General features: G+C 33.9%; 5 protein-coding genes across 11 annotated transcripts; 1 reads left to right on the top strand and 4 right to left on the bottom strand.

Moving 5' to 3' along the window:
- Window positions 1–2,115: 2,115 nt before the first annotated feature.
- On the bottom strand, window positions 2,116–8,999 carry LOC144851437 (HHIP-like protein 2). The gene is made up of 9 exons (XM_078708903.1): window positions 8,502–8,999; window positions 7,725–8,352; window positions 6,811–7,184; window positions 6,300–6,429; window positions 5,940–6,082; window positions 4,466–4,547; window positions 4,084–4,169; window positions 3,806–3,877; window positions 2,116–3,255 (listed from the first exon to the last, which is right to left on the bottom strand). The coding sequence occupies exons 1-9, from the start codon at window positions 8,920–8,922 to the stop codon at window positions 2,915–2,917; spliced, it is 2,277 nt and encodes a 758-aa protein (XP_078565029.1). The 5' UTR covers window positions 8,923–8,999; the 3' UTR covers window positions 2,116–2,914.
- A 1,173-nt stretch (window positions 9,000–10,172) lies between these two features.
- On the bottom strand, window positions 10,173–22,032 carry LOC144851433 (uncharacterized). Of its 3 annotated transcripts, XM_078708896.1 has the most exons (15): window positions 21,204–22,032; window positions 20,825–20,968; window positions 17,597–20,519; window positions 17,460–17,542; window positions 17,105–17,226; window positions 16,912–16,973; window positions 16,658–16,763; window positions 15,950–16,280; window positions 15,458–15,634; window positions 15,139–15,222; window positions 14,725–14,880; window positions 14,270–14,318; window positions 11,821–11,951; window positions 11,325–11,472; window positions 10,173–11,120 (listed from the first exon to the last, which is right to left on the bottom strand). In XM_078708896.1, exons 1-14 carry the CDS (start codon window positions 21,891–21,893, stop codon window positions 11,326–11,328), a joined length of 5,205 nt encoding a protein of 1,734 aa, XP_078565022.1. In that variant the 5' UTR covers window positions 21,894–22,032; the 3' UTR covers window positions 10,173–11,120; window position 11,325. The 3 variants fall into 3 exon arrangements, 2 of the variants coding, with proteins under 2 accessions (XP_078565022.1, XP_078565021.1); XM_078708895.1 differs by having other exon boundaries at window positions 17,460–20,519; XR_013614179.1 differs by lacking the exons at window positions 10,173–11,120; window positions 14,270–14,318 and having other exon boundaries at window positions 11,333–11,472; window positions 17,460–20,519.
- A 232-nt stretch (window positions 22,033–22,264) lies between these two features.
- Window positions 22,265–32,996, bottom strand: LOC144851439 (uncharacterized). 2 transcript variants are annotated; one of them, XM_078708908.1, is made up of 7 exons: window positions 32,821–32,996; window positions 30,691–32,173; window positions 27,763–27,839; window positions 26,223–26,294; window positions 25,878–25,931; window positions 25,600–25,698; window positions 22,265–25,330 (listed from the first exon to the last, which is right to left on the bottom strand). In XM_078708908.1, the coding sequence occupies exons 2-7, from the start codon at window positions 32,147–32,149 to the stop codon at window positions 25,220–25,222; spliced, it is 1,872 nt and encodes a 623-aa protein (XP_078565034.1). In that variant the 5' UTR covers window positions 32,150–32,173; window positions 32,821–32,996; the 3' UTR covers window positions 22,265–25,219. The 2 variants fall into 2 exon arrangements, with proteins under 2 accessions (XP_078565034.1, XP_078565035.1); XM_078708909.1 differs by having other exon boundaries at window positions 26,223–26,291.
- Window positions 32,997–37,971: 4,975 nt separating this feature from the next.
- Window positions 37,972–41,150, top strand: LOC144851449 (ciliary microtubule inner protein 6-like). Of its 4 annotated transcripts, none has more exons than XM_078708935.1 (4): window positions 37,972–38,055; window positions 39,462–39,865; window positions 40,181–40,293; window positions 40,556–41,150. In XM_078708935.1, the coding sequence occupies exons 1-4, from the start codon at window positions 38,024–38,026 to the stop codon at window positions 40,649–40,651; spliced, it is 645 nt and encodes a 214-aa protein (XP_078565061.1). In that variant the 5' UTR covers window positions 37,972–38,023; the 3' UTR covers window positions 40,652–41,150. The 4 variants fall into 4 exon arrangements, with proteins under 4 accessions (XP_078565061.1, XP_078565060.1, XP_078565058.1 ...); XM_078708934.1 differs by lacking the exon at window positions 37,972–38,055 and adding an exon at window positions 38,208–38,296; XM_078708932.1 differs by lacking the exon at window positions 37,972–38,055 and adding an exon at window positions 38,760–38,945.
- Window positions 41,151–42,006: 856 nt separating this feature from the next.
- On the bottom strand, window positions 42,007–55,977 carry LOC144851444 (phytanoyl-CoA dioxygenase, peroxisomal-like). Its single transcript, XM_078708922.1, has 8 exons — window positions 55,864–55,977; window positions 51,660–51,823; window positions 50,633–50,801; window positions 46,626–46,707; window positions 44,884–45,065; window positions 44,434–44,583; window positions 42,847–42,981; window positions 42,007–42,599 (listed from the first exon to the last, which is right to left on the bottom strand). Exons 1-8 carry the CDS (start codon window positions 55,924–55,926, stop codon window positions 42,546–42,548), a joined length of 999 nt encoding a protein of 332 aa, XP_078565048.1. The 5' UTR covers window positions 55,927–55,977; the 3' UTR covers window positions 42,007–42,545.
- Between the last annotated feature and the right edge of the window lie 1,270 nt (window positions 55,978–57,247).

Below are 57,247 nucleotides of genomic sequence, written 5' to 3'. Positions count from 1 at the left end.
ATCTGATCAACTTACGAATATAATTGTAGACAGATAACATTACAATGACGCGTAGGAGCGTGTTCGAGTATAATCGCTCCATCGTTTACCGTATCTTCTTTAAACGTATTCGTAAACGTTTACCGTTTCTTCTTTAAACGTATTCGTAAACGTTTACCGTATCTTCTTTAAACGTATTCGTAACCGTTTATCGTTTCTTCTTTAAACGTATTCGTAAACGTTTACCTTCTTCTTTAAACGTATTCGAGGATAATCGCTCCTTCCTCGTTTACCGTATCTTCTTTCTGATATTGATCAGACGATACCAGAAGATAAAAGATCAGACGACTCACTTTTATCAAATACAAGAGCCATTTGATTGGCTTACGAAATAACGGCTATGACGTAAGTGGGATGAATTATTTAAATTTGATTAGTCCGACAACAAGTATTCAAATTATATGTAATCCTTCTTCCAAAAAATAAATACGTTTCTCGGAAACATTTTGTATAGGCCTAAACCAAGAAAATCTGAATAATATGTTGGATTGCAGTGTAAATATAAGTATGTTGAGAGTAAATAAATACATGTTTAGACTTTCACTTTTGTGTCAGTGATAGTAAACATACTTTAATTTTATACACCATTAAATTTCAATTTATTTATTTAAAGATGCCTAAAGCATCGTTCCCACTAGCGACGCAGTGCAACGCAACCGACGCAAACGTATAAGAATGCCCTTCCAATAATTGTGTGTTTTAAATATAACTGTATTTTGCTAAAGCTCTGGAAAACAACTTTTTATTTTTAAAATTGAATCTTGAAACCTTGGATGGATAAATAAACTATCTCATGGGTAGTGGAATATTGAATTGCATTTTCGCGACATAATTAAATGGGAAAGCTAGATCAATATAAGACACAAGATAACATAGATTAACTTAATATTTTTATACCCAGAATTGGATATTATTAAGAATTAATTGACTGGCAATCGTTTTGATTAGTGTATTAAATCAGATTGAGGAACGATGAAAAGACTGGATGTTGGCATGGATACAATTGTTGTTTTTTTAGCTCATCGTGATTTTTATGAAAATTGGCCTATAGGCATTTCTCAGGTACAGTAATCGAGTAATAGGATGCCTAATACAAATAATACAACATTTACAACAAGATTTATGAAAATTGGCCTGTAGGCATTTCTCAAGTGGTACAGTAATCGACTCGACTGTAATAAAACAGGCGATATTTGTTATAGTATATTCAATTAATACATTCGTAAACAGTCATAATTAACTTAGCAATCATACAATAACAAGCACAAACAGTCACACGATAAAACATCATAGCACCAAGAGTCCTTAAACCGCATACAGACGTTCGTTTAACATTTTATTTTTATTAAATGTACGATTTTACGGTTTGAAAATGGCTAAACAACAACTTTTCATTTTCCTGTGACAATAAATTGAAAATTATTGTAAAATGGAAAATTAAAATTGGGTAAAAATACATTCACCTGAAAAAGTTTACATTAAAAAGCCTCATTGCAGTTAGAAGAACAGAATTTCGTAATCGTTTTGTTTTCATCGTAGGAAAACGAATTCTTCCACTTCTATTATATATTTATTAAGCGGATGGGTTTTGTCGGCAATAATAACTTTCATTTTTTTTGGTAACAGCTTCTATGGCAATTTCTTCTGATGTTTTAATAATGATTGATAACAAATTATTTTACTAGCTGCTTTAATTATTTCCCCTAATTTATGAAGGGGTTTGTTCGTCAGTTCATTATAGTATTAGGTACTATACTTCATAATGTATAATAATATATGCCCATAGACAAATGGTTCGGATAACATTGTGTTTGAGAATGTTGTGAATTTTAAATTGATTGACTCAATTTTTTATAGACATCGTTATTAGACGTTATTATATATATTAACTTGTGTCTATTTCTCTAATATCCGGTTCCACCACAATAATGCCTTGAATGGAACAAATCAATATTGATTATGAGTTAACAAACTGTTGTGTCGCATCTAAAGAAATTGTCCTGTGTGTCTTCTGCTTCATCAATGATTCGGTTTATGTAGTTTTCATTGTCAAAAATTAATATGATAAAGTATTAGACGGTCGGCCAATAATCAAAGTGTTCATTTTATTTGTTCATGCAATTTTATCGAGTGTATAATGCATGCACATATTTAAATCGTTAAAGTTACCACGGTTATAAAAAGAGTCCTTGTATTTGCTATCATTTTAAATTTATATTTTATTATCTACAATCAATAAAATCTATGTTTTGTTTGTGGGATACATTCCCACGTTAATAGGTCTATTGATATTTACCTCTCCATGAGAACACTGTGAGAAAACCTTTTTGTATTAAAACACTTTATTTTCACTTATACGAGGTATCAATGGTCATTTTAAATTTTCAGATCCTGTAGACCTGAATTTGTCAAAATTGAAGGAATAACTGGTATCTGTCATTATTAGGTAAGGTTTGTTTATAAAGGAAATACACACTACTTCCATCACATCACGTGTTCAGTTTTCTACTTAAAGCTTGGTTCCCACTAGCGATGCAACGTAACGCAACCTACGCAACGTAAGAAAATGCCCTTCCAATAATTGTGTTTGCCCCCGCCTGCGTGAAATAAAACCTGCTTGTTGTTGTCGGTTGCCGTAGACTTTGATCTGGTTCACCCCGCGTATTGCGTGAAATTAAACTGATTTGATTTCCTGTAGCGATGTTTACAGCACTGTTGCGTCGTCGGTTCCCACTTGTGATTACGCAATACAGCACTTTACGTCTTACGTCGCTGCGCTGCGTTGCGTTCTAGTGGGAAACTACGCTTAATGCAGCAGGTAGCAAGTTGATAATGATTGTCATTACTTGAATCCAATTAACAAGAACATTGTACACTAGTTTTCATTATCTTGCCATTGTACTGAGCTCTTCTTTTCACAGCTATTGTGATAAGCGTATAGTTGAATATTCCAATACCAATACCAACGTTGTACTACAGATAACTCGGATATCACAAACTCCTTCGAATATTTCTCGTACTGACCAGTGATAATATATGTCACCCCAACCGTCAGATCGGGGCATGGGCACTTGCGTGAACGACCGTATGCTATTAAACTATCCTCGTATTTTGGTTTGCGAACTCCTTTGTCAATTCTATACAGATATGGAACAAGCACCTTGATTTCTTTATACCGGTTAAACACTGAAACTTTCTGAATTTGGACAACAATTGCTGAAACATAATACAGAATTGCTGCAAGTCATTTTTATATGTACAGTTTTTTTTAACTCTCACAAAATAGTATGTTTATGAATGGTGCGAGTGTATACACAGTTTTTTTCTTCATCTTTTCTTTATTTTGTAGTAAGTTAAGTGGTGTATATACCCTGTATTCCAAAAAAAAAACTCTTTCAATTGTTGTAAAGCTTTTTTTAATTTGTATTTTTTGGGGGTTTTTTTGGAAAGAAAGTTCCACTGACATAAAAGTGAAGATACCAAAATACTATTATCTCATATGCTTTTTTTGTCAAACTAGTTTGATAGTGTAGACAGAGCTTTAGGTGCAATGTGCCCAAATGATATGCTTAAATATGGTAGTGGTATGACATCATATGTCCATGTATGGGCATATCATATTTTTTTTCACATTAAGTTTGATAGTGTAGACAGACCTTTAGTAAATTAAAAAATATCCCTGTCAACACCCTTATATTATGCATTTTATACAAAAAATATACAAAAATACTTCACAACAAAACAAAACATTATTGTTTGTACGTACCAAAAGAACTTGTGCAGTATGTAACATTGGTTATGCTTGGAGTGTTACATGTCTTTGGGCATGTACTAATCTCTGAAAAGTAAGCAATTTAAGGCTTTAGAAAACATCTATCAGTCATGAAATTGTTAATGTTCAGGGCCGGGGACAGCATGAGGCAGACGAGAAGACAGGACCACAATGCAAAACAGTTTTTCTGTTACCTGATTGTGTAATCCTGTATAAAGATGTTGTTAAATAAATAAATATAAAGTAAATTGCTTAAAATGTGGCTAACTTACTTGGTTTACTTGGAGAAAATGGTGTAATTGTGCCTTTGATTCTAAATTCTTCTTCATCAATTGGACATTCAGATGGACTACTTCTCCTACAAATATAAACTATTTAAGATGAGAAGTAGATAATAGTCCATACATTTTCTCTTTTTAGTTTGTATGATATTAATTGAAATTGTAATTATCCAGGGAAGCAAATTTATACAGGTTTAATGAAGCAGTCTGTTACTACAAGCCCAGGATAGCAGGTGCTGAAATCCAGGGAAACAGCTTGCTACAAGTCCAGAGAAGGAACTTGTTACAAGTCCAGTGAGGCAGCTTGCTAAATGTCCAGGGTAGCAGCTTGCTACTAATGTCCAACAAGGTACAACAATAAAGTAATACTTACAATGATGGATCAACTATTCTATATACTTTGCCTCCAGCATGAGAAGTACTTGGTGCATTAGTTGTCAGCATGTAAATCTCACCTGTAAATTATCAAGTAATTAAATTAATATTTATTTCTCATAATAGGAATAAAAAACATATTCATGTAATAGCACATAATAACTTATATTGATTAAGCTACTACATGCATGTTGTCAACATATGAATCTCACCTACATTAAGTATAATGTAAAAGTAGATAATAATATTGGAAAATGTTTCATCATCAACAAAAATTGATAATTTGTGAAGGTGCATTTTCAACCTACATTTTGAAGTGATAGTCATAAAATATAAATATATTTATTGACCAATTATCTTGTTTCCCTTTGTTTTCTAAACCTACATTTTAAACATAAATATTGATCGATCTTCTCTGTTTCTATGCACAGAAAAATATTTATTGATGCTAAAATTTATTATATCATTATTACACCAAACCGACAATTATGTCTACGGTTATATAGTACAGCACTGTAGAAGTACACAAGACAATCAATTTTGATATATGATGCTTTGTTGTGGAAGAATGCCAATAAGATGGATTTTTGCTTAATCAAATTACTTGCTTAGCAACAGCATGAATTCTTTTCATAAATGAAACTTTTAAATTTTAAATATATATTTTCGAGAAGACACAATTGCACTCATTAAATATCTAGAACACACTTGTGTAGTGAGGTCATTTTTCAACTTGTATCAACGATGCTATAAACATCATATTAAATATCATATTACACAACAGAATTACATCACAATGTATCCTTAAGCTCTCTCTAAACTATCAAACTTTATGTGACAACAAAATGTGATGTGCACATATACAGACACGGTGATGTCATATCACTACTATATTTGGGCATATCAATACCATATTTGGGCATCTCACTTTTTTTGTCAAACTAGTTTGATAGTGTAGACAGAGCTTTACTAGCTGATCTGCTTATTTCTTATCAAGTGTCAGTATCAGTTCTATTGCACAGTAAAAGTTCTATATATTGGTTCTATTAAATGGTTCTACTGCACAGAAATAGTTCTATATATTGGTTCTATTAAATGGTTCTTTGTACGTTCAGTTTTATGTAAATATTTTGAGAATGTTGTGCAATGAGGTTGAAAATTGTTGGGTTTTTTAAATCTGTAGTGTATGAGCTGTCTATAAATAATATACTTCACGGTTAATATATGCAGAGTGCTGCCTCCTTCGACATTAATTCAACATGGAGCAGCAGATTAATTGAACAAAGGTTTACTTTAGAGAGTGAGTGTGTTATAAAAACAAATAAATTAAACGTATTTATTGAATGGGTATAATATTTCTATTTAACTCGGTGCCTTGTCTTGAAATTAAAAACTATCTATATAACGATATTAGGAAGATGATGTTTGATGATAGAGCAATAATTTATTTATTAAATATGAAAAAAACTGACCTGATTCATCTTCTCCAAATGAAAGTATATGAGATGGGTAGTTGTTAAGTAAGCCTCCAGTACAAACGGTTGAATCTCCTAAACATATGTCACTGTTCTCCCATGTGCCGTTCACTCCACTTTCAACTAACTTAAACAATTTTCTGTAATGAAAGATATTATACAAATTGTATATGAAAGAAACAACATTTGTATGAAATTGTATCAAAAAGACAATTAAAATATGAAAACATAATAATCAGTTGTCCCTCTCCCAGATTGCTTGGCAGAATCCACTCAATTGTGTATGTTTGTGGGTCATCTTTAAACTGAAAAATAGTTTGTTATAGTTTATAATTTGTATAAAAATAATTAGTTTACCCATTCATGAAATCTCCATATATGTAATGTCCATTCATATTGGGGAATAAACAGCCTCGATAGATGTGACCGCCGGTCACTGACTTGCCAACAGTGTGGGGATAGGTATGGATGGGTAGCTCTTCATTCACTGAAAGTAAATAGAGGATTGTGGGTCACTACGACATTTACAAAATATTATTAAGCTCTGCCTACACTATCAAACTAGTTTGACAAAAAAAGTGTCATGTGCCCAAATATGGTGACATGACATCATGATGTCCATATATGTGCACATCACATTTTTTTGTCACATAAAGTGTGATAGCGTAGACAGAGCTTTAGGCATACCTTGATTAAGCCTGGTTCCCACTAGCGACGCAACGCAAGGACGTAATGCAACGTAATTGATTCGACCAATCACAAACGATGGATTATTTGAACAGTGGCTTGTCATTGGTCAACTCGCTTGCATTGTGCGTTTGTCCTTGCGTTGCGTCTCTAGTGGGAACCACGTTTTATAGAAACTTACCTAACCATTTGGGATCAGAACACATTTCGTCATCATAACATTCAAATCCTTCTTTGGCACGCCATCCGTAATTACCACCTTTGACAATAATATCAATCTCTTCATAGTCAGACTGTCCTACATCACCGCATATGATACGCCCTCTGCCTTCACCAGTTTCACGGTCGCCTTTATCCATTCCACACCTCCAAACATTGCGTAAACCATATGCATATATTTCCTCTCTTGCGGTGGTGGATCGATTATCACCCATAACATCTCTGGCAGATTGATTATCCATCCGAACAAATGGATTTGAAGGAGGAATACTGTATTCTCTATCATCATCTACTGAATTGACATCAATTCGTAAAAACTTACCCAATAAGTTTTCTCTGTAAAAGTAAGGTGTAAATTCACATTTAAAAATTAACTGGACACTAATTATGTAATTTTTACACGCCTCATTATAAAGTATAGGCAGCTGGTGTGTTCTAGAAATGGTTACTGTGCATACAAGCAACATTAGGAATCAAGTCCTTTTGAAATGTACACATGCATTGTGCAATGACACACACATTTTAAATGTACATTTTACAGGCACACACTTGTGTTTAACACACGTACTGTACACTTTTGCTGCTTGTGGCGCCCCATAGTCCTACCAGGGGTTCAAATGTTGGCCAAGAAGACCACTAATACACAGTAACTGTGCATTAGCTTGGTACAACGGCATTGTTCTAAAGCTCTGTCTACACTATCAAACTAGTTTGACAAAAAAAAGTGCCCAAATATGGTAGTGATATGCTTAATTCTGGTTGTGATATGACATCATGTCCATATATAGGTACATCAGATTTTTTTGCCACATAAAGTTTGATATATTGGCAGAGCTTTAGGCCTATATATTGTATAATGTTAACATTATTATTTACAAGTTTTGTGAATTTCCATATTCACCAAATGGATCTCCAGCCTTTCCACCATCACCAACTGAAATGTACAAGAATCCATCAATGCCAAACAATAATTGACCACCGTTGTGATTGGCTGCTGGTTGAGCAATCTCAAGTATTACTTTCTCGGATTTCATATCTACTCTGTTTCCATTATTAACTTTTGTTGAGAATTCGCTGAGGCGTACCATGTCTATATCTGATTGTTCATCTGTCGTTGTGTAGTATACAAACAATCGTTGGTTTTCTTTATAGTTTGGATGGAATGCTAATCCAAGAAGCCCTCGCTCATCACCCCTTCTTCTTGTTGTCAACACCGACTTTCTTAGATCAAGAAATGGTTTATCAATTTTTGAACCATTTTTTAAATAAACGTGAATCACGCCTAGTTGCTCCGCTATATAAAGCCTATGAGTGCTGTCGTTTGCATGTACAGCAAGGAGCGGGTTTCGGAGTCCATTTGCAAATTCTTCCAAACACAAGCATCCATCTCCTTCACCACCTAATGCTCTATCAAGTTCAAAGTTCAACTCTATATCATCTATAATGTCAGGGTAGCAATAATCCATGTCTGGTATTTTCACAGTATCACAGAATTCTACACTACCTATACGATACGAGGAAAGTTTATTGCAATCTCAAATAAAACTTTTTGAAAAAACAAAATGATTATGAAAATATATAAAAAGTGTACGTATAAAAATATAGGTAAAACAAATATACTGCAACTCTTCAACATAATATAAAAATACATACCTGCTCTTGCTTTCTTCCGTAGCTGTGTATCATTTGTTATTAGTGGAATCACATTTGAGCACAGACTATGGAAGTAAACACAGTAATGATTACACAGTCCTGGGAATGGGCGCGCTTCTCCGGTTGTTTCTGCGTCGTACAAATGAGCAGCGTACGGCGAACATTCCTGGCATAAGATATCACGAATGTAATCAACACAATACGAAGGATCATCTGCACCCATTTTTCGTGTAATTTTGACATACTGTTTGTAGAGTTGTTGGTCACGTTCATGGGAACAGCATGACAGCTCATAGTACATTGAGCAAAATGTTAAGTCTTGCTTATTTTCAAATGGCGGGTAGAAATCCAGACATTGCGGGTGACAAGTTACCTTGGAAATATCAAAAATGAAAACGAAAACAATCCAAGTATACCACATTTCTGGAATATATCAACGACAATGTAGAAAATAAAAATAAATCCCACTTCAAGATGTCATGCCGTCACTTGTACAGTCTGTAAAAGAAACAAAATGATAAATGTGTTTATATTAATAGATTTTCAAGTTTGTTTTGTGTTATTCTGTCATTGCAGTAGGCCTAGGCCCAGAAAAACAATTTGTAGACATACAACTATAAAATGTCTCCGGTAAAATTATACTCAGCCACAATTTAGGCCTAGGCCCTACCGAAGAAATGGAGGAAATAAATTGGAAAGAAACTGCATGATAGATCTATCACTTTTAATTTGGTTTTTCCTACCAATGTGCCAACATTCCCCGACAACATACCAAATTGGGCCAACAAAGGCAGCACTGTATGTATAGCACCAACTTACCCAAGAACACCAATGCTCACCAGTATTTACTAATAAAAGTAGAGCTAATATTAAGTAGGTCTACATAAAATAAAAACTTTGATTCAATACTGTTAAGAAATAAACAAATAATGCACATACCTTGAGAGAACATTGAACATAAAGTTGAAACTTGAAACCAAGTTGTATCAACAATAAAGAAGTAATTTATATATTCAGGAAGAGTTATTGAATGATACAGGAAATCAAGCATCTGTTAGAATGGGCATGTTTGCGATATGGGAGGCATTATGTCACCACCATCGAGGCCATGTATGCATGCCTTGGTCATCAGGAGGCTTATCATACTTAATCAATTCAATTTCACACTCAGCAGTAAACAATTGTAAATATTAAATGCAGTGGTTTTGATTTGTAGGACTTCCCACAATAAGCTACAGGGTGTTGTGTTGTTTTCTTGCATTATATTACGTCATTTGTAACCCACTGGAGCAAACTATTTAATCCAACATGTTTCATTTTCACATAATTTATTACTTATTTTCCCAATTCCATTTATTATATCATTTGCATAAAATACATGGAAAATTGTGTTGACTCTGAGAATACAGCACAATACAATAAATAGTTTATCCATCCTGTAATTGGTTAGTTATTCGCTGTTGAATGTGTATGAAAAAAAAACAAATACAGAAAAGAAAATGTTGGTATGTTTTAAATAAATAATGATAAATTACTGGGCTGACAAAAACTACAGTACAATGTTACTCGCTGTTGGATGCGTATGGGAAAAAAAATACAGAAAAGAACATGTTGGTATGTTTTAAGTAAATAATAATAAATTACTTTGAATAGAAACTACAGTACAATGTGTTAAACTAAAAAGGTGATATTTATTTTAATATCGTCACTGAAGTTACAAAGGCTTTATACATATGCAATCAAAGACAAATTATTTCAATGCAACATTATCTTAAAAAAACAGATTCAATACATGCTTAATGTTAATTGGTAGCAATTGCAGAAATAATGTAAACGATACTATAACAAATATTAAACACATAATTTTTATCATATCATGAAGTTATTTTATTTCTCCATGGTTTAACTAAAGCCAGGAAGCCAAACTTTTTCACACTATATTTAAGATTTTAACATTTTTTCTATTTGTTATATTACTTATTTAGTAGTCATTGGTTGGAGGTACACACCTAATTGGCGACAGTGACTTAGGCTGCTTTTGCGCTTTCCTGGCAGCTAGATAAGCAAGAAAACCTGTATGTATACAACAATATACAAGGCGTGTATTTAAACAAAATGGGCTTTAAAAACAACACATTGAAGATTAACAGTGAACATTTACAACAACTTGAAAGTTCTGAGCAAATTCAGTACTAGAAATTGATCACCTTCCTTAATTAATAACAATAATAATGCATTCATTTGAACAGTTTAGATTGTGCATTGCCATATAAGGGCACACATTTACTTTTAATTTGTATTAAACTACAGGACAAGTTGTACATAATTATACAACTAACAGTTTAGTTTTGTTTATTTACATCTTTGTCTGGAAACACTAGATCAGCATACAGTTTATTTTTCTTATTTAGATCTTCTAGAAACACTAGTTCATACATGATTTAATCTGTTTAAAACTAGTAATCATGTTGAACTTTGACCTGATCACCAATAAGGGTAATGCTGAACCATGAACGCTGCAGTAATCATGTTGAACTTTGACCTGATCCTTCAATAGTTGTATTTGTAACAAATTGTAACACATGTAGACACAACATAGTTTACTGGTTTCAAAATGATCTAAAGAAAAGTAAAAATAAATTATATTTCATAGTCAACAGTATTGTATGGATGAGCGATCTATAATTTTACATTTACTTATTCTATTTTTTAAAAAATCCTTTGTGGTTGTAATTACAATGAAGTATATATATGAAGTACATATCTGTGTACACAGTGGCCATTGTAAAGGACAATACTTCGGAAAGTGTTGCCCTCATTTACCTCAGAAATACTTGGTCCTGTTGAGAGCATTATGGGCAAAGTTATCGTCCGTCATCTTCTGCCAATCCTGTTGAGTTTGTCCTACAACAAACCCCATTGCTCTTTTAAGGTCTTGATCCTTCTTCTCCTCGATGTCTGCCCAACGTACCTACAAAAAAAAAAATATCTATTATCTATTCTCATTAACCAGCAACACATCTCCTGTCAACCAGTTAGATCAAGACACAACTTTGCAATGATTACTAGCTGCATTATTATGGAAGTATGTTTCCATACGTGTTTGATCCAAAATAATAATGTGCAGCACATTGAGAGCTTGCTTATATGCGCTATCTAAGAATGAACTATTATTATTATTAACCACAGTATAAGTATAATTTTTTCATTTCTTTTAACATTAACACTTTAGCTAATAAACCATAATATAGTCGTATTATGGTCGAGAATAAGCCCCATTTATTATTATTGTTACAATCATTTATTGAATAAAACTAACCCTCTTCTTGCCGGGTTCGCATTTTCTGTAGGCATAGTCATCAGTAACTGACAGGTACTCTTCTAAGCTTTGCGCCGGCATCTCACTCTCAGATCGTCTTCGTTTGAAAGATCTAATACCATCCAATTTATCTAAAAGAAAGAAAATAAAGAGAAAATGTTTAGATCATCACGTCAGATTTGAATTGCTTAGAAATCAACGGCAGGTAACACACGTTTAATCAGACAATTATTCTGAAGTTTAATTGGAACAAAAATTTCTTCTCCCAACAAGAATATTGTTTTCCATATGCAGTAATTGAATGATTAAATGTGTGACTGCTAAAAAAGTCTAAAAATATTTTATTAAAGTATTTAAATGCTTTGATTAACTTTTAAAATATAATCATACAAAATTCAAAACACCTTTCCTATAATATGCAACCAAGCATGGGCATCAATTACATTAAGTATTCAAAACATATCTAACTGAAAGACCACTATGGTCCAAGGTGCTAAACAAGAAAACATACATATGTTAATATACTTCTAAACCTAAAGACATCTTTAATGTCATAACCTATTTAAGAAATCTTTAAAAACATGTTTTTACAGGTAAAATGTGATACAAATATCCTCTTATCCTCAAGCTTTTCATGGTAAATTCATCTTCTTCAGTAGAAAAAAAAAATTACGCGAATTTTTACTAGCAAAATGTGCCTACCGTAGTGTCTCACACGACTACTGTTTTGGATTGATTAGTCAAAATCCTTTGCTTTTAAATTCTAAAAATATTTTCTAAATGAATATGTTGGTATAAAGTCTGCAGTTAAAAGTTTTGTTTTAAATTAAAAATGTTATTTTGTAGACAAATATATAAAACATTTGTGGTGTTTTTTTTCTCCCGAAATTATTGACAATACATTTTTGATGAATTGAAAGTACTGTAGTTGCATTTCGGTTCTATTTTGCTACAAAAAAAATGGCTGATAATTTAGTAATTTAGATTTAGACATTCCATAAATTTGACTCATGGGTGACAAATCAAGTTTGGGCAGGAACAGTATTTTACACCAGGAGAGAGTCAAGTGCTTTACTGCATTTAAAATAATACAATTCCATTTTTTAATTTAAATTTTCAAAATGTATATTTTTCATCACACATGCATATTGAGAAATGTTTGCTACATTTGCTACAGATACTATTTAGTTTTTAAATATTACTATTTCATTTTAATCTATTACTATTTAGTTTAGTTTAAATATTATTATTTCATTTAGTATGTTACTGTTTAGTTTTGAAAGAAGAAATCATACAACAGATATATAAGTATTATTCTTTATTGAAAACATACATTTTACAATTCATAAACAACACTTAATTAAACCAGATTAAATCATACTACTAAAATAAAAGTTTCTAAATTTAGAGAGATCAATATTTATCTGTCAGCACCCAGTATACTCCCAACAACAATTTTCTATTTTTTTCTACTCAAAACATGTTTAAAGCTCTGTCTACACTATCAAACTAGTTTGACAAATATAGTAGTGATATGACATCATCATGTTGAAGCAACTCTTAAGTGAATCTGCATATGACGTGTTGCCATGGTTTACCAACACCACAAACACATCACATTAAATTTCACGAGTATTACTTATTTTATTTGACAGATACTGAGCAGATATTGATGACTTGAGAAAAGTTAAGATAAAATTTAATTACTTTTTAATTTGGTCAGAAATGATAACAATCGGTTAAATTGTTTTTAAAAGTCGCTCACTAATGTTTTCTCAAAATTTAGCTAGAGCTATGGTCACTGAACTATTATTTAGCATTTACCAGCCTGTAAATTATTAACAAACAAATATTAGAAAAATATGTGAAAGAAGCCAAGTGGAAAACTCGCTTTTGTTTGTTAAAAAATCTGGAAAAGAAACTCATCTGAACGTAGAACTCAGTATAATAATTGTAAATAGAAAAAACAACAATTAAACCAGTATTACTAAATGTTTTTAAAAAACATAGTTATTAATATATTAATGTTATTCTTCTATTTATAGTATCTACTTTGGAAATGTCTCCTTGAAAGTTTCCTAAACTTGGTATAATTCTTAGGTTTTACATCACATAAAACCCAATGATCCTTTAAATACATTGCTAATGATAATGTCTGTCAACCTGATAAAGTCATTTATATCACTACTCTATCATACTAGATACTGTAGTGTAGTTAGACACTAACTTTCTATATCAATTTTATTCTATTGGAAATGTTTTCCATTGCAAATGTTTTTAAACTAATCTGGTAAGGAAAACAAGTTCTGTATTCATTAGAAAACATGATCTATTAAAATCGACTGTTTGTACATTAAAACTCTAGATAGTACTAAGCAAAATTGAATCATAACACAAAGGTCAATAATCATTTGACCTATGCAAATTACCAATATAAGTTTGTACTTACCTAGTTTTTCAATGGTGTATTCATCCCAGCGGCTTCTAGTTGCGTCCGTCTACAAAAGTATCTCAGAAAGTGAAAAGGTGAACGGCGAAAACATCAAACATTTGTCAAATAACTAACTCGCGAGCATTGCAGCAAGCAAGAAAACTGTTGCTAAGTCTTTGGGATGTCTAGACCAAGATCTGTATCAGTGCCCAGGTAGTGAGGGCAGCAGACAAGGTGGATCTAAACACTCCAACAGACTGCAACTAAATCCATCTACTACTAAATCAAAAAATATAATAATCATAAAGAACATAATAATTAGGTATATTGCAAATTAATAGATTAAATTACAAACACTAACTGCTACATGATTAAACATTACACCTGACATGTTAATATGTTTACACCTGCATTATGCAAATCTGAAATGAACACCTGAAAAAGAAAAGTAGTTTTAGTTTGAAGTATATTACCATCTGCCCTTCTGGAGGTGCTTCATTGGAGGTTGCTGCCATCTCTGTAGGATCACACTCTTCCATTTCCACATCATCAATGGCAGCTTCTTGTAGAAGACTTCTCACATCAACCATCTTATAATGACTTGGGGTTGCCTCCCAATTCTGTATCATCTGTTAAATGGGGTTTTTGTAGCATTAGAGACAATGAATATTAAATACAGGAGTAATGGATGGTAAAGGAACTGAACAATTTATCAAATAATTCATAGTAATTACAGACAGATTCTGTTTGGTTCCCAATTCTTCAGATGAGAACCAAAGAACCACTGCTAAACCGGTGACGTTATACACAATAAGTCAAATTTTTCTCACCATATCATTACCTGATTGAGATATTACAAACAATATTTTAAAATGTGAGGAACTTACCAATTCAATGCTCCTGAAACTTCTATTATGCTCGCATCTTTTATGGCAAATAGATACATCCTGTAATACCTCCACTATATACACCTTTAAATTACAAACATGATGGTAAATATATTTATTGTAAACTAAAGAGAAAAAAATCTCAAACTAAGATTCAATTTGATAAAAAATCTAAAAATGTGATAATTTAAAAGTTTCATTTAATTTCTAAACAGCCCACCACATCAACGTGAAATTTACATCAAATAAGGAATGCGCAAACAATCTAAACATTAAAGGGCTTCCATCATGTAGTTTCAAATCCTTATTGTAACTATACCTCAAATCCCTTTGATCGGCCATAAGACCAAAACTGATCATAATGCTCTCTCTTATTATTAATAGCATCCAAAATGACGAAGGAAAAAAGTCCACTGTCAATAGTCTTTTTGAACGATTTCAGTAAACTTGCACGGTATGTTTCTTCCATTTCGGGTTCAAATTCATACTCCATGACCTGCGATATAACATTGACATTTTATACTAATGGCATGAATAAGTAATAATAATATGAGAAAGATCTGAGGAGCCCTATCTGGACAAAATTAGGCACAGGCATGAATTTTGGTCAAATGTACAAACATTTAAAATGCTGACAACGAATCTCTCTTAAAATGGTCAAATACAGAATAAAAGCCAGTCAGACTTTTTTCAGTAGTTAGGTAGTACATGACTCTCCAAGAAAAAAAGTTGGTGGGTATGCAGTGGATCATTTTTGATATAGCACGAAAATAAAAATATGAAAACATTCCAGTTATTATTTATTTCTCACCTTTTTCTTTATCATTTTACCAGTTTCGGAATCAGTTTCGGTTTTCTCAGTTTCCATCATGAAATAATCATCCAAGCAAAGCATTCTGGGAGCTTGACCGCCATTTTGAATTTCTTTTTCTTTTAATAATTTAGCCATAAATGTCTTGCCAGCTCCTGGTGGCCCTCGAAGGATGATAACAATCTGGTTTGTACGCGGTCTACCAGATGGTGTCAAAATGTCAGTTATGTTAACTAACTCTCTTTTTGGTGCTGCAGCACCTGCTCCTTGCACCAAATACGGATTGGTTTGTGGTTGTTCATACACATTTTGATAACCAACAGGTTGATCACTAAAATAATAAATTTGTTAGTGATTAATATATTTGTTGTTGTCCTCTTGAATACTCCACAAGGAAGTCTGACAAAGAGGCCTTGGGGAGTGGCTTACTAATTGGACACTACCTCTTTTAATATACACTATTAGTGGCTTTAATATCTACTTGGTACTTGCTGGTTGTCCTCTTGAATAGTCCACAAGGAAGTCTGACAAGAGGCCTTGGGAAGTGGCTTATTAATTGGACACTATCTCTTTTAATTTATCACTACTAGTGGCTTCAATAGCTTGGGGCAGTTCATTCCACTTCCTGACTGTTTTTGGCAGGAATTCTGTGTTCATTTGTTAACATTTTTACAGAAAGCAATTGTTAGCAGTTGCCATGTAGCATACCTTTGGTGTGGAGATGAATAGTCTACAGCAGGTTGAATGGTGCCATGACCATAATCAATGGTTTGAATCTTCACTGCTGGAGGTGATGGAGAACGTGCAAATCCACCTGATAATAATTAATAAATACAACTGCTAAGTGATGTAAAACAGACGCAGTGAAGCGATTCGACACTCATACAAACAAAGCAAGTACTATACTTATATAAGGAATTTAACACTGTGATAAGAAAATTAAATAAAATGAAAATACTTACGTCTAAAGTAGTAATCATCTGATGGAGGTGGGGGTAAACCTCGTTCATATCCCCATTCTCTTCTGAAACAGAATGTATACATATATCATATTTGAAGACATCTTGTAAATAACCAGTAACCAAGAGAAGCTTTACAAATAATTACCTTAGTTACGTAATTTCTATCGAATAAAAACTAAAAATGTATCTGTACCTATCGGGTGCACGTTCCCGCATTCTGTCATCTACTCGGTCATGGTACCAGTCTTGTGGCCTACTATACGGGTCGTATGGTGGACGTTCAAATTCTCTATATCGATCCATTTTGTAACGATCCTTAAAAACAAAATATCCATTTAAAAAACTAAAATTTAAAGATTTAAAGGAATTACAATTATTTGTTATTTCATTTGTTGCTGGTGTAGGTATTTTTAGGAAACTTAGCAGAAGCTGTAAAACCTTTTATTAAAATCTGTGATCACAATTAAAAAAGGGTTTCTCTATTTGGAAATATAAAACAATCCGCATACTAATGATGATGACACAATGACTCACAATTTGATACTTACCTCATATTCCAATCTTCTTTCTGGAGGATATGCTTCCATTGGATAGGGTGGTCTTCCAGAAGGTGGTGGTGGTGTTCTTCGGCCTCCAAGCTGACCCTGGTATCCAAGAGGACGTTCTTCTGATGGCATCGCACGACCTCCAAGCTGAGCTTGGTATCCAGGAGGGCGTTCTTCTGATGGCATCGCACGACCTCCAAGCTGACCCTGGTATCCAAGAGGACGTTCTTCTGATGGCATCGCACGACCTCCAAGGTGAGATTGGTATGCAAGAGGAAGTTCTTCTGATGGCATTGTACGACCTCCAGGCTGAGTTTGGTAGTCAACTGGTCTTTGTGTCGACTGAACTTCGTTGAAATTATAAGTATTAGCTCCTAACTCTTCTTGGGATTTTATATCTTTCTCATTTATGATCTTTTCTCTATTAGGACTGAACCTGTCTCTAGCTTTATCCTCAAAGCGTTCATTTTGTTTGTATCTATCATTATCTCTGTTACGATCTCTGCCAAATTCTCGATCTCGACTTCTGTCCCTACTCATACTATGGTTTCTATCTTGATCACGAATTCTATTTTGATTTCTCTCATTATTTTGGTTTCGAATTCTCTCTAGACTTCTATCACGGCTACGATTTCGATTTCTATCACGATATCTGTCACGGCCAGTAATTTTTTCCCGGCTATTGTGTCTTTCCCTATCTCTACTGCTTTGTCTGTCTCTTTCACGCGACCTAGAGCGCGACCTTTTAATATCTCTGCCAAACATATCTTTTTTTCCACCATTACCCTTTTTATTTGCAGCTAAACGAGACAACTCCTCTTTTAATGTTCCCTTTGTTGAAACATCTTTATTCTTTCCTTTATCATCTTTAGTTTTATCATTTTTCTTATTGTCTACATTTTTATTATCAGTTCCCTTTCCTTTTGTTTCAGACTTGTTATCCTTGTCTTTTGGTTTTTCCATTTCTTTTTTAATTTTATCTTCTTTTTCTAGTTCACTAGTTTCTTTTTCTTTTTTGCTTTTCATTTCACCATCCTGAGTCTTAGATAAATCTGATGAATTGGAATCAATTTTTGTTTCATTCATCATCTGCTGCAAATCCCATTTAGTTATTCCCCCTCCTTTCTTACTTTGTGGTTGTTTTTGTTGCTGTTGTAACACATGAAGTGGTGGAGGGTGTGATGGAGGGGGAGGAATTTTTCCAGGTTTATTTATAACATCCTTTTTAGCAGTAACTGTTAGTGATGTAGCAGTAGAGGTTGCTGAACTTGTTGGAACAGTTGTCTCAATAACTCCATCCTCAGCAGACTCTTTTCCTATTACTAGAAAATTTGAAAGTTTGTCATTGGGTTTAAAACGTTGAACTGGATGTTGTTCTTTTACAAGTGGTTCTGATGGGTTAACGCCTGGTGGATGTTCAAATTGCAGTGGTCTGTTTTCAAACTGCAGTGGTCTGTCTGCAAATTGCAGTGGTCTGTCTTCAAATGGCAGTGGTTTGTCAGCAGCTTCATTAGCTGCATCAGCATGTTGAATAAGTTCCCAATCATTTGCATTTAAAATTGACCTTGAAGTCATATCAGTTTCTTCACCTTTTGAATTATCAAGTACCTCATTATCATTGTGTGTATCAATATCTTCATCTGCATTCTCGTCATCTTCATCAGAATAATCTAGACTATATTCATATTGTTCCACACCTGGAGGTCTGGAATCATCAGTAATAATTGGCTTGGATTTATCACTTCTGCGTTTTCGTTCCATTCGGTTAACTTTAGCCAATCGACGGCGCTTTCTTCGTAGTGATGAAGCAGATTGTCCATTGAATGGTTCTCCAATTGGCCGGTTTGATTTATTGAACCCATAAGGTGCAAAATTCATTTCATCGTCAATGTTATCGCAATTTTGGCCTCCCATACCCATCGGGCCTGGTCCTCCCATACCCATCGGGCCTGGTCCTCCCATACCCATCGGGCCTGGTCCTCCCATACCAATCGGGCCTGGTCCTCCCATACCCATTGGACCTGGTCCTCCCATACCACCTGTGCCCATCGGACCTGGTCCTCCCATACCACCTGGACCCATTGCTCCCATATCACCTGGGCCCATTGTACCTGGTCCTCCCATACCACCTGGGCCCATTGGACCTGGTCCTCCTATACCACCTGGACCCATTGGACCTGGTCCTCCCATACCGCCTGGGCCCATTGGACCGGGTCCTCCCATACCGCCTGGACCCATTGGACCTGGTCCTCCCATGCCACCTGGACCCATCGGACCTGGTCCTCCCATACCACCTGGACCCATTGGACCTGGTCCTCCCATATCACCTGGGCCCATTGGACCTGGTCCTCCCATGCCACCTGGGCCCATTGGACCGGGTCCTCCCATGCCACCTGGACCCATTGGACCGGGTCCTCCCATGCCACCTGGACCCATTGGACCGGGTCCTCCCATGCCACCTGGACCCATTGGACCTGGTCCTCCCATACCACCTGGACCCATTGGACCTGGTCCTCCCATACCACCTGGACCCATTGGACCGGGTCCTCCCATACCGCCTGGACCCATTGGACCTGGTCCTCCCATACCTCCTGGACCCATTGGGCCTGGTCCTCCCATACCTCCTGGACCCATTGGGCCTGGTCCTCCCATACCACCTGGACCTGGTCCTCCCATACCACCTGGACCCATTGGACCGGGTCCTCCCATACCACCAGAACCCATTGGACTTGGTCCTCCCATACCTCCTGGTCCCATTGAACCGGGGCCTCCCATACCACCTGGACCCATTGGACCTGGTCCTCCCATACCACCTGGACCCATTGATCCTGGTCCTATGCCTGATGTTTTCTGCCTGAGTTCATTTTCTTTTATCTCAATTTCTTTCTCAGTAGCAGCAGACATCTGTCGTATCTGTATTTCCCATTGTCTCCATTGGTGTTCATAAGATCTGTATAAATCTTTGTCAGGGTGACTTTTGTTTTCTTCTTTCCACTTCTTAAACTTGGATTCCCATTCCTTAACTTGCTCATTAAATGTTGCCTGCCGTTTCTTCAACTCGTCCTATAGTAAATAATTAATTTACAAGATATCATTTATACATTAATATTGACCATATACATACACATTTTTTTCAAAATCAGTACAGTCAAGTCGAATAATTCATGGTAAAGTTTGTTATGAAAGTCTCAATTCTTCTCTATGTAAGCCATGGCGAGGGTTTTAGGCCTAAAAACTAAATTATCGTTGCACATTTTATAAATATTTTCAAATAACAAATGGGAGAACAATTGTATTGTACGTAATTAAGGGGATTTGTCAATCCTAGTTTGTACTTAATGTAAAGATATTTAGGTGTGTAGACTTACTAATGTAATATCTGCAGAGCCTCCTGTGTTCTGCTGCATCATTGGTTGATTTTGCATCATGTCTGCCATATTGGCCATATTATTTGGTACTTGTTGTTGCCATCGTGCTGCTTCATTTTGAAGTTTCTCAATTCGATTCTCATCCTTAAACAGACAAAATTGGAATATCAATCTCTTGTGCACGATGCATAGCGGGCCACTTAAATTATTATAACTGACTTTTTAACTGTTTAAAGACAGAAAAACTAATCGCAATAGGCCTATATAGGATTATAGTATTCAATTTTACATAATGCAGTTTGTGACCTTAAATAAATATTAAAAATGTTGGGAAAGTGTCTTCAAACTTAAAATACTATTCTTTTCACAATTTTCTTACTTTGCCTTTGTTTGGTTCTTGATTGCCAACAAACAAATTATGAATCTTTTGTTGTTGCATGTTACCGTCAGGTTTATTTCTAGGCCTAATACCCATTCCGCCTCCTGGTCCCATTCCACCTCCTGGCCCCATTCCGCCTCCTGGTCCCATTCCGCCTCCTGGCCCCATTCCGCCTCCTGGCCCCATTCCGCCTCTTGGCCCCATTCCGCCTCCTGGTCCCATTCCGCCTCCTGGCCCCATTCCTCCTCCTGGCCCCATTCCGCCTCCTGGCCCCATTCCGCCTCCTGGCCCCATTCCGCCTCCTGGGCCCATTCCGCCTCCTGGACCCATTCCGCCTCCTAGACCCATTCCGCCTCCTGGTCCCATCATTGGCATTCCTCCTCCACCAGGTCCCATTCCTCCACCACCACCGAAACCAGGTCCAAAACCTGGTCCACATCCAGGTCCCATTCCACCAAAGCCTGGACCTCTTCCTTGATTCATAAACATTCCACCTGGACCGTTGTCCGGACCTCCGAAACCTGGGCCGGGACCCCCGCCGAAACCTGGGCCTTGTCCTGGACCCATCATGCGAGGGCCTGGAAAGCCGCCAGGCCCATGCCCACTTCCCATCATTTGATCATTCATACCACCACCACCGTTGAAATTTGGACCGTTCGGTCCCTGAAATCTCATTCTCATAAGATCCATTATTGAAGGGATCCTTTATGTAGTAGAAAAAATGTTCAATTTATTAAAATATGTACGAAAAATCAAACAAATCCTGAAGTGAAAAACGAATCACCATTTTTATTTTCAATAACGACGTGCTTGTATCGTCTGGCTCTCTCTCCTCGTCGTCTGCGGTGTGTGACGCGAAAAACTGAAATATGTCGCCCTCTATGATTTAGTTTAGGTTTCCTTGTTGTAAATAGGCCTATTGTTAAAACTTTTATTTTACTTACTCTGGACGCACCTTCATTAAAGAAGTGTGCCACTGTTTCAAAAGTGTAGCTTTTTCTAAATAAATTATTATTATTATTATGAAATTACTATAACAAAATCAAGAATAAACAAACAAATCTTGTTAGCTATTTTTATTAACTGTAATTGTTAAAGTTATTTATGTCTAGTCTAGTCAGATAATATGAAAACATGGCGGACCTCCATTAAAACATTTAGTGACCATCCAGTAAATAATATCATTTGTACAATACAGTGCTCGACATAAAATAATGATGACCGGAAGAACCATTACAGATTTGAACTGTAAATATCACATTGCAGCTATAAATACTAGTTCATTTCATGCAAGAATATTTTAGTTAAAGATGTATTGTTTCAATTCAACTGTATTTCTAACTAAAAGTAAAGCATTAGTGTGATTATACTGTATAAGCTCCAATAAAACTAAAATGGTAAATAAACAAAACAATACATCATTTCTTAACCCATTTATCCATCAATCAATCATTACATTCCAAGTGGCTGCAAAATAGAAAGGCCTAAAAAGTGGCAATAATACCTATATTATTTTTAAGAGATACAAGAAGTTCTTGTAATTTTATTAACTTATACAAATTTCTAACTGAAATTTCAAAGTGAGATGCCATCATATCCAAAATTGGGGGCTGCGAGAAGTTATTTTTTATTTTTATTCTTTAATCAGGTACTTGTAGAGTACGACAACAAAATCACACAGGAGCTTGGTTTAATATTCAATAGTAAATAGTATTGGTAGATAGTGCAACTTTGGTATGTAATGATCACACACACCAAGAACCACCTTGATACTACAATACAACATGTGGACTACCTCTCACAACTTTACAATAGTTTTGGGAAACAAGTGTTGCTACTCAACATATGGAAAGTAGTTATACATAGAATACTATTTTAACCAACAAAATACTGTACATATTTACTACACTGGTTATGCATGCATAGGGGGTTTTCTAGATCATGTTGAATTCTGTATGCCATCCGCTAAACATTGTCAATTTGTTACCATAATGGAATGATTCTCTCATTTGTTTAAAAATATACTTGTACATAAAATGGAAAAAAAAAATTTTTCAAGGTGCAGCTATTGGAATATGACATACATATATATGATATACATACCTGTATCAAACATAGGTGATCAGGTATTTATTAACAGACAGTAACTTAATTTACCAGAGTACTCCTACTGCATTTTGGTTTATGAGATGGAATTCAAATCATAAGCATATGACTGTTGTGTAACCTTTATTTTTACAAATTGTAAAAATTGAACTTGCAACAAAACTCCTCCTTGTAAAGGAATTTTAACTGACTTTTGCAGTAAAAGAAATAAAACTGAAAACCCCATTGAAACAATGAAGGTGAACACCACCCTGTTTCCCTGTAATTTAAGTCCATACAAAAAGCGGCCATAGTGCCGACTAACAAAACTAAACAATTCTTAATACAGGACAAAACTAAGAATCTAATTAAGCCGGTCATATAATGAATCTAAAAACGTGAATATTATATTGGAAGACAATACATTAAAATAATTGATTTTAGTATACAAGAATGATAACTATACACGGCGATTTTTGGAGGAAGCTTCTTTATGCGCTATTGACATAGATATAACATAAGTACAAGATCGTCAACTGTATGGACACGAAGTGATTCCAACAGGAAGGGGAACCGCCGTAGTTCAAATTATCTAATATATACTGTAAAGCATTTTTAAAAACTAATAGCGATGAAATGAATAATTTATTGGTAAATCGTCCTGCATTTTTGCATAAAAGGATCGTTTAGAATACATTCTGTGTTAATAAACTCTACATGCTTGTGAGCGCAGGCGTAGTGTGTGACTGTGTATGGGGGAGTAACTATTGTATCGAATGGTGGATCACAGTGTGGTTCCTCTCTCCACGAAAAATCACTTTTTGAAATATGATAACATTGGAGTTGACAATCTAGTACTTAAAGTGGGTGATTGTATATTCTTTGAGATGAGGCAAATATACAGTACACACAAAATAAAAAACATTGCCACAAATGTGTAGCTGACCAAATATAGGGTGTATAGGGGATTAAAAAAAACACTATACAGTATGTTCGCTCAATAAATGTAAATAATTAATACTTGGCACTTTGTTTAGTATCCAATTATACATAAATAATAACAAAACTATACACAAAAAATCAAACAGTTAAGGTAAAATGCAAATACCATATTATATTGCAACTAAATCTATTTTAAGGTGTATTAACTTATTGACGAAATGATGAAATTTGATATAAATTTAGTTGCATAGATAAATCTATGTCATGAAATTTCATTAATAATCAGGAAACATAATATTTAATTGAAAATTAAATAGTTTTACTCTACAAATAAGTTCATTAATTGAATCAAATAACATGGAAAATATGCCTTTAAATAAATTTAAATACACAACAAATTTGTCAGATATATTTACAATATAAAAACTTAATTGGAATTAATTATTCCATAAACACCAATGTACATTATAGTTGAAATACTGAGACGAAGAGGTGAACTAGCTAGCAAGTGCTGCAGTGTATACAATATATGTTGAGGTACCAGTTTAGCATTTATTGTTCCTCAAAATGTAGTAGAGATCACCTTGCTTTGCCAGATATGGAACTGTACATACAATAACCTCTTACACTAAATCCTCCATTAAAATATCAAATTATGAAATGGTTTTTAGGTCCTGTTTCTGCTATGTAAAAATAATGGATTAATAACCGGGTAAATATGAATTACCCCAATTTCATGACGGTTTATTAGGCGCAACGGAGCAGAAACAGCTCTTTACATACTGTACCTTGATGGGGCCCAGTTTTTAATTTGTGCTTACTTAGAAAATCTTACAACTAAAGTGTTATAATGTACAAACATACAGTACTCTGGAACAGTCATTTTGATATTCTTTTGGCGGAAGATTTAAGGTATCAGTAAACACTTCAAGGTGAATATAGCATACTATAGGTTTGTTTATGAACTATTCATGCTTTAACTTGTACATTCATTTTGACTGCTCACTACCCCCATACTTTGGTCGACCAACCGGTTTATACGAGGGCGGTATATTATGAGCTGGAACGTCAGAATTATCTTCAAGCTTTCTCCATACCACCTAAATCAACAAACGAAAATAGTTAGTAATAAGAAACATGTATACTGTAATACAACTATAATTGGCCGGTGTCTTTTATATGTTTTAAGCTCTGTCTACACTGTCAAACTACTTCTGACGAAAAAAGTGTGATGTGCCCAAATATGGTAGCGATATTCCCAAATATGGTAGCGATATTCCCAAATATGGTATTGATATGACATCATCATGTCTATATATGGGCACAGAGCTTTAGAAAATAACAATTCAGGAATCAAAATATAACTTACATTACACATCTCGCGTACAATAGCTCTTTCTTTGTCGGACATAGATTCATTCTCCAATGGAAGTTTACGATCATCTATCTGCTCATGTACCTCCAAGACCTTTCAAAATTAAAAATAACACTAAAATTAATAAGTTAATTTTCAGATGAAAACAACTGTGTAGTAAGGAAGTGTGTATCGATATCATTAATCATTATAAATTTATCCAATGCACTTAAGAAACTGGCGTTTCAACGCAGGATGGCCGTATACAAATTAAAATTATTTTATAAGCTTACCTTAAATGCTTGAGCTACAGCCTCTTTGCCACCAGCTTGATAATGAGGCATCATCTGTAATGAAAAATATGAATTATTAGGTGAATGTGGTACCTACTTTTCATAGATTATTATAGCGAATTGTCCATCACTTGGATCTACGGTTTATAGTCCTAAGCCTCGAACCTTGCCGATGTTATTGCTAGGTAATTACGGTTCCACTGTCTTAACCGTTCGGCCACTCACTCACTAAGTATGATGAGGTAATTTTAATTTTAAATATTTCTCTGCTTGAGGAAATACATACCTGACAATGAATATTTCAACAAATTGAAAAACCTTAATCATAAATTAAACGATACTTACAGCACTCCCACTAGTGTTGGGGGAATTCATTTCTGGGCCTTGTCCATCTCCCTGGCCATTTCGTTTCAACTGCTGGGTGAAAAAAATACCAATATATTAATGGCACATACTACATCTGAAACAATGGATTTAAAACTATTTAGCCTAACTATCTGCCTTTAGAATGCGTCCTCACAAATATATTTACTGTAAATACTGAATAAATGCTTTAATAAACCCCAAATGATTCTAGTTTTGAAAAACAGTTTTAAAAACCCCAGTGTACTATTATTATGATTTAGAAGAAAGTAAACAGATTTGTATCTCACAATTCTTACACCAAAGTTTGAATTTCATTTGAACATTAAACATCTATTATTTACAGTACAGTATGATATTGTACAGAATCCAATTTTTAAATGAGTATAATAAGAAACCAGTGTCTGTTCATTACGCCCTGATACATGATGATAATAAATCAAAAGTACTTCCATTTAATGAGCTCAAGTCAGAGATAAAATGGTAACAGCACAAGCTAAGAGAAATGTGAGACATAAATGTGGCAACATAAATCACTAAACACTAACTAAACTAAAGGTTTCTATGACAACATCTTGTTATCCACTTTTATTGATGGTGAAATAAATTGTTTCTGTCTCTTGGCAAATATTTGTAAATGGCAGTCGACAAAGTTATTGGGTCTTGAATTGAAGCATTATAATGAGCAGCATTTTTTGTGCTGTACAGCAATATTATTGTAAAACTTGCGATGTTTCATTTTTATTAACAAACTAAAATACCAATTCCTACATGATAAATACTTAGTTATTAAGTTTGAATTTTGGAAACAATGACAAAAAGCAAAAATACAAGAGACCCGTGCATACTACTAGTAAAATATACTGTTATGTCACTCAATGGTTTTCAACTCTACAACCATAAAATACTGTTCTTTTTACAAATGAACCATTCCAGCATCTTTACACTTTAATTGACCTAAAGCCTGTAAAGGTAAGCTGATAGATAACATCACAGTAAGCCAACAGAGATTATCAATGGGATGCTTGCCCAGAAAGAATGTATGTTCAAAAACTAGGTCTGTACCTCCCAAGACTTAAAAATACATTAATATAGTATTATCACTGGTAAATCTAAATGCAATAACAAAGTCTACAGTAGTAAGTAGTCTACAGAATTTGGGATTTGTCTACCCTCAATGCAGTGGCATAACGCAGAGGCCTGATTGGTTATAGGGAAATGGCCATCCAACTTGAGGCCTTGGGTGTTTTTAATGCCAGTTTCCTTTTGGCCCTGCTCAGGGGGCACCATTTCCAAAATACAGTACTGTTAATTATCAACATTATATTGCTATCAGTAAAGGCCAATTTACACAATTTAAAAATCTATTATTCCTTATACACACAATGCGAAACAGATGGGCGATTTCTGCTCAGGATAGATCAGATTCTATGTGGGACAATCTACGCAGTTTCCTCTTCCGTTACAGCTCACTGGCCTTAATAGTAATACTCAAATGGATCAGTGTTATGTATGAGCTCACCTTAGCTAGTTGTCTTTTCTCCTCTTCTAGTAACTTGACACGCTGCTCCAATTCACGGATATAAATGGCTGCTTGATCTAAAGGAAAAAAACATTTGAAACAATTTACATGCAGATTTTTAACCCAAAGAGACATTCTTTCAGTACAAAAAACAACCATTGGAAATAGTCTGAAATAAACAAACAAAATTTAAATCCTGTGATTGTCTAAATAAATTTTTAATTTCACAATTCCTCAGCAAGACTTTAGAGAGCTATTTTAAAATAAAATAATTGTTCAGTTTTCCATCCCAATTAAAATTACATTTCAGGATCGTATAGCATTCTGTGTGGGTGAACAGTGACTTGAATTTTAAAGATCATGTTGATACAACACCACCTACAAAAGTCCCTCATCAAAAAAGAAATTTAAAATGGCCTTTAAAAATCTATCAAAATGGCTGTCAATTTACAAAATCAGTGGTTTTCATCTTAACAATAACATGGTAAAACAGAACCAAACCACAGTCATGGTTGAACTGTAACAATCTTTACAAACTTCTTTTTTGCATTCATTGTGACCACAACCATTTGAGGAAGTCTATTTGAAAGAGAATGTCTAATTGTATTGAAACTTTGTACAGTACAGTAACTAGTGAATGAAAGTCAGTCTTATGCTTTGTATTTAGTATTACTACTTTCCACATGACTCTGAACTCTAAATTCACACTTGTCAACTACTCATGCGGAACAAATCTAACAGGTCTTCTTATGTCAACCTGTACATCAGGTGTATATTTGATTAACACCAAAGTTTGTTGTTACAAATTGTTCTTTGAAGCACAAAGCCATTAAATAGCACAATGATGGATGAGGTCAATACTTATCCATTACATTGGTTCTGTTTCTACTGTAAAAAAATACCAGTTGTTAACTGTTTGAAAAATAACCAGTTATTAACTGTGTGAAAAAATTACCAGTTATTAACTGTGTGAAAAAATTACCAGTAATTAACTGTGTGTAAAATTATTATTACCGTAGTTCATCATTATAGTATTTGGTTTAGTTCATTATTGTTTTTTTTAACTTGTTTTTAAACAATCTTGAAAGTTTAATCTTTTATAAACTAAATCTTTTCCAGTCGTAATTGGTTAATCAAACACAGTAGTAACTAGTATTTATTGTACCTTGTGCATTCATAAAATCAAATTAAAAAAACAATAGCCAATAGTATATCATTTCAGGATAATACCATTACATTGATAAACACGATATGAGTTCAACAGTAGATATATTAATAAGGATTGTTTTTCATTGTTAAGTTGTGAATAATTTCCTACACTTGAAATAATAGTTGCTTTATTTAGACTGGAGTCAGAAAGCCTAAAGTCTATTGTTCTTTGGTACACTATTTCAACAATGAATCATCATAACTGCAAGGGATACTTAATAAATCTACACCACAATAATCTATTTATAGACAAATATGTACTTACCACACATATCTAAAATATTTTAAATTCATAAGATACTGGTTTCATTATTCTCTAGGTAATAATCTAAAATTATTAAATTATTTTGTGTAGGCGGATTTTACGACCCCTTTAATTTAAATAATCAGGTAGTCATTCGAATAAATGTCCCAAAACACCTCCCTCGAATAGACTCCTTCGAACATCATTTTGAATAATTAACGCCCCCTCGCATAAGCGCTCCAGGTCCACCTCCACGAAGAAACTCCCCTTAAAAACCCTCCTGAACAATAAATACCAGGGTTTTCATTCGAATAATTGCATGAAAGATGTAATAACTATAAATAACTGGTTAATTTTAATTAATCATCATAATTTATTATTTTTTCAAAATTTGCAGCAGTTAAAAAGTATCAATGAAAAAACAATTTATAAATTTCTTCTAATTGAAAAGTAAGGTAATGGGAATGACTCATTGTATTACCATAGCAACATATCCACACCTAACTGGAAATATGCTAAACTATTCTGTCCTTGATATTGAATTTAGTAAATTGCATTTAATTAATTATTCTACTAAAGAATAACATTTTACAAAAAACAAAATACATGCAATATTGAACTTCAAAGTTCTCCAACCTATGTTTAAAATTTTAGGGAGTTAGCTATAGGGAGTTAGCTATTGGTGTTTCTAAAACAGTCTTACAATCAAGGACCAGAGATCGAAGGTCTCGGTTTGCGAGAAATCTAAAAAACCTGAACAAAAATATTTCAATTGCTGTAGATAGGGGATCTGTTTTCGAGAAATCTCTTATGGATGATTTAACTGTAATATTGGGAAGCTTTTGTGTTTTGTCTTCAGACAAATTCATGCAATAATCGAAATGCTGCAGCGGAAATGTCAAAAGGCTTCCTACTTTCTAATAATGTTGTTACTGTACTGTAACATGACCACAGTGCTGATTTTGCCATTTTTCCTCTACTGAATACTAAACATAAAAAAGACAATGCATACTGTACTTGGGACAAATCTATGTACCACCACATTATACAGATTGATAGAGTGTATAAGAAAGCAGGTGTGTCTTGTTTACTGTGTATTACTCACACCTTGATCTACACCAATGTAAACACCAATGCCTTTATTGGTGGACAGAAACCTTTTGTTTTAATCTTAAGTGCGGTATAAATGGTCACAAGAATCAACACCACATAAACTAATTCATTATTTGTATTGTCCCCAAAAACATGAACAATAAAGCTTAATAAAATCAGACAGGCCATTTTGCAGTTTTAATAAAGTTATTCACTTGTAAAATTAAAAAAAAACCACATAAATTTCATTCATAAAAAAGACAAAAGAGACATTTAAGTTTCAGGTAAATATTTTTTTTCCGATTCAGTTTTTGGTCAAAGTGAATAACTATTATGCGACAATAAAATGGCATATTCATAATAAAAATATTTTGTTCACTTACTGTTGTTATTGATACTGGTATTAAGACTTGTAATTGGGTTAACTTTGGGCACTTCAGTAGGACTAGACTCATCATAGCTTCCATCACCCTGGTCTCTTGGAATTGAGCTGAGGGTAGAATTACATTGACTACAGATTGAGCTACGACTACCAGTCTTCTCTTCATCCAACATCATGCAAACATCCTTCAGCTCTAAATTCTCCGTGATAAGCTCTTCCTGTCTTTCACCAAGTTCCTGCAGTTTGTTTTGGTAAACAGCAACCTCATTGCGCATAACATTAGCGGTGTAACGCCCAAACCGCTGCCACTCTCGAGCAAGTTTGCGCTCTTTCTGACGACCATCGTCAAGAAAGTAGCACAAGTCTCTAAGTTCTTTATTTTCAGTGTCCATAGCTTCTTTTCCTTCTCGTAAATCTCTTATTTCTGTCAAGTTAATTTGCATACGTCTATTAATCTCTTTCATTTTGGCACCGTTGTCCGACGTAGAGGACAAACGATCCATTTCCGATTTCCGTAATTGACGAATTAACTCATCTTTAGTTAATTTATTTAATTCCTCTTCGCTTGGGACAATTCTAGGTTTGGGTTTTGGTGCTTGTGAAATATTTTCTCCCTGATATTGTCTAATGGGAACATTCTGTTCACTAGACCTTCTGCCCTGGTCATATATTGAGGAAGAGTTTGGGTCATCAGAGTTCCACGAGTTGCTGTTGGTCATAGTATTCTGTGGCGGTCTGGTGCCATAAGGTTGATCTACACTGGTATGTGGGTCTGACCTATTATCCATTGGCCTGGATTGACCATCAAATGACCGATTAGAGCCAAGAGCTCTCACCTCTTCAGCTGATCTACTTTTGTGTAAATCCATTTTTCCTGAAGGTCTGGAGGCATACATATCAGTCCTGCCTCTTACATTAGGATCAACGAGACCTTCCTTTGCTTGAGGTGAAACACCAGCCTTACTACGAGTCGGCTCATAGATTACATTTCTAGATTCTGGTGGTTTATATTGTGGGGGTGGGGGTCTACCCCTGACAGCATCAAATGAATCATAAACATTTTGACCTCCATGTTCCAACATCCTGCGCTTTTCAGGGTCAGGTTGTCGATAAGGAGGTTCACCATTAGGCGGAGGGTTTCGGTAATCATTACCTGGTGGTCCATACCTATATTGATCACTACGCCTTGGGTTATTATCACCAAATGGAGGTCTTGAACGACCGCCTTCCCCAAGTCGTCCATAAGGTCCTTCATTGTTAACCACAGGACCACCTTGGTGGTGATATCTTGTATGTTGTTCAAAATCAGTAGAAGCTGGATGATTTCTATGGGAATCATCGGCTGTATGCCGTACATTTTCAGAATGCATCCTTTGCCGTGAGCTTTCCCAATTTGGATCTGGTGTTTTGGATCTTGGCTTATCCTTGACATCACCGCTTGGTCTCATTCTTGGATCCATTATGTCAACTGCTTTTCCTAAACACTGTGTAGAAATAAAAACAATTTTATTCCAAACTACTTTATATAGCAAATGTAAAATTGAATTGAATTTTTAGGATTTCCTTGCGCAATTTGAATATTTTGATTAAAATTGCACAAGGAAATCCTAAAAATCACTTCATCTAGCCTATCTGTAAACACGAAAATGATCACGCCCTCATACAAAATAGAGTGACCACAATAAATAAAACAATTTCAAACATGACCAACATCATCAAAAGTATATAGCTCTAGCCTAGCTACAATAGTAGTAGTAGTAGTAGTAGTAGGCCTAGATCTAGTAGGCCTACCTACCGGCGTGCCATATATAAATAAATCATCAACAAAAAATGTCGGAATTTGACTTTTTCACAAACATTAAACAAAACAAATAATTAAATATTATGCGACCAATTTTTCTTGTGATGCAACGCATAGGCCTAGGCCTACTACTACTGTAGGCCGTCCCCCACTCTACACACAAGGGCAGAGCCTCTATCTAACAAGGCTAGCCTAGGTAGGCCTACCGAGGTCTAGCCTATGCCTAGCTAGTAGGGCCTTATTCTAGCTAGGGCCGCCGTAGGCCTATACAACTTCAAACAAGTCAATCCGACACACACACATTATTCAATCAACGATAGTTTAACTTACATGCTTCTGATTTCAATCACAATAATATTAATTCAACAAGAAAAGTGTTATTTCGATTCCATCTTTCCTTTACACCTCTACATTCCTAATGACACTCCCGTATCTGCGGTTTTATAAACGATAATTAATATAAAAAGTCAAAATGCTCTTTCTCCCCTCACACTAAAGAAACAAGATGACATGATACCGGATGCAAAAATGGCTGCGCCCACAATGGGATTTATATAAATCCATTCTTTAAACACACACCCTCTGTATTTTTAAAATTAAAATTCAGAATTCATGTATTTGTGAAATAAATTTAAACCTAGGTAAACATATTATAATGCATATTATTTGATCCTAATAACACTTATTAAAATGACAATGTGCTTTATGTAACAATAATATAAACATAATTTTCATAATATTTTATGGGGGTGACTTCATTATTTTCATTTTTAAAAAAAACCTACAGAGAGAGGGCAGTGTGTAGAGATCGCCACCAGAGCCATATATTGAGGGCGCTAAACATAAAATTTCAAACATCAAAGCAGTTAGCGAGAACCAAAAAAAAAAAAGATGGTAAATGTGCTCTCCCTGCCTCAGCACTAAGGCCCTGCCACAGCCTTTTGGGGTCGTTCCCACCACATCACCAGATGCATTGATGTTGTCGCCTCATGATGTGTGGTGGAAAGGGGGACGTATGATCTGTGAACCCCAAACACAGTGGCCGCATGCCTTTAACTCTATTCCACCGACCAGCGTGGGAATCGAACCCACGACATACGTGTTGTTAACACGACGCTCAGGCGACTGAGCTAACTGATCATTTTGGTTTTCACAAGGTTAATAGGATATTAATGACGTAATGATCAATTACGTAATACACGTATAAATAGACTATTATCAGCTTTTCAGTCATGTACTTGGTGGCGTAACGGGTAATGCTCAGTTTTGAGTGCTATCGGCTGGGGTTCGAACCTCGACGGATATTTTTTTTTTAATATTGTTTTTTTTTAAATAGAGATATGTGACACTGTATTGTCGAACATGTATGGTACCATACCGGTAGGTATTCAAATATGCTTAATACGAAAAGATATTAAAATTCAGTGACTTATTTCTATTTTATATGACGTAATGATGACTTCAATAATAGACTATTATCAGATGTTCCGTCATGTAGGCCTACTTTGTGGCTTAACGGGTAATGCCCAGTTTTGAGTGCAATCAGCTGGGGTTCGAACCTCTACCAATATTTTTTTTATGAATTTTTTTTTTTTGAAAGAGAGACATTTGGAGGGTTAAAACTGTCAGGCCTAGGCAAGTGGACCTCAAATCTTAAACAAAATTGTATGGCATTCGTTTTTCCATTAAATAGACACCATAAAACCCCGAAAAGAGCCCATGTGTTCCTCATTTTTTAGTACTCTTGGGTACAGTGGCTTCTTTTCAACGGATAAGCTTCTTTTCCACATGGGGTTCTTTTCGAGATTACTTTTGTAAACTAAAGAAGGAGGGGAGTTTCTAGATTCCCACCCGGAAAATTGTATCTTTACATGATTTGAATATAGAGATTAACCAAATCAAAATTTAACTTTTAAATTTAATTTTGTGGCGTGTTCACCGCGTAGGACTAACAATACCATCTTCCCCATTACACCTGCACAAACTCATTTGCATAACAACGCAGGGCTTACCAAACTGTTTAAAATAGCTGCAAGGTCCCCAGAAATGACACCTATAGTATTTTGAAACATGATATATAAGAGTCTTCACTGCCCCACCATGATTGGGGCTGAGCAAAGACAATTTTGAAAAAATATTTATTGAAATATGAAATTAAATATTAAGTCTCCAGTTAAGCTCACCATGGTTGGGGCAGAGCTAAGAATGAAAGCTTAGTCCCCGGAAATTATGAAACGAAATATATAAGTCTTCAGGACCAGCCATACAGTGGTGATTGTTTCCCAAGTGTGAGACATGCAATGCAAGCTTTTATTCAAAACATATTAGTAGGCCTACACTACAATATCTTGCATGAAATGGATATTTAAAAATTCTAATGTAAAAGATTAACAAAATAAAAATTGAACAGTGTTGTGTGTTGATCGCGAATGACTAACAATACCATCTTTCCCACAGCACATGTGCATACTCTCATTTGCATACTTAAGCTTGGTTCCCACTAGAACGTAACGCAAGGACGTAAACGCAACGCAAGCGTTTTAACCAATGACAAGCGAAGTTATAGACAGTTAGCAATCACAAGCGAATAAGCCATCGCTTGTGATTGGTCAATTCACTTGCATTGCGTTACGTCCTTGCGTTGCGTCGCTAGTGGGAACCACGCTTAACGCACGGCATACCAAACTACGATGAGATAAAATTAATTCTCTTCTCAGAAACACGTAACGAAGAGAATTAATTCCCTTTTTTTACATTAAAATAAATTGAGGGCGCTAAACATAAAATTTAATTTTGGTATGCCGTGCGTTTGTTATGCAAATGAGAGTGTGCACATGTGCTGTGGGAAAGACGGTATTGTTAGTCATTCGCGATCAACACACAACACTGTTCAATTTTTATTTTGTTACACTTTATAGTGTATTTTTATTTTATTTTATGATTTGAGGTCCACTTGCCTAGGCCTGACATTTTTAACCCTCCAAATGTCTCTCTTTCAAAAAAAAAAAAAATTCATAAAAAAAATATCGGTAGAGGTTCGAACCCCAGCTGATTGCACTCAAAACTGGGCATTACCCGTTAAGCCACAAAGTAGGCCTACATGACGGAACATCTAATAGTCTATTTATACGTGTATTATTGAAGTCATCATTACGTCATATAAAATAGAAATAAGTCACTGAATTTTAATATCTTTTCGTATTAAGCATATTTGAATACCTACCGGTATGGTACCATACATGTTCGACAATACAGTGTCACATATCTCTATTTAAAAAAAAACAATATTAAAAAAAAAAAATATCCGTCGAGGTTCGAACCCCAGCCGATAGCACTCAAAACTGAGCATTACCCGTTACGCCACCAAGTACATGACTAAAAAGCTGATAATAGTCTATTTATACGTGTATTACGTAATTGATCATTACGTCATAAATATCCTATTAACCTTGCTAAAACCAAAATGATCAGTTAGCTCTGTCGTCTGAGCGTCGTGTTAACAACACGTATGTCGTGGGTTCGATTCCCACGCTGGTCGGTGGAATAGAGTTAAGGCTATGCGAGCCACTGTGTTTGGGGTTCACAGATAATACGTCCCCCTTTCCACCACACACCATGAGGCGACAACATCAATGCATCTGGTGATGTGGTGGGAACGACCCCAAAAGGCTGTGGCAGGGCCTTAGTGCTGAGGCAGGGAGAGCACATTTACCATCTTTTTTTTTTGTCGCTAACTGCTTTGATGTTTTAAATTTTATGTTTAGCGCCCTCAATTTAATTTATTGTTTAAAAAAAAGGAATTAATTCTCTTCGTTACGTGTTTAGAAGAGAATTAATTTTATCTCATCGTAGTTTGGTATGCCGTGCGTTTGTTATGCAAATGAGTGTGCACATGTGCTGTGGGAAAGATGGTATTGTTAGTCATTCGCGATCAACACACAACACTGTTCAATTTTTATTTTGTTAATCTTTTACATTAGAATTGTAATTCTACCGTTACACATTAAAGTGTACTTTTAAATATCCGTTTCATGCAAGATATTGTATTGTAGGCCTACTAATATGTTGTGAATAAAAGTTTATGGTAGAATAAATAAATATGTTTTAAGCAGATCTTCGAAATTAAAGCATAATTATGAAGTCGAGTTTTTTAAAACCCAACCTAAAATTCGCATCTGGATAGTTGAAATTTAACATTATAATTATCAAAGGTGATATGATAATTCTAATTGTATTATAGAAATATTAAAATTAACAAGTAGGCTTTTGTGTGCTAGCTCTGTTTGTATTTTTTGTTGAATTACCGCCACGGCGGCGTGCATTGCATGTCTCACTTGGGAAACAATCACCATTGTATGGCTGGTCCTGAAGACTTTTATATTTCGTTTCATAATTTCCGAGGACTAAGCTTTCATTCTTAGCTCTGCCCCAACCATGGTGAGCTTAACTGGAGACTTAATATTTTAATTTCATATTTCAATAAATATTTTTTTTCAAAATTGTCTTTGCTCAGCCCCAATCATGGTGGGGTAGTGAAGACTCTTATATATCATGTTTCAAAATACAATAGGTGTCATTTCTGGGGACCTTGTGGCTATTTTAAACAGTTTGGTAAGCCCTGCGTTGTTATGCAAATGAGTTTGTGCAGGTGTAATGGGGAAGATGGTATTGTTAGTTCTACGCGGTGAACACGCCACAAAATTAAATTTAAAAGTTAAATTTTGATTTTGTTAATCTCGATTAGAAATTCAAATCATGTAAAGATATAATTTTCCGGGCGGGAATCTTATAACTCCCCTCCTTTAGTTTACAAAAGTAATCTCGAAAAGAACCCAATGTGGAAAAGAAGCTTATCCGTTGAAAAGAAGCCACCGTACCCAAGATTACTAAAAAATGAGGAACACATGGGGGGTTTTATGGTGTCTATTTAATGGAAAAACGAATGCCATACAGTTTTGTTTATGATTTGAGGTCCACTTGCCTAGGCCTGACATTTTTAACCCTCCAAATATCTCTCTTTCAAAAAAAAAAAAACAATTCATAAAAAAAATATCCGTAGAGGTTCGAACCCCAGCTGATAGCACTCAAAACTGGGCATTACCCGTTAAGCCACAAAGTACATGACGGAACATCTGATAATAGTCTATTTATACGTGTATTATTGAATTCATCATTACGTCATTAATATCCTATTAACCTTGTTATAACCAAAATGATCAGTTAGCTCAGTCGTCTGAGCGTCGTGTTAACACACGTATGTCGTGGGTTCGATTCCCACGCTGGTCGGTGGAATAGAGTTAAGGCTATGCGAGCCACTGTGTTTGGGGTTCACAGATCATACGTCCCCCTTTCCAGTGCTGAGGCAGGGAGAGCACATTTAACATCTTTTTTATTTAATTTCTTTTTTCAACCTGTATTCGATCTCGTAAATTTTCTGTTTGGCGCCCTCAATTTTAAATGACATTGCATTTTTATTTCATCGCAGGTACGTGTACGAAACGGTTTGGTATGCCGTGCGTTGTTACGTAAATGGATGTGCAGGTGTAGTGTGGGAAAGATGGTATTGTTAGTCAACACGCCACACTGTTAAATTTTGATTTTTCTTAATCAATGTTGCTACATTGGTAGCGAAATGTCCGATTCATGCAAGAAATTGTATTGTATAATTATGTTATGAATAAACGTTTGGTAGTTGGTGTGTATGTCCGCACCGTCCCAGTATTTCGTTTTGGTTTCACGGTCGCGTACATTGCATGCCTCTCACTGGCTGGCGCTTCGGCAACACTCACCATGGATGGTATGGCTGGTCAGTTGCAATTTCCGGGGACTAAGCTCTATTTTCATTAGCTCTGTCCACGTACTTACTATTTAATTTCATATTTCAATAATAGGCCTAGTGCACTTTTCAGGAAGCAACTACAAGCTCTATTTTAAAAATTGTCCTGGTGAGTAATCTGGCATAATTCCGAAAAACCAACCCATGATCTAGCATTTTTCCTAGTATTTTTGCAAAAAATCTAGCATATAAAACCTGATAACCTTTTTTTGGGCCTTTCGATTTTGTGGTACATAAAACATATTCCCCGCCCTCTTATACAATGATTGTTTTGATGACATATTTTGGCCATGTGGCTAGCATTTTGTTTGCCTCTGTCTGGCCACCACACCCATTCATCCCCCCCCCCCCCCCGCACCCACCACCCGCACCCCCGCACCCACCACCGCACTCGCATCCATCTTGGTTACTATTAGCAACGCGATAATCAAAAGAAGCTAGCTAGGAGGGCGAGGCTAGGCGGAGGCCTAGAGAATAGTATCATTTCCCAAGAAGGGGAGGCCTACATCTTATTAACCTGGTCTTCTGCAAGCTTATTCGACTATAAATGATAAAAAACAAATATGACGCTTTATATGCCACCAATGTTAAGCAAGAGGAGAGTAATTACCAAATACAAGTAAGCCTGTCGCACTACGAATGGCGATGCACGGCACGCACGGACGGTTAGCCTACCTATATATAGGGCTAGGGTAGCTAAGCTAGGCCTATATTATAGGTAGGCTAACCTGTAACTACTATAGGATAGGGCTTAGGCTAGCTAGGCCTAGGTACAATGTACAAAGTGTAGGCCCTACCTAGGCCTAAGCCTAGCTTGTACTTTTGAATGTACAAAAAGTGTAATTCTTATTTTATTTTACTGTTTAGGCCTCGATCCTAGGCTGCCAGATACGCTAAATAGTGAATAAAATTGGGATTCCATTGTATTATTTCATTATATCACTTAATATGCCTACAATTACTAGGCATACATAGCTTATTGTATTTTTAGTTAAATATGTAGGTAGGCTAAATTGTGTAGGCCTACTGTTGTTAAAAAAAAGTATTATAGCCTATAGGCTAGTATTAATTATTCCTTTCCAGTTTGTATAACTTTTTTCTGAATCTAGCCTAGTATACCTCTTATCTTCTACAGTAGTCCGGACACCAGTAGAATATTTGGTAACAAAAAAGCAGACACACAGTTTCAAAGTCACTATTCAGCAACCCATACAGGGGAAAGGAAGCCTCCATTAGAAAAACGACCAGCATCCAAAAATAGACACCATAAACCACATCCAGAGAAGGTAGGATTCCTAGAACAAGACTGCAGACTGTTACACCAACCAATTTGTCATGTTGCCACTAAGATAGAGGTGAAAGAAGCTGAAGAAAACCATTGGTGGCCATCTAGAACATCAGATGAACCTCTAAAGAAACATGAATATAGCTACAGTACAACAAATAGATCAGACTATGGTGACAAACAAAGTCACAGATATCAACAGCAGATATCGAGACATGGCAGTAATCCAAATTCAAGACCTGCTAATGGAATAGGTATTGTATAGTAGTACAAACCCTACAAAAAATGAAGATGGAGAGTAAATTTGTATCTTGGCGAGTGACATTGTAGCTTAGTGAGGAGTGAAGTATCTTGCAGAGAGGAGTTGTAGCCTGCGGATTGGAGTTGTAGGCTGAAGAGTGCCAGGTGTTGTAGCTTGGGAGTGGAGTTGTAGCTTGAGGAGTGCTAGAATTTGTAGCTTGCACATTGGAGTTGTAGCTTGTGGTTAAGAAGATGCATGCTACAAATCCAATGGTTCAAATTACTGTACTTAAAATACTTGATGCTCATCACATTCTTTCCTTTTTCAGTTCCAGTAACACACTTGCCTCCAGAAAATGGCCCACGTTTATTAGTTGAGAAGATCTCTTATAACCACCAATACAATGCAAGAGCTAAGCCAACTGAACCAATTAGAGGAAAGGTATGTAGGAATTATTGGTGGCACCATTTGTAATTATCTAAATGCGTCTCTTGTTGCTGCAAAGCGAGGTGCTTTGTGTACAGTACAACAAGTTTAATATAATGTGTAATTATTATCATAATATCATTGTATTGAACAGTATATACATTGAAGTTAATAAAAACAGGGAAGCATTGTAATATTTTAATGATTACTATGCCTTTTTATGATTTTAAAGTTTTAATTGGTTTCGCAATATAATAATTATTGTGTTTTTTTGTAGCTACATGGAAGCCTGGTGTGGGATACCCTTTATCCTGTTAACTGTGACGATGGTGCTAGTGACGGATCTTCCATGCCACCTGCAGTGTCTCCATGATAAAATTGTGCTATCATTCTGTTTTAGGTGCATATATATATATAATTGCAATTTTTATACTTATATTTTTAAAATCCTATTTATTGAAACTTCATTAAATTCTGTGAGTTCTGTACGATAAATGTATGTGTAAATGAATAATTTACCTGTATGAGCCTATGATTTATGGGGCGGCTTAGGCAGCAGAAAAAGTCTGTTAAAACTTAAATGTATTTGCAAAAAGTACATTTTAATTTAATTCTACTGTAGACATTTGCAAATGTTACTTTTTCTTTCTGATTTGACATTTCTGACATTTTTAGGCCTAATATGACAAAACCAGTATTCTTTTGGTTTTTTTATGTTTTTTAGCAACATCAAATTTTAGAGTTATTGTTTCTTGTTATTCTTAATTTTATAGTTGTATATTTTTGTAAAAGTTACTTACAATTTGGCCTCTGGCCATGATCTGTAATTTATTTTATGTGGATTATAATAAAGTGAATATTATTATATGACATCTAAATGATTCCTGTCATATCAAGTTTTTAAAATTCAATTATTATTCGGTAATATTGCTGTATATGATCATATATTGCTTTATCATCATCTTATAGTGCCATAGAAACCAGTTATGTCGAAAAATAAAATGGTAGAAAATTGGCTATTTTCTAAAAAATCCCTGTACTATAGTAGAGGGATTTTTTCGAAAAATGGCCAAAATATCCAGTTTTTAAAATTCAATTATTATTCGATAATATTGCTGTATATGATCATATATTGCTTTATCATCATCTTATAGTGCCATAGAATCCAGTTATGTCGAAAAATAAAATGGTTGAAAATTGGCTATTTTCTAAAAATCCCTGTACTTAATAGTAGAGGGATTTTTTCGAAAAATGGCCAAAATATCCAGTTTTTAAAATTAAATTAAAAGGGTCGAAAATTGTAAAAGTTTCATGAGGGATTTGTACCATCACACTCATAAACATTCATTATTTGTATTCTAGATTATATAGCTCTATTTTACTGTACACATAATAATATATATAAACTCTTCACACATACTATTAAGCTCAAATATCACTTTAATCTGTAGTGCAATCATTTCTATACATTATTTTCATTTACATAAACTAATATAAGAAATTGTTAAATTAAACAATTGTTATTCATTTCAGATATTCACATTAAGGTTTCTTAGGATAGGCACAGGCCTATATAATAATCTTGGCAGCACTTATTTTGACATTTAATACCTTGTTTGGTTAGATAATAGTTTGTGGTTGTTTTATAATGTAATTTTAGTAAGTAAGCCATTTTACAGTAGGACCTATAATTTTATGTACAGTTTAAGACCTTAAATTCACTCCCAGCAGGTACAGTAGGCCTAAAAACAAATACACTTAACACATAAATAAGCATACTGTACTTTCATGTATTAAATTGCCAAAAAAATATACATCATTGGTCATTTTAAAAGTACATAAAATACAGGATAGGTCCTACTGTATATGAAAATGCCAGGATAGGACTTGAAATCAACCTATGTCAAAAATCAACATTGATTTTCAATTTCTTTAGTAGTTACAGAAATTATATATCTTACAAATGAAATGTATTGGTTGATAATAGTTTGATAATAGATAATTTTAGCAAAGAAAGACATGGCTCTATTTTATTATTAGGACCTATATTTGTATTTGTATGCAGTAAACAATTGTCATTTAATTGCACTGTTTATACATAAGTAAATATTGACAACTATTAAAAATAGAGATCATTTTCAAATTGAGTTAAAACAGTTACAAGTTTTCACAAGAAAATGTATACAGATAAAAATCATAACAAATTAGTTATTCTTCTAGTATATGTGCTATTGTAAAACCAGTATACACCATATTCATTTCATTGTCTATAAATTAATTTCCTGACCGTTAACAAGTCTTCCTTTGATTCTCCAAACATCCTAAAAAAAAAACCAGAAAAAGCAAGTTAGCACAAATGTACAGTATGTGTATAATAGAGGGAAATGGTGAAACATGATAACATGACAACAAATAAGGTATAGATTGTAAACAAAGACACAATTATAGATGTCTGCCATTTCCCTCTATTGGTGTTCTTTTGTATTGTGTACAGCTCTGAACAAGTACCAGTAATAATGTATGTACCATGCTAGTTTTTGTGTAAAACAAGTTAAAAAGTGTACTTGCATCAAACTTTAATTCAACTTCATCTCCTAATTTTCGTTTGGCTATCTCGTAAACTTCTTCAGCAATCGTTTGTTGTGTTGTTCCACCCACATCAATGTACTCACACTCAGACGCTGCATAGTGACATGAAATAGCCTTCAAAATCAACAAGCTTTGTTAGTATAAATCTATCTTGATTGGAGTCAAAAGATAAAGTTTAATTTTATTTATTTTATTTTATTTTATGTCTTTAGGCAATGTGGCCAAGGATTACCAATAGTGAATTAATCACTGTCCTATCAGATAGGTGGTAATCCCCCTGATACAGGGGCTATTGTGTGAACCAGTTCACCGGGGTAACCCCCTACTCTTTTTCGAATAATGAACTGGGTTCTTTAAAGTACACACAGGTTATAACTGTGTACACTGGACCTACGGTTTATAGTCCTTATCCGAGAAGACTTGTTCCACCACCAGAACTAGGAGCGAGTCGGCCTCGAACCCTTGCCGATGTTGTTGTTGGCTCTTTAGGTACGGTAAACGGCGCCCCTGCCTTAACCGCTCGGCCATATGACTCGTTAATGAAGATAAAGAAGAGAAGTTTGCAATAAAGCAAGTGATAGCACCATTTCTTTCTCTTTTTTATTTATTTATTTTTTTAATATATATATTTAGAAAATTGCCAAGGATAACCATAGGCCAATTCATTCACTATTCTTCTTAAAGGTGACAATCCCGTTCACAAGGCAAACATATACACAAGATACTATACATAAACAAAGTCTTTGGGAGTGGAGTTGTAATTTTTCATTAGACAGGACTTGAACCCAGGACCTTTGAATTGGTAGCCAAGCATCATAACCACCAAGCCACAACTCCACTCCATTGAGAACCTAAACCTCATCATGGTATTAATAACCCATTATAAATCCTGCATGCTACAGCAACCATTAGCCATAGCAAACCAATAACGTTTATTTATTCCAGCTAAATGCATGAGTAAACACAGTTAAGTCCAGTTGATTTGATATGATTTAACTTTGTTTACTTAAAACAATAATTGTTTTGCAATTAGTCCTGATTTGATGTAACGTCTGAATTAAAGTATCAGATTTACACATTTCATATTTCAATCTTTAAGAAATTAGGTCAAATTTCAAATGAAGCAAAATAGTGCGCAACAAATCACAGCTCTGGAAAAGTGTAGTCACACCTTTCTATTGTAATTCAATGATAGCACACATTTTTGTCTTTGTGAAAACAATGAATCCATGCGAATAAATTTGCCTAGTGGAAAACAGGCTTAACATATAAAGGGTGATTTGAACCAAATTGCATATACAATAAAACGTATGACATAATGTAAATGATGCCAAAAGGTACACAATTTATATGTATTTTCCTCATTCCAACATTTCAAGTTTCATAAAATTTATTTACATACTCTGACATGAAAGATAATAACATACAAAGCAAAACAAAAAGATATGAGGTCAGAGTTTGAAGGCAGATGCCCTGGAAGATGAAAAAAAAATACAAAGTTTGTGGGCGACGTCAGTTTTGTGAAATTGGTCAAGACTCAAAATTAAATTATTATAAAATGTTAACCTTTCTAAATCCTTGGGTTCTATTAGTACCAGATCCATGTAATAGTAGTGGATGGAAGAACACGACATCTCCTTTCTCCATCTCTAGATGAACACGCTCTTGGTCAGGGGTGTAGTCCAATACACCATGGTACATCTTGTTTACACCACCCTTTTAAAAGTAACAAATATAATTTCTGACCATGTAAATCTAGCACAGTATAAGAAAGTATTATTTATCGACCTGTCACACACTCGCCATTTTTACAATGACCTGGCTGTAGAAACATTGAATATCCTTTATCCATTGAATGGAATGCAATTAATGCCATGTGAAACTGAATTGATGAATGGCAAGGAACAAGCAATATTATTTCATTTGCAATGCTGAGATACAGTTTCATTTAAGTGTATCTAGCATGTTATGATAAAGTGAACTAAAAAAAATCAATTTCTATCCGTAAAGCTTTACCTCCCATTGTGGATAGCCATGTTGTTTTAGCTTGCCCTTGTGAGAGCCTGGTACTACTACCAGACATCCATTAGAGCGATCTACTTTCTCCATAGCACACCATGCACAAACAATACGTTCAGCTGGCCTGAATGGAAAGTAGTGCAAATCTTGATGCATAGGATGACGAGATGACTTGGTGCCTAGCAAAGTTAATAACAGTAGAGTAATTACAAACAATAATGCTTAGCCAGCTGTCAAATGTATGACACACAAAAAACATTAATTTAAGGGTAATGTAAGTGTAAAAAACTGCTAATTTTTCAAATTAATTTTTAGTAAAATCAAGGATTTTTAAATTTTTTTTTATGTTGCCTCTTTTGTAGCTTTTATAGTATAGACTATTTGAATATCAAAGGAACAAAGTAATTTAATGCTAGATATGATGCAGATATGATGCAGATATAATGTATGATCGAGTTTATATCATACATTCAATTTAGAGTTTAAAATGGAATTTTGATAACATTTATGTAAAAGTGGAAGGTAATGTCTAAAAAAATCTTATTGTTGCAGTAGCAATTCACAAGACCTAATCAAATTAATAGCATTGTACAATAAGCCTACAGTTAATACTGAACTGTGCACATGTGTCAATTAGACCATTAAACCAGAGCACTTCATTAGAGAGTGGCATTACCATAATAATATTCATTCAACACATATATTTTGATGAAATTGAGTTAATGTTTTACAAGGCTTGTCCAACCAGCATGTCCTACTTTAAGTAGGTCAGAAAATAAAAAGCAAACACTTGTATGGAAGGTCATGTTTTTAATGTGAAATAATTCATTTTCTTTTCTTTAGAAGTGTTTATATTTATTTTTTTATTCTTGTTTGTTCATGCTTTGTTAACTATCTGTGTTTTAAGGTGTAAACTAAATTGCAGTTGGGTCAACCGGCTTAGCTACAGTGATTTAGTTCACTTACAGTGGGTTTACGCTAGTTTCAGCAATTCAGGTTTTTTTTGCTGTTATGTAAAATCAAAAGGATCAACCAGAATTTGATTTTGCTTAATTTATTTTTTATTGATTGGAATCCAATTCAATTTCGAATTTATTATACAATTTAAAGAAAATTACAATAAACAAAGCATGATTTTATTTGCAGAAATAATAGTGACGATATGCACACCAGATCACTGACTGCAGGAAAATGTATGTTGAGCAGTTGGTGCCTAGTAATGGGTCCACTGTGAGAAGTAATTTAAATGCAAATGATTTTATGTGTGATATTTTGACCTACTACAGTACTAGTACTATTACTACAGTTTGGTTCTAGGATACAAGGAGGTTATTTCTTTATGTGGCACAGCAGTATTACATCAAAATACCACAATTCAGTTTTACTGTGTGAACAGACCTTCCAAAAAAAAAATGGAAAAATAAAATGTCCAGTTTTATGAAAGAGGGCGCTATGGTACTGTATTACAGAATTTAAATTTTTTTTTGAATGTTCTATTCATCGCCAATCAATACGTTTGTATAAACGTATATAACTGTACGTTATAATAATAACTTTATTCACAATCTCAGATCAATTTAAAGTATACATAAATAATTTTATTTTTGAATATTAAATACAAAGTACATGCAAAGTTAGTTTTCCTATGATACTGGAGAAATCTATACACAGTACTGAGAATCAGGTGCAACCACACCATTTATTGAATTCTGAATGACAATGTTGCAAACTGAGGTTACCTGAATCTGGTGGCTTGTTTATCAGCATTGTGTGCATTGCCATGATGTTTGGTCCTGTAAAACACTCCACATACTTAACAATCTAGTAGCAAAACAAATATAATATATATATATATAATTCATTCAGCTCAATAAACACAAAAGAAAATCTATGATTGTCATTAAAAACATCTTTTATTTATTTATTATTTTTTATTTTATAAAGGCTATGGATTAACGGTAGCCCTGTCTTAAAAACCACAAAGCCATGACCATCAATCCACAACCTGTTTTACGCTTATGAGCACATTTTGCACACAGGATCCAACAACTCATAACAGCGGAACTTGTCAGCTGCAAGACTTTGGTTTCTGATAGCCTAGCTAGCCTAACAGCTATTAATTCCATTAAATCTCAGCCTAATTATGGACCATCACGCAGCAATTTAATGAAAAAAACAGTTTTAATTGTCATTTTTCGATTAGAGCTAAATTCCGGAAATTTGATCACCGTTATGAAATTATAGACTTGTCAACTCTCACAGGTGGGTATCTTCATATTACGTTTTAAGCGTGCAATATATTTTTTCACGCCTCATTATTTATTCATTAATAATACAGTCCATAACATTTTCAGTATCACAATGGATACAGAATACAGACTCTTTATTGGTCCACATGCAAAATACATTTTGTTTTCATGCTTTGACTTAAAAAATATACAGACAAAAACTAATAATAGAGTATATATTCATTTTAATAAATACATTTTTCTAAACCGCAGTGGAGAGACATGGACATAGAAAATTAATTTTGTTGCCATTCTTAAAATAAACAGATAAAAACTAATTAACATATAAAGAGTACATATTCATTTTAATAAATAAATTTGTCTAAACCGCAGTGGGGAGAGAATCTTTATTGGTCCACATGGAAAATTCATTTTTTTTTCATGCTTAACTTAAAAAATATACCTGAGACAAAAACTAATAATAATATAGAGTATATATTCATTTTAATAAATAAATTTGTCTAAACCGTAGTGGAGAGAGAATCTTTATTGGTCCACATGGAAAATTCATTTTGTTTTCATGCTTAACTAAAATATAGAGACAAAAACTAATAAACATATAAAGAGAGTATATTCATTTTAATACATAAAATTGTCTAAACCGCAAATGGAGAGAGAATCTTTATTAGTCCACATGGAAAATTCATTTTGTTGTCACGCTTAAAACATACAGACAATTTATAAGAATATTCAGCACAGAAGCTTAAAAAGGAATATAAATAATATAATACAGACAACAATTTGAATTGTTAGTTATTAAAATAACTGGTCTTTATATGTTTATAAAAATTGATGTAATTATATACTGTATTGTTTAGTATATTGAATTGAATTTGTATCATTTTGTACAATTTAAAGAAATTTTACAAAAATGGTTAGCAATTGTGAAGTATTAAAAGGAGGAAAAACAAGAATTACACGATATTTATTTGGTTTTTATAAATTGTGTAAATTTGATTTTTACTGGTAGTGTTTGGGAGATTAATCCATGACTTAGTTCCATGGCTTAAAAATGTTCTGTTCTTCGTACCAGTTTCCCATTTTGTTCCATTAAGTTGTTATTTGGCTTATTTCTTGTGCACTGAGAATGGCTATTAATGTTACAAATAAATTTGGCATACACTCAAGGAATATGGAGCCATTTCACTCAAGCACTTACGCGTTAAAATGTGTTTCTTTTGTCTATGGTTGGTGAAATAAATGAAATAAAATGTTCATTCAATATTTATTGTACGTTTTTCTATACTAACTGTATCATAATTTCATTGATGAGAGTTTTATTATGATAGATAAAAGAACCCAATCTAGTCAATTATGAAATCTTAAGTTCAATTTATAAATTGTGAAGGTCAAATGTTGTATTTGTTGAATACGATCACAGTGGCTAAGACAAAAAATAAATAAAACAGGATGCATTGTACCCAGACATTCCAACCCTCCTGATTGTCCGGATATTAACAAATCTTCCGAATTTTTGGTTTTAGATAAAAATATTCTTCAAGCCCTGTCTATTTATTTTTTGTATTTAATACATAATTAAATCCGATTAGTTGCTAGAATGTGCAATGCACCTCTGGTAAACAGTGAAATATACCAATTGCGCGGGGTATTTTGTGAGTTTTAAAGAAGGCAAAATCATACGGTAACAGACTTTCCTCTAAGTTAAACATTTTCGAGAGGTTTGGGGTTGGAACATTGTTGTTGTACCGTACATGAAAATAGTTTGTTTTGTACAGTATAACATTTTTGTGTATTACTGTATTAGATTTTTTTTAAAGATGAGTTTTTATCAATACAATCTATACAATCTATTCAACTGACTGACCGTTATACTATGACAAATGGAAGGAAATATTTTAAAATATATTTTTTTAATAATAAATAATGAATTAATACTGTTCTTACCTAAAAAGAAATAATTATTAAAAAGCATTTATTATCTAGTCTAGACTCTATTCAGAGAAGTTATAAAAGTAATGAGTATTTGATTAGGCTATTAATTATTTTTCTACTCTAGATATTGTACTGCTATCGGGTGTAACAATAAATTGCTGTATGCTTTATTTGTCCATTATTATCATAAAATAACAATAGAAATTCTTCTTAAAGAAAAAAACATGAAATATAAAGATTAAAATCAGATTTGAATAGATTATTTTGTGGTTTTACTAAAGTTAATCACTTTCGTAGACAAAAAACAGGGAAAATTAATGTTTTCATTTATAAAATGACAAAATAAATGGTTGAATTCAACCAAAAACCATTGGCTGGCAGCCAATTTGACTATTTTTTGCATTAAATTACAGTTTTTTAGGTAAATATATATTTTATTTCTATCCAATTTCTAGTAAAAGTGGATAACAGTTAAATGACATTAAAATGGCATATTCAAAAAAAGAATTTTTTTTTTAGAGGAACAATACATCTTTAAAAATTGGCAAATATTACTATGATGAAAAAACCGATATAAACAAAAATTATTATATCTCTAAATGATACGCGATTATGGCATAACTAGGTCAAATTGAGACCACATGTGTTGATATGAGCATGATGATGATGTACACTCAACATGAACGACATTGTAAACAATGAACAACGTTCTCAACTGGAACTTTAATTTCAAGTATTCACGAGATGTTTACTCGACTTAACTTGAGAAAATTAAATATTAGGAGGTGTTACAGAATCATGTCACAACTATAAGTATAAAACATTTTAAAGTATTTTTAATACATGCCAAAGGCAGAAAATACAATACCAACTCATTACATAACTTTTTTTTTTTGTTAGAGTACAGTATTTTATCGGGATATTTGTTTGATAATCCAAAATATGGGAAGGAGTCTGCATTTCATTATAGGGAGAACGGGAGATGACTAAAAATATTGGGATTCATTATCAGGAGAGTTAGGTCGTCTGTTAAACTCGACACAAACAGTGTGTAAACTGGATGGATATGAGGGGTGTGTAACTTGACATGGCCATGTGTAAACTCACAATCAGTGTGTGAACTCGAATAAAGTTGTATGTAAACTTGACAAAATGTGCGTAGACATGAGCGGTGTGCAAACTCAACATGTGATCTCAAATTGACATATTAATGTCCGTCCTGGCGTGCTATATCTGACACTAATGGCAAACAAAACTATAAATATTCTTTTGTCTTCATTTGTAATCTGTCATGTATGTTTGTTTGAAATGACCTTTTCACTATTTACAATGGAACAAAGGTTAGAGAGAACTGGTGATTATCATGATGTTGTTGGCATTTGAGAGGAATAGATAATTACATGTGATATGCTTGCATGTGTAATACCTTGAGGGAGAGGATAGTACACTAACTACCACATGATTACACATGATTACAGTGACAGGCTACATTACATATATTGTTTTGTTAAAGATGTAACCAGAGATAATGTTTTAATATTCAATAAAAATTATGTTTTCATCACCTCTGGAAGTGTACAGAAATCAAACAAAACTGGGTCAAACTGGAAGTCTTGTATTTTGGTGATAGCACGTTCTCCTTCAACGAACTCTGACCTCGCTATTGAGACGTCTTTCATGACAGTCAAACCAGGCACTTTAACTTTGCCGCTACAAATATCTTTAAACTCTGAACTATCAAAGGAAACATACAATATCATTTCTTGTTATTTTTTTTATTTAACTTGTATAAAATACTAAAAAACAACCAAAGGTTAAAATGAAGAGTTTATAATATATAATAGTTTTATAATAATTCAGAACGCCTAAACAGTACATAGAACTAAACAAAGAAGAAATATGACAATAACAAATATGATTTAATTTCTTTTATTTTTATAAAATGGAAAATGAAGAAAAAAAAATTAACATAAAATATTATCATTATATTCAATGAATTAAAAAAAAAATCTTCAATGATATACAGAAATTTATTAACGATATAATATCTCCCTGAAAAAATTGTTGTAAATTTTGCTTGTTGAATATTCCATTTTAATGTCGCATAATATTCTCTTTGACAAAAATTTGATTGGCAAACAAATTATTTACCTCAAAAACTACGAAAGCAAAAAATACTAAAATTGACTGTGTCATACAATGGGTTATTGTTAATGTTTCACAACATTAGGCGCTATATAAATCAAGGATGTTATTATTATTTTGTCTTTAAAGAAAAAAATTAATTAGGTAGAGTGGTTTATAGAAAGAATATATAGATAGAATGAACTTTAGTATTATATAATAAGAGTAACAGGAGTTCCGAATTATCTCATTTTTATAATTGACCTCAGCACTGCAGTACTCTGGGAAATTTGTTTCTAATTTTTCATACATAATAATATAGATCACATGAAAAACTTATAGATAATGATAATGATATGCTTTTCACATATTAAAAAGATTCAGAGTTATCAATTAACGATGAAAGGAATTTTCAATTAACGGTGAATGCAGCTTTCAATTAAACATATTAAAATATTTAAAGCTTACCAAAATTCATCAATTTTGTCATCCTTTACCAAGCCTTTGATCACAACAAATCCATCTTCCTGATAAGCATTACACTGCTGCGGTGACAGTAGCAACTTGTTATTTAACACATACTCAATGTTATTCCAATGTTGTCCCACAGAGGCAGATACTGGAGATACAGACTTAAGTACCGTTAAGTTAAAGAAAAAGATGAATGTGTCACTGGCCGTTTATGCTGCATATCACCATTATAACAATATGCAGTATAACATTTTTTTAATAGAAATGTTTGATACTTTTTTCATTTCAATTTAAGTTAAGCACGTACAATAATAAATAAAGATAAGTAACTTTGTAAAAGCTATGTAGAAACGGAACACTAGGGCAACCACAATACAAGCAAAAAAAGATTTTACAAATAATGGTGCCAAAAAAAAAGAAATCTTTAAAAGGGATTTAAATTAAATCTTTTTATATAAATAGAAAAGTTTGATATTTGAATGATGTATTTCATTTAAATGCAAGTTAAGCACATACAACAATAATAAATATAAGTAACATTGTAAAAGCGAAGTAGAAATGGAACACTAGGGCAATCACAAAAAGATTTTACAAAGGTAGAAATATACGGTACATATTGGAATATACCGTATACCCACAAATGATTGAGATTAATATGGTATTACTGTTGCCTCAAAAAAATTACTGTATAAAATATACTGTATATACAGTCTATTCTTTGCAGCAGAAACATGGCCATTGTCCATTTATACATCCTATTTTTCTAATGTTAATGAATGACACCAATCTAATAATACCAGAGGGAGCAATCTTAATTTTCAAGTACCTATATTTAAAGCAGCTGCTCATATTCAGCAATTAAGAATGCCTAATTACCCATAGTAATAACACATTCTAAATCTATAGAGGAACATTTTATAAATAGAGTCCTTGAAAGTGAATCAAATATATTAATTTTTAATTCGTATTCAGCAAATACATACAGTATATATTTTAAAATGTAATAGTGTTTTTTTACTTTTGCTCATTATTTGTATTTCTTTCTTTCTTTTAAAGAGGACTTAATTGGAAATAAGTTCCTCTTGCATCTCTAATAGTCCTTGTTATTGATATTTTTTTAATTCTTCTAATGTTCTTCACTGCAATTTTGTTGTAATTTTATAATATATTCCAGTTTCATGTTTCAATGAGATGCACAAAAATCAAATCATTGGCTGGGGACAAGGTTGTTAAATCTAATGTTGATTAAATACATAATTTTGTATCTTAACTGCCGTCTGCAAAACATTTCATAATAATATTAGCATAACAATGTTTTACAAGCATATTTACATTGTTGAACTAACAACATTTATACATTCATGAATGGTGAATTTAAAAACAATGTTATAACAATCGAAAAAACCAGAGTGAACACAAAATAATACATTAGTCTAATGTTTGCTTTTAAAGACACTTTCCCTACGTTTTTTTTATCTAATTAAGGCCACAAACTGCATGTTACGTAAAATCAAATACCATGGGCCTAATTGCGATAATTTAAATGCTTCAAAATAAGTTGATTCTAATAATTTATGTGGCATGCTGTTATAAATACTGCTGTACCAGCATGCATCGTGCGAGGATTGATATTTTCGCTGTGCTTCTGTGATGCAACCATCGTGAAAGGAAAACAATTGAAGACTATTCAGTGAAAATATATTAATTTGCACTACTAATAATACTAATTTTTCCAAAAAAAGAAAGACAATTAATTTAGCAACGAGACAATGCCATCTTGATTTTTTGTGTTTTTGGGGTACAATACATTTCCTTTTTTTTTTCAGTGTGCTGATCTGGTAGGCGCTGCACTGCTGGCTGCCGTGGAGGGTATAATCCGAATTTCTTCAGTTTTTTTTGAGGACCAGAATAAAAATAACATTTTTTTAAATGTGAAAATTGAAATACGGCCATATCAAATTCCTGTGAGTTAAATTATTCTGAAAGTCACTCTCTTTTAACCATTTATTTAATTTTCTTTCACATTTCTGCTCTTTTAGACCGAAGAGCAGAGCATTTCTGAGCAATAGCTTGCTTTTTATTGCCTGACGACGTAGCGTAGTGAGTGTTAACTGTAAACAACGCCAATGTCTAAGTTCACACGCAAAGGCTTATGATTCGTCAACCTTACTTTATGCTGTATGCTTCAACATAACCTTACGAGTGTATGAGAACGCTATGACAATGATGATGTTTTTAATACTTGTGCATTGCTTTTTTTAAACATTTCTGCATTTAACATTCAAGTGCACCTAATAATAGGCTAGAAGCTATCAAGATGTGTCTATGATTACTATATAAAGTATCTTGTAGTTTTTGTACAGTTAAGTCTTATTCACTTCCGATGAAGAGAACATTACACATTGTTACTATGAACACATGTAATAACATAGTAACAGATGAAAATTCAAAAGAATTACAAAAGCCATCGGGATCTGTGCACAACCTGCAGGCCAGGCCAGGTTACAGGTTCAAGGTGTTATCACTGTATACAGTATCTCTCCATACATGAATGAAGCTACATGCCAATCATGTGATTGCATTGTATTTGCAAGTTAACATTCAGGAGACTGGAAACAAAGAATGTTAAAACAAAATGTTATGCCATGTTTCATGCCAAACTGATTATGCATTTTCCTATCTTATGTTACCGTAATGTATTATACAATTATGGAAATTCCGCTCCTTGTTATTGTGCTATTAAACGAAAATAAATTTAAAAAAAATTAAAATAAATTAATGTAAACTGAAAATTTGTAAAATTGTTTTAATTTAATTGTTCTGTTTAACTGTCCTGATAAGGGCTAGAGTGTCCATCTCCGGATGGATGAGGAGTAGAACAACATTATAGATGCCGTACACTACAGGTTAATTTTCGAACCAGATCAATCAGCAGTCTAGCCTATTGCACATGGTTGCTCATTGTGTGACAAGAATGAATGGACATAATAACAAAGTTCACCATTGTTATTAAATATCATGTGACCAATATGCTTCAATCAAATGACAAGAACTTTTACAGTATATGTGTTATAAAATTATTTGTTTGTCTAATCTATGGATACAAATTCCAAAATTAAAGATGAATTGAACAAATATTTAATAAAACAACTCTTGCAAGAACATTTAAAATCTTTGTCATTAGGTTTGTTCAGTGTCACCAACCTTTGTCTTGTCTAATGACATTTTGTTTGTTTACTGTAATAAATTACTGATTTATTTGCTGAATAAACTAAACAAGTGCAAATGGGTGATAATGCCTAGCATAACATGGTTTGGGTGACGCAGGGCCCTTCTAAACACCAACCAAATGTCTATATTAGAACTCTTCCCATTGGATAACAAAAGTACAATCATCCATCGCCTGTAATAATTTATTTCACCAGCAGAGAGCGAAAGCCGTAAACTTAGCCTAGGCCATGCGGACAGATCTGACAAGCAAAGCGCCACAGGTCAAATTGCTGTCCAAAATATAAATATTAAATTGTCTTTTTGTATTTGTCGCTTCTATTTGAGTTAATTCATAAAGTGCTGTTGCTTTTTTGGACTTGTGTCCATGTATGTTTATTGTCTGTAGTGTTGTATTATAAAATTCTGACTTAAATACCAGGATATAAAAAAATTATTTAATTATTCTAATGGCAATGCACAATTGTATGACGCACTATACGACCCCCAGGAGAGGTCATCACTTTAATGATGCAGGGTTACGTCAAAAAATCTAAATAGAACGTCCACTTATAAATAAAAAAACAATATGCGGCTTACAACAAACAGTGTCAAGATGATGAACGGTGTTTGATTTGACATACATGGAACGAAAATGTTAGTAAACGCAAAGAATGTATGTTTGTTATGCACGAAAATCATATGGCCGCCTAACCCTATGGAAAAACCTCAAAAAGAAAACAGCCAAAAAATCCAAGCAGTAGGCCTAGCCTAGCTAGTACTATATAGCTAGTAGGCCTAGGCTTAGCCCTATCTAGGCCATTGAGGTATCCATGCAAAGCCTAATAGTACTCTAGGCCTAGGCCTTCTATAGTATAGGTCCTAACGTGCGGGATACGCTACATAGTACATATATGAAAGCCACAACGCCTACCGCCTAGCTAGGCCTAGCTAGGCCTAGCTAGGCTAGATCTACAATCGAACTGAAGGATACAACGATGCCTTCTTTTCTATCCTGCTTCTTCAGATGAGAAGTGATAATTTTTAGCCGTTCCATTATGACGATGGATACTATTGATGGCTGGGCTGCAGGAAACAACTAGCTCTTGACGTGACAACAACCAGGTCAGGGCAGCAGCAGCCCACTTTTTTACACCCCTGTTTTTTGTCAACAATGAGTATGGAACGCGGTTGCTGCCTTTTGACCACATGTCTCTTTTGTCTCTTTTAGATGGGGTGAGTGGTGTAGGCAACACACCCGCTAAGCCCAGCCCAGCCGTTCAAAAAATAAAAAATTTTTAATATAAAGTTAAACATTATTCTTTCGGGGTGTCATTTTGATGAGGTGGCTCTTTTGAACTATCTTCTCTTGGATTTTCAAAGAGCGGAAGAGGATTATGTTCCCGAATTAACCTTTTAACTCTGTTCCAGTCATAGTGGGGCCGAGGTAGTGCAGCATCTACACTGTGTATTGCAGATTCAAATATCTTTTAACTTTTAATCTGGAACTGTTATTAGCCTACATGGTCTACATGGTCATGGTCACATTGCAATTAGTTGAAACGAAACATCGTTCATAATTCTAACCTCCCCGGTATACAATTTATTTATTTATTTATAAACTTATTTATAGACATTTTTATTGTATATTGTTCTTATAAAAGATCCATGATAGATAATAAGTAAGAAATACTGTTAGTTTAACAATACATTAAGAGTTTTTTTTCCGCTGGACATCAGAACTAATCAAATCTAACCAAATAAACGTTTTATTGTTATATCAAACAAGAGTCTCTTATTCGGATTAACTAAACAATCACCACTGTATGCGAATTGCTTGCCAATCTGCAAGTAGGCTTTCTACTCAAAGCTGATACATATCATAAAAAACTTGCAACGGTAAATTGATTTTACATTAGAAGTGAAACAAGCAATCTAGCAGAGTCTGTATAATAGGAGACAATTATTGTCTTTTTAATGTGATGAACTACCGCATTCATTAACTCTCACGATACAGTAATAGGCCCACTGAGTGTTTCATGTATCTGCAAAAGGTCAACATGATTATCATACACAATACAATGTATAAGATGTTTTTCATAATCACATTTGTTTAACCTTGTTGAAACATTATAAGATAGATAGAAATTTGTTTCTTGTTCGGGTGCATGTGGGAAGGCCACCTAGAAATTCGGGGAGCAAATAATATAATCATCCTTTTCACCAAGACAACAACAGTATGAGAAGAAGAGAAAATGCAAAAGTTTAAAAGAAACAATTTCATTTCCATTTTGTACATCCCCACGTCCGTTTACGGGATTGGCTTGTTAAAAAATCTATTCATTACTTTCAAGTTCTAGCTATAAGTTGCAAAATCC

Source organism: Antedon bifida, chromosome 9 (assembly GCF_963402885.1).
Source record: "Antedon bifida chromosome 9, ecAntBifi1.1, whole genome shotgun sequence".
NCBI lineage: Eukaryota > Metazoa > Echinodermata > Crinoidea > Comatulida > Antedonidae > Antedon > Antedon bifida.
The sequence above is the reverse complement of the archived record's forward strand: the minus strand, read 5'-3'. Positions and strand labels throughout refer to the sequence as shown.

What these genes read in the sequence shown, in the direction of transcription:
- LOC144851439 (XM_078708908.1), bottom strand. Translation starts at nt 32,149, where the DNA reads ATGGATCCAAGAATGAGACCAAGCGGTGATGTCAAGGATAAGCCAAGA. An exon ending in TACCAGTATCAATAACAACA is followed by an intron (nt 27,840 to 30,690) that starts GTAAGTGAACAA and finishes TTTTTCCTTTAG; the next exon opens with ATCAAGCAGCCATTTATATC. An exon ending in CTGTAGCTCAAGCATTTAAG is followed by an intron (nt 25,699 to 25,877) that starts GTAAGCTTATAA and finishes TAATTTTGAAAG; the next exon opens with GTCTTGGAGGTACATGAGCA.
- LOC144851437 (XM_078708903.1), bottom strand. Translation starts at nt 8,922, where the DNA reads ATGTGGTATACTTGGATTGTTTTCGTTTTCATTTTTGATATTTCCAAG. An exon ending in TTCTGATCCCAAATGGTTAG is followed by an intron (nt 6,430 to 6,810) that starts GTAAGTTTCTAT and finishes ATTTACTTTCAG; the next exon opens with TGAATGAAGAGCTACCCATC. An exon ending in ATTTGGAGAAGATGAATCAG is followed by an intron (nt 4,548 to 5,939) that starts GTCAGTTTTTTT and finishes GATAATTTACAG; the next exon opens with GTGAGATTTACATGCTGACA.
- LOC144851433 (XM_078708895.1), bottom strand. Translation starts at nt 21,893, where the DNA reads ATGGATCTTATGAGAATGAGATTTCAGGGACCGAACGGTCCAAATTTC. An exon ending in AAGAACCAAACAAAGGCAAA is followed by an intron (nt 20,969 to 21,203) that starts GTAAGAAAATTG and finishes TGTCTGTTTAAG; the next exon opens with GATGAGAATCGAATTGAGAA. An exon ending in CGGGAACGTGCACCCGATAG is followed by an intron (nt 16,974 to 17,104) that starts GTACAGATACAT and finishes ATTCTGTTTCAG; the next exon opens with AAGAGAATGGGGATATGAAC.
- LOC144851444 (XM_078708922.1), bottom strand. Translation starts at nt 55,926, where the DNA reads ATGGAACGGCTAAAAATTATCACTTCTCATCTGAAGAAGCAGGATAGA. An exon ending in GACAAAATTGATGAATTTTG is followed by an intron (nt 50,802 to 51,659) that starts GTAAGCTTTAAA and finishes TTCCTTTGATAG; the next exon opens with TTCAGAGTTTAAAGATATTT. An exon ending in AAGTTGAATTAAAGTTTGAT is followed by an intron (nt 42,600 to 42,846) that starts GCAAGTACACTT and finishes TTTTTTTTTTAG; the next exon opens with GATGTTTGGAGAATCAAAGG.
- LOC144851449 (XM_078708932.1), top strand. Translation starts at nt 38,890, where the DNA reads ATGACGCTTTATATGCCACCAATGTTAAGCAAGAGGAGAGTAATTACC. An exon ending in AGAGTAATTACCAAATACAA is followed by an intron (nt 38,946 to 39,461) that starts GTAAGCCTGTCG and finishes TATCTTCTACAG; the next exon opens with TAGTCCGGACACCAGTAGAA. An exon ending in CTGAACCAATTAGAGGAAAG is followed by an intron (nt 40,294 to 40,555) that starts GTATGTAGGAAT and finishes GTTTTTTTGTAG; the next exon opens with CTACATGGAAGCCTGGTGTG.